We start from the raw sequence: 72,089 nt of genomic DNA, 5'->3' as shown, positions 1-72,089 counted from the left end.
AATAAACACGCCACAGAATGTGCTGTGCTCGAAGCGCCGCCCCCCCCTTTATATTTTACCAGCCACAGGAGGTGCTGTGCCCACGCAGCCTGCTGCCTCCAATTAGTACCCGTCCAGGAGGTGCTGGCGAGGGCATACCTCACCCTGCAGTTCAGTACTCCTCTCCGAGGTGCTGTGCTTATAGGGGCCTACCCTTCCTGTGTTGCTCACTACAGAAGGTTCTCTGCTCAGTGGCAGCACCCTTTCCTGCAGTGCCAGCTCTGTACAACAGAGACACAGACCTATGCCCCGTAGCTTGCAGATCTAGTCCTGTGCGAAGAGCAGTCTGGCCAGCACACTGCTTTCTGTGCAGTGCCAGCTGCAGCGGCCCCAGCGCCCCCTCCCTTGCGCTCCAGAACGCGCTGTCTGTCCTTCCTTAGTGGCATCATGGTTCCTCCTTACTCCTGCCCTTCCCTGCAGCGCCAGCCCCAGAGGGCCCCCGACTTCATGGCCGGATGTGAGCTTTGTCCTGTGAACAGAACAGGGGTTTTCCTGGGTTTGTGTGTGGGTGGTGGGGGATGGTTAGGCCCTCGTCAGCCTCTTGCGGGCAAGCTGTGCCTTCGGATTCACCAGCAAAGGGGGGACACTACTGACAGGTCACAGGACTTAAATTCTCTGCCTTAATAACAGGCAGGAACCCTAGGGAATACTGCATGGAGGTGGGGCCTGAAGTGTGTGTTTACGGACCGCTTACATAATTGAAAGGCATTGTCATTTACAATGACAATAGCTCAAACTATCACAAAGGCGAGACCTATTGCAATTTGGTGTCAATCGTGTGTGTGTGTGTGTGTATGTATATATATATTCACTTAAAAAACCATAGGTTTCACACATGTTATAGTTAGTTGGATATTTCACTCGTAAAAAAACAATGAAATTCCCCCGTTATAGTTAGTTCAGATAACTATAACTCGCGCGCCCGCAATCCACTGCACATGACGTCACATATTACATCACTCATGACATGGTCAGTGGCATCACTCATAACATCACTGATGACATCATCCTTGTGATAGAGTGGCGGTCGCACGAGTTATAGTTATCTGAACTAACTATAACGGGGGAATTTCATTGGTTTCTTACGAGTGAAATATCCACCTAACTATAACATGTGTGAAACCTATGGTTTTTTAAGTGAATTTGCAAGGTTTTTTAAATGCTAATTCCTAACTATAACGTGTGTGAAACCTATGGTTTTTTCAGTGAATTTGTACGGTTTTTTAAATGCTAATTTATTTATGTATTATTATTATTTTTATATATTTATTTTACAATAAACTACGTATTAAAAATGATTTTTTTTTTTTTTTGGTTTTCACCCTGCGATTTAAAAAAAAAAAAAAAAAATTTGGGGGGGGGGGTTTCAGGGTGCGCGCACCCCCGCGATTTTAAAAAAAATAAATTTTTTATTTGCCTTCGGGGTCCTTCAGGGACCCCCTGACAAAGGCTAGGGGGTCAGGAACTCTCTACCCTGCCCCCTTTTCACGTTCGCCACCTTCCTTTTTCACTCTCGCACTGAAAACAAACAAAATGGCGGCCGACACTTCCTGATTTCGACCGATTCGAACGTTGATTAACATGTAACCACCAATCAGAATTACGCTCGCGCACGTTAGGGTGCACGCACGGTGCTCGCACGGTGCGCGCACCCTGCGCGCGTATAGATATATATATGCTTTTAAATGCTATTTTCTCCGGAAATACTGAACAGATTTACACCAGACCTGCAAAAGGCACTTCCTTGACTTTATGGCTACCTCTCTGCCAAATTTCAAGTAATTCTGTTCAGCCGTTCGGGCTGTAGCTGCGACTAAAGGTCCTATGGAAAAATGCATGGGGAAAACGTGTTTTGGGACCCCCCTTTTTTCTCGGCCCCCGCTTGACGAATCACCCCGAGACTTTCAGGGTAGGAGCTGAACGGAGCGCCCCATTAGTTTTGAAAATTTCGCAAGGATTCGTCAACCGGCGCCAAAGTTATTCAAAATAGAATTTTGAGATTTCCTATGGAAACACGGTCCTAACTATAACTATCTACTGGCGACCGCCAGTAGATAAATATATATATATATATATATATATATATATATATATATATATATATATATATTGATATATACGGGGGAATTTCAATGGATTTTTACGAGTGAAATATCCAGCTAACTATAACATGTGTGAAACCTATGTTTTTTTAAGTGAGTATATATATTCCACCTCACAAGATCCAGGCCCACGGGGGATTTTCTTGGCAAAATTGAACATGTGAAATGGGACTCTGGATACCTATTAATCTCCTTAGACATGGCATCATTGTACACGAGTATTCATCATAAGGATGGATTAAAGGCTGTTGAACATTTCCTTAACAAGCGTCCCTTCAACAGACTTTCACATAACAAAATGATCTTGAGCATGATTACTGATTGTTTGGAAAATAACTTTTTCATGTTTCATAATCAAATATATCAGCAGGTCAGGGGCGTTGCCATGGGGGCTTGTTTCTCTCCGAGCTATGCCTGTTTGCATTTGGGGCCCTGGGAGGAGCAGGCCCTCATGGCCAACCATGGTGACATTGTAAGGCAACATGTTGTTTGTTGGTATAGATATATAGATGATTTGTTTTTAATCTGGAATGGCACAGAAGCATCTGCACAGGAGTTTATTGTTAATCTAAACGTGAATAACCTAAATCTCAAATTCACGGCGGTGATTAGCAACAGCAGTGTATTCTATTTAGATGTGGAGGTCTTTGTGTTCAACAATAGATTAGAAACACGACTACATAGAAAACCGACCTCTGGTAACACAGTCCTACATGCGCAAAGTCATCACCCGCCACATTTGATCAACAGCATCCCTTTTGGGGAAATGCTGAGAATTCGAAGGATTTGCAGTACAGATAAGGAATGTACATTAGCCCAGCAAGAATGCAAATGGAGGTTCCTAGACAGGGGGTACTCTGAGACAGTCTTGGATCAAGCTATGATCAAAGCTTATAAAATACAGAGATCGGAGACACTGAGACATAAATCCAACTTGAATACCGATCTGGTCCAGCCTACCCGCCTCATATTGACATACAACGTACAACACAAAGCTATACGTAGAATTGTCAATAAAAACTGGCCCTGAGTATGCAATGATCCTGTCTTGGGTAAAGACATTAACAAGTCTCCCAGTGTTGCTTTCAGAAAGGCACGTTCTATGAGCAATTCCCTGGTTAAGAGTAGTCCAGACGTCAGGTTTACCAACACCTGGCTTGGGAAAAGCAAGGGGTTCATAAAATGTGCGAGTTGTAAGGCATGTAAATATGGTATTAACACACAAACTTACCAGGAGCCATTCCAGCCCAAGCCTGTGAAAATCAACAAGGCCCTAACCTGCAAGACCGAGTATGCAGATTATGTGCTGGAGTGCTCGTGTGGCCTGCGGTACGTCGGCAGTACGAAACTACAGGTCCACAAGCGAGTGCTCCAGCACATAAGAGCCATCATTAATTGTGATGCAGCATACCCAGTGGCTCGGCACTTCAAGGAGTGCCATGATAATAACCTAGCACACCTCAAATATTATGTCATTGACTCAGTGCTGCCACTAAGAAGAGGGGGTGATCGTGAAAGACTGTTACGTCAGATGGAAACTAGGTACATACTCAGACTGGGCAGTAAGACACCACAGGGCTTAAACGCTAGTGAGGATTTTTTTACCTGTCTATGAATGTGTATATACATTGGTGTGTTTTATTATTGTAAATCTCTGCTGCCTCTTGATTGTAACTCTTTTATCAAACAAGTTTTTTAGTATTTTTGTAGTTTTTAATTCTGTGCAGTAATTGTGGGAAATAGAAATTATTCTTCTGTTTTCCCCATTGTATTTGTTTACATGTCCTTAAATCACGGCTGTGATAGGATGTAAATTGGCTTATTTTTGCACAGCACATTTTCGCACTTTATTTTTCCCACCTCACAAGATCCAGGCCCACTTGGGCAAGTTACCCGACATTCTTTAGATGCATTGAGCAAATAAGGTTGAGAGACGGATAATGTTGTTCCCGTTCTGTTGACATTCACCAGGGGCATTCATGTCCAGAACGGATGTGCTTGACATACGATCAAGATGATAATGTTTACCATTCATGGTGCTATTGGTTTTAATGAACATAACATTTTAACAGAGGTGGATTGTTTTTAGCATTTCATATGATATTTTATCAATGCTATGTTTCTATCCATATACATGTATATATATATTTTATATCTATATATTTATTGGTGTATATTTATTATGTTTGGCAACCCTTTGCACTTTGATATTGTATCATAGTACTGTATTACGTTGCGTTGTTTGCACAAACATGGGAACACCCTGCAGTTGTGGGGGTTATCTGTCCTCTATGTCCATGAAACGAGGTGGGAGTGTCTTCACACACGTTTTTGATGCACTAGCACTTTAAAAACTGAAAAAAACCTAATCTCAGTATACCATGTGATCAAGGCCTCCGCGAGGCTGAAACGCGTAATGGCGATGGTGTATGGGCTTGAAATAATAAATCTTTGAAAGAGCACACTAACTTGGGTCTATCTTCGTCTTTTCGAATTGTTTGTCGACGGAGCAATGGATATAAATATATATATATATATATATATATATATATATATATATATATATATATATATATATATATATATATATATTATCTACTGGCGGTCGCCAGTAGATAGTTATAGTTAGGACCGTGTTCCCATAGGAAATCCGCAGCATTCTATTTGGAATAACTTTGGCGCCGGTTGACGAATCCTCGCAAATTTTTCAAAATAGGTGGGGCGCTCCACTCCGCTCCTACCCTGAAAGTCTCGGGGGGATTCGTCAAGCGGGGGCTGAGAAAAAAGGGGGTCCCAAAACGCGTTTTCCCCATGCAATTTTCCATAGGGACCTTTAGTCCAAGGTACAGCACGAACGGCTGAACACAATTACTTGAAATTTGGCAAACAGGTAGTCCTCAGCTCAGGGATGTGCCTTTTGCATATATGGAGTCAATCTGTTCAGTAGTTCCTGAGAAAATTGCAGTTAAAACACATACATATCTATAGCCGCACACCGTGCGCGCACCGTGCGAGCACCCTAACGTGCGCGAGCGTAATTCTGATTGGTGGTTTCATGTCAGTCAACGTTCGAATCGGTCGAAATCAGGAAGTGTCGCCGCCATTTTGTTTGTTTTCAGTGCGAGAGTAAAAAAGGAAGGTGGCGAACATGAAAACGGGGCAGGGTAGAGAGTTCCTGACCCCCTAGCCTTTGTCAGGGGGTCCCTAAAGGACCCCGAAGGGTGAAAAAAACATTTTTTTTTTTTTCAAAAAATTGCGGGGTGCGCGCACCGTGCGAGCACCATGCGTGCACGGTGAAAAACCTTTAAAAAAAAAATATATATAAAAAATATAATAAAACATACATAACTTAGCATTTAAAAAGCCGTACAAATTCACTTAAAAAACCATAGGTTTCACACACGTTATAGTTAGGAATTAGCATTTAAAAAACCTTGCAAAGTCACTTAAAAAACCATAGGTTTCACACATGTTATAGTTAGCTGGACATTTCACTCGTAAAAAACCATTGAAATTCCCCCGTTATAGTTAGTTCAGATAACTATAACTTGCGCGGCCGCCACTCTATCACAAGGATGATGTCATCAGTGACGTCATGAGTGATGCCACTGACCATGTCATGAGTGATGTAATATGTGACGTCATCAGCAGTGGATTGCGAGTTATAGTTATCTGAACTAACTATAACGGGGAATTTCAATGGATTTTTACGAGTGAAATGTCCAGCTAACTATAACATGTGTGAAACCTATGGTTTTTTAAGTGAATATATATATATTCACTTAAAAAACCATAGGTTTCACACATGTTATAGTTAGCTGGACATTTCACTCGTAAAAAACCATTGAAATTCCCCCGTTATAGTTAGTTCAGATAACTATAACTCGCGCGCCCGCAATCCACTGCTGATGACATCACATATTACATCACTCATGACATGGTCAGTGGCATCACTCGTGACATCACTGATGACATCATCCTTGTGATTGAGTGGCGGTCGCGCAAATTATAGTTATCTGAACTTACTATAACGGGGAATTTCAATGGTTTTTTACGAGTGAAATGTCCAGCTAACTATAACATGTGTGAAACCTATGGTTTTTTAAGTGAATTTGCAAGGTTTTTTAAATGCTAATTCCTAACTATAACATGTGTGAAACCTATGGTTTTTTAAGTGAATTTGTAAGGTTTTATAAATGCTAAGTTTTGTATGTTTTATTATATTTTTTATATATTTATTTTACAATAAGCTACCTATGTATATAGTTATAGATTGACTGTATTCTGTAATATGGAATGGCTCGTTTAAAATGTTGTTGTTTTCTTTAAGGTTTTTCACCGTGCGCCGCGCACCCCGCGTTTTTTTGACAAAAAAATAAATAGTTTTTTTCACCCTTCGGGGTCCTTCGGGGAACCCCTGACAAAGGCTAGGGGGTCAGGAACTCTCTACCCTCCCCCCTTTTCATGTTCTCCGCCTTTCTTTTTCACTGTCACACACAAAACACACAAAATGGCGGCCGACACTTCCTGATTTTGACCGATTCGAATGTTGACTGACATGTAACCACCAATCAGAAATACGCTCGCGCACGTTATGGTGCGCGCACGGTGCGCGCCTATAGATATTTATGTACTTTTAACTTAAATTTTCTCAGGAACTACTGAAGAGATTGACACCATATATGCAAAAGGCACATGCCTGACCTGAGGACTACCTCTTTGCCAAATTTCAAGTAATTCTGTTCAGCTGTTCGGGCTGTACCTTCGACTAAAGGTCCTATGGAAAAATTCATGGGGAAAACGCGTTTTGGGACCCCCCTTTTTTCTCAGCCCCCACTTGACGAATCACCCCGAGACTTTCAGGGTAGGAGCTGAGTGGAGCGCCCCATTAGTTTTGAAAATTTCGCGATGATTCGTCAACCGGCGCCAAAGTTATTCAAAATAGAATTTTCATATTTCCTATGGAAACACTGTCCTAACTATAACTATCTACTGGCGACCTATTTTCCATAGGAAATCCGCAACATTCTATTTGGAATAATGTCGGCGCCGATTCACGAATCTTCGGGAAATTTTCCAAACTTTTGGCCAGCTCCGGTCAGCTCCTATCCTGAAAATTTAACAGTGATTCGTCAAGCGGGGGCCGAGAAAAAAGGGGGGTCCCAAAACTCGTTTTCCCCATGAATTTTTTCATAGGACCTGTTGACGCAGCTACAGCCCGAACTGCTGAACGGAAGTACACCAAATTTGGCAAAGAGGTAGCCCTCAGTTCAGACTTGTGCCTTTTGGTGTAAATCCGTTCAGTAGTTCCTGAGAAAATCAAAAGTAAAATCATAGATATATCTATGGCCTCGGAGGATCCGCGCACCCTCCCCGCACCCAGTGCCCACCCTGCCGTGCACGAGCTGTATTCTAATTGTCTGTCAACACTCCAGATCAGGAAGTGTTGGGAGCCATCTTGTGCCTCGGCAGAACCGAGACACAAGAAACCTATAAAACAAATACGAAAAACGCAAAAAGGGGGCAGGGTAGAAACACCCTGACCCCCTAGGCCTGCTCAGGGGGTACCACAAGGACCCCCAGGGCCAAAAAATATTATTTTGTCCAACGAGAGGCCGGGCCCCGGGGGATGGGGTCCCCGTGGGCCAGAAGTGGCCCGAGAGGGGGGCCACGCGGCCCCCCTCCCCCATTAAATAAAAGAAAAGAAAAAAAAAACAATGGCCGGCCCCGGGGGATGGTGTCTCCGGGGCCTTAAAGTGGCCAGAGGAGGGGGGCTACGCAGCCCCCCTCCATAACATTTTTTTTTAAAAAGGCCCATGCCCCGGGAGATGAGGTCCCCAGGGCAAATTATGGCCTCGGGAGGGGGGCCACGCGGCCCCTTTCCAGATTTTTTTTTTCATATATAAAAATTGGGGTCAGGCCCTGGGGGATGGGGTCCCCACGGCCAACAACATAGAAAAAGAAGGGGGGCTACACAGCCCCCCTTCTAAAAAAAAAGAAGGGAAAAAAACGTGATCGGGCCGGAGGCCACGCCCCCTCCTTACACCACTCTGCAAATGCGCCCCCTGGCGCGTTTGCAGAGGGGGAACTAATTCCCCTTGAATACTGAGGATCCCTGGGGGTCAACTAGCCCACCAGGAACCTCCAGTATGCGCCAGGGGGCTGCGTTGCAGAGAGGTGTAATGAGGCCATGCCCCTTTTTACCCCTATCTGCAATGCAGCTCCGTGGCGCTTACTGGAGGTACCTGGTGGCCTAGTTGGACGCTAGGGGACCTCAGGATTCAAGGGGACTTAATCCCCCAACTTAAAATGCGCCATGGGCGCGTTTGCACAGTGGTGAAGGTAGGGGGCGGGGCCTGAGGTGATACTGTGAAAACACACCCTGTGGCGCGTTTTAAGTTGGGGAATTCATTCCTCTTCAATTGAGAGGTTCCCTAGTGGCCAACTAGCCCACCAGGTACCTCCAGTAAGTGCCACGGAGCTGCGTTGCAGAGTGTTGTAAAAAGGGGCGTGGCCTCTGAACACCTCTCTGCAACGCAGCTCCCTGACGCATACTGGAGGTACCTGGTGGGCAAGTTGGCCGCCAGGGGACCTCAGGATTCAAGGAGACTTAATCCCCCAACTTAAAACATGCCACGGGGCGCGTTTGCACAGTGGTGAAGGTAGGGGGCGGGGCCTGATGTGATATGTGTGCAAACACGCCCTATGGCGCGTTTTAAGTTGGGGGATTAATTCCTCTTCAATCGAGAGGTCCCATAGGGGCCAACTAGCCCACCAGGTACCTCCAGGAAGCGCCACGGAGCTGCGTTGCAGAGTGTTGTAAAACAGGGCATGGCCTCTGAACACCTCTCTGCAATGCCGCTCCCTGACGCATACTGGAGGTACCTGGTGGGCTAGTTGGCCCCCAGGGGACCGCAGGATTGAAGAGGAATTAATTCCCTAACTTAAAACGCGCCATAGGGCATGTTTGCACACGTCACCTCAGGACCCGCCCCCTTCCTTTACCGTTGTACAAATATTCCTCTAAAATCAGCCGAACTACGAATTCCGATTTACTCACCTGTTATCAGGGGAGAACCCAGGGCTGCATCTTTTAGACCAGCACTGACCCTGAAAAATAATTCTAAGCATACTTACCAGTAGCTTGTATTTTCTTCCATAGAAATCCATTGTGTGGTTTTCACCAGAAAAGTTTCTAAGTGTCCATTTTTGAAACGTACAAATATTCCTCTAAAATCAGGCGAACTTCGAATTCCAATTTACTCACCTGTTATCAGGAGAGAGCCCAGGGCTGCATCTTTTAGTCCAGCACTAACCCTGAAAAGTAATTCTAAGCGTACTTACTAGTAACTTGTATTTCCTTCCATAGGAATCAATTGTGTGGTTTTCAGCAGAAAAGTTTCTAAGTGTCCATTTTTGAAACGTACATATATTCCTCTAAAATCAGCCAAACTACGAATTCCAATTTACTCACCTGTTATCAGGAGAGATGCCAGGGCTGCATCTTTTAGACCAGCACTGACCCTGAAAAATAATTCTAAGCGTACTTACTAGTAACTTGTATTTCCTTCCATAGGAGTCCATTGTGTGGTTTTCAGCAGAAAAGTTTCTAAGTGTCCATTTTTGAAACGTACAAATATTCCTCTAACATCAGCCGAACTACAAATTCCAATTTACTCACCTGTTATCAGGAGAAAACCCAGGGCTGCATCTTTTAGCCCAGCACTGACCCTGAAAAAAAATTCTAAGCATACTTACCAGTAACTTGTATTTCCTTCCATAGGAATCCATTGTGTGGTTTTCACCAGAAAAGTTTCTAAGTGTCCATTTTTGAAACGTACAAATATTCCTCTAAAATCAGCCGAACTACGAATTCCGATTTACTCACCTGTTATCAGGAGAGAACCCAGTGCTGCATCTTTTAGACCAGCACTGACCCTGAAAAGTAATTTTAAGCATACTTAACAGTAACTTGTATTTCCTTCCATAGGAATCCATTGTGTGCTTTTAAGTAGAAAAGTTTCTAAGTGTCTATTTTCACAAACTAAAAATATTCCTAAAAAGTCATCTGTATGACTTAAACACATTCTTTCAACTGTTTACAGGAGATTCACCTGTGCTGGATCCAGGATCCACCACTGAGTAAGAAAAAGTAACGATAACACTACTTACCTGCTAAGTGAATTTTCTGCCATAGGATAACATTGGTGATTCTATGTGAAAAATGTTCTAAGTGTCAACTTTTAAAATACAATAATAGTCCTTAATAATCACTACTGTAACCAAAACGCTTTTACTCAACTGTTTACAGGAGATGTCCAAGAACTGAATCTAGCATCCAGTCCTGTGGTTAGAAAAGTAATCCATAAAGTAACTAATTGCATTTGACTAGAAATTCACATTGAGCTCAATGTTGCTTTGTGTTTGAAATGGTGTTGCCCATTGCAACAACTGTAACTACTGCACTTCAAAGTCTTTTGCCTATTTGCAAAGTATTTAAACTAAAGTAATTCATTCTGAGAAAGTATATTTTGTATTGTAATGTATAATGTAATTAAAAAAATAAAATTTCTAAAAATAAACAGTTTAAACAATGTAGTAAATCAGTATCAAAAAATCAGTATAACAATTAATACATTAACAATTGTCATTTACAAAACTGATATAGTTAGGAATTAGCATTTAAAAAACCTTTGAAATTCACTGAAAAACCCATAGGTTTCAGGCCTGATATAGTTAGGAATTAGCATTTTTAAAAACCTTAGAAATTCACTGAAAAAACAATCGGTTTTAGCGGTGTTATAGTTAGCTGGACATTTCACTCGAAAAAAAACATTGAAATTCCTCCGATATAGTTAGTTGTACTATCTACATCTCGCGCGCCCGCAATCCACTGCTGATGATGTCACATATTACATCATTCATAACATGGTCAGTGACATCACTGATGACATCTCAAATGACATCACTGATTGTTATTACAATAACTGCATGTTATTACAGTTGTTTGGGTGAGTGAATATCTTTATGGGTGTGGTGATGAGCAAATATATCTCTCAATGGTACATGTCCAACAAACTAGAAAAATAAAAGACAGTGTATGTGACAGTTGTATATAAATAAGTATACAGAAGACTCAGTGATTGTATGAGTGACTGTATGGATAACTGTATACTTGTAATAGTGATTTTATAACACACTAAGAATAAGTTACTATCTATATGAATAAATGAAGTGGTGTTTGTATAAGTGTGTAGCTGACTAAATGTAAGTATGATCCATTGTTTGGATAAGTGAGTAGGATGACTGCATAAGTGAATAGGATGTGTGCTGGTGTGTAATGTTGATATAGGTGTATAAGTATATTTGATAGTGTTCTATTGATCATTGACAGCATTTATGAGTGAATCTATGGGTAAATGATTAGATGTGTGTGTAGATCTAGGAATCACTGAGTGGGTTTTTAGAAACTTGTATTGGTGTGTCAATGGATTCAAATATGGTACTCTGTATTTTACAGTGAGTGATGAAAGGTTATACTAGTGTATGATGAGGTGTATCTGATTGTCACATGGATGATGTCATTTGAGATGTCATCAGTGATGTCACTGACCATGTCATGAATGATGTAATATATGACATCATCAGCAGTGGATTGCGGGCGCGCGAGTTATAGTTAGCAGAACTAACTATAACGGAGGAATTTCAATAGTTTTGTACGAGTGAAATGTCCAGCTAACTATAACACCCCTGAAACCTATGGTTTTTTCAGTGAATTTCGAAGGTTTTTTAAATGCTAATTCCTAACTATAACGTGCCTGAAACCTATGTTTTTTTCAGCGAATTTCAATCGTTTTTTAAATGCTAATTTGTAACTGTAACGTGCCTGAAACCTATGTTTTGTCAGTTAATTTCTAAGGTGTTTTAAATGCTAGTTTCTAACTACGCCTACAGAGGTGGGACATGTGAAGAAAGAAGAAAAAACACACAGACAGAAGAAAAAGAAATGCAGAAAGAAGCAAAAGAAGTCCACAAAGACGAAGAAAAGTGCTGGAAGAAGGAAGACATGCAGAATGAACAAACAGAGGAGCAGAAAGAGGCCTTGTTGCAAAATCATCCAGTACCCTCAACTTTTTCAGATGGGTACTGGTGGTAACTGACTCTGACTAACCAGTCCTAGAGCCAGTGCTATGCTAAAAGACACTTAGTATACAGTTAAAACACCTACATACACTAGGGAACACTATGCATTGGGGTACCCCTGTGATTAGAATGACCTCTTCTGTAAGCCCCTAGTACATAATAGGGCGGGGATTAAAACTACCTCTTAAACCGCGCCACAGGGCGCTTTTACACACTGGTGAAGGGAGGGGGGGGGGCTGAGCTGACATGTGCAAACACGCCCTGTAGCCGTTTTAATTTGGGGGATAAAGTCCCCTTGAATCCTGTGTGTCCCTTGGGTCCAACTAGCTCACCAGGTATCTCCAGTTAGCGCCACAGAGCTGCGTTGCAGAGAGGTGTAAAAAGTGGCACGGCCTGGACCACCTCTCTGCAACGCAGCGCAGTGGCGCTTACTGGAAGCACCTGGTGGGCTAGTTGGCCCCCCAGGGGCCCTCAGGATTGAAGGGGAATTAATTCCCCAACTTAAAACACGCCACAGGGTGTGTTTGAACACGTCACCTCAGGCCCCGTTCCCTCCCTTCACCACTGTGTAAACGTGCCCTGTGTTTGTACTAAGTTGGGAAATGAAGTCCCCTTGAATCCTAAGGGTCCCTAGGGTCAAACTAGCCCACTAGGTACCTCCAGTAAGCCCCACAGCAGAGCTGCGTTACAGAGAGGTGTAAAAAGGGGCGTGGTCTCTGAACACCTGTCTGCAATGCAGCTCCCTGGCACATACTGGAGATAACACGCCATGTGGCACATTTTAAGTTAGGGAATTAACTCCGCTTCAATCCTGAGGGTCCCTGGGGACCAACTAGCCCACCAGGTACCTCCAGTATGCGCCAGGGAGCTGTGTTGCAGAGAGGTGTTCAGAGGCCAAGCCCCTTTTTACAACACTCAGCAATGCAGCTCCGTGGCGCTTACTGGAGGTACCAGTTGGCCCCCAGGGACCCTCAGGATTGAAGAGGAATTAATTCCTCAACTTAAAATGCGCCACAGGGCGTGTTTGCAAACGTCAACTCTGGCCCCGCCCCCTCCCTTCACCACTGTGCAAACGCGCACCGTGGCGTGTTTTAAGTTGGGGGATTAACTCCCCTTGAATCCTGAGGGTCCCTGGGGTGCAACTAGCCCACCAGCTACCTCCATTAAGCGCTACAGAGCTGCGTTGCAGAGAGGTGTAAAAAGGGGCCTGGCCTCAGAACACCTCTCTGCAAGGCAGCCCCCCTGGCGCATACTGGAGGTCCCTGGTGGGCTAGTTGGCCCCCAGGGACCCCCCAGTATTCAAGGGGAATTAATTTCCCAACTCAAAACGTGCCACAGGGCGCGTTTGCAGAGTATTTTTGTGAGGGGGCGGGGCCTAGGGACGATCGCGTGTCTTTTTTTTTGTAGAATTTTTTTTAAAGGGGGGCTGTGTGGCCCCCTTCCTTTTTCTTTTTTGGGGCCCTAGAGACTCCATCCCCCAGGGCCTGACCCCCTATTTAACATAAAAATAATTTATTTACAGGAAGGGGACCGTGCGGAAGCCCGCGCTTCGTTTTTTTTTTCACTGCGGGATGCGCGGATCCTAAGCGCATCCCGCGATTTAAAAAAAAAAGAAATTGGGGGGCCTTGAGGGTCATTGTGGGACCCCCTGAGTAGGCCTAGGGGGTCAGGGTGTTTCTACCCTGCCCCCTTTTTGAATTTTTTGCGTTTATTTCACGGATTTCTTGTGCCTCGGTTACAGAGGCACAAGATGGCTGCCAACACTTCCTGGTTTGAAGTGTTGACAGCCAATTAGCATAAAGCTCTTGCTCGGGAGGATCCGCGGCCCTAGATACATCTATCTTTTTACTTTTGAATATCTCAGGAAATACTGAACGGATTTACACCATTTAACCAAAGGGCACGAATGTGAACCAAGGGCTACCTCTTTGCCAAATTTGGTGTAATTCCGTTCAGCAGTTCGGGCTATAGCTGTGACTAATGGTCCCTATGGAAAATTGCATTGGGAAAACACGTTTTGGGACCCCCCTTTTTTCTCGGCCCCCGCTTGACGAATCACCCCGAGACTTTCAGGATAGGAGCGGACCAGAGCGGGCCACGAGTTTTGAAAATTTCACAAAGATTCGTCAACCGGCGCCAAAGTTATTCTAAATAGAATGTTGCGGGTTTCTTATGAATAATAGGTCCTAACTATAACTACCTACTGGCGACCATTATTTATTATTATTTGTGTGTGTGTCTGGTTGACCAATCCATCCCCACCCTCTTACTCTTAGACACATTTTATTGCCAGATTGGAGTTGCAACTGTGTGCAGTGAAGAAGTTCCGACTCGCACTAAGCCATTTCCTTCTAGCCAGACTTTTAATGGAGAAATTAATACAAACAAATGTTTGCTGCCTCCAACCCTCGACCTGGCCCCTGACTATCTATCCTTTCTTCCTAGCCTAGAGGGACTGCCTCGTGGGTGTTGGCGTGTGCATGACTACTTCGAGAACTGCCACCAGAAGAAGATAGAAGTTTCCAAATTCACTGAAACAAACCGATTTGGATGATGATGACTTTGAAGTGGCCTAAAGGTAAACAACAACAGCACCAGGCCTACATGCCTTTGTACTGGTGATGGTGGTCTGGTGTGACTATCTGACTGATACTATAGCGGTGCATTGATTTTTTACATAGTTGGGGAAAAAATGACACGCTATATTGCTGTGTGTGTCTGTGCTTAGTGATGTCTGGATCAAAATTGAAGCTAAGTGGAGGTTGGGGGGGCCTGTTGTATGAGGTAACTGCCGTAAACAGACATTTAGCCATGCTGCCTCTGAAGCAAAGTCTTCTTGTTGCACTCCTTTATGCAGTTTAACATTACCTCTTGTTTCTTAAATATAATTTTTTTTCCATCTACAGGCCCTTAACGTGCGCCATACTGGAAAAACAACCCACACTTACCGAACTGAACCGCATCCGCCAGGCACCCAAGATTAACGGACAGTCCAAGCGGAATGCAATGCTGCAGAGATGCATCTCCCAATTTGGCAATACATACAGTATCATATTATTTTTTTCTCTTCAATCATTACAACTGTGTGTGTTGTTTATGTTTGTTAAATTTACTTGACTCCTATTGATATTTTAATTTTATTTGCTATCTTTCAAAGCCCGCTACAAAACATAAATGTAATTTGGGTCTCTCTGTGGGCAGACGGAAAATGAATTTACCTGTACTAGTCTTGTACTCATCATCATGCATGCATTTACTTTTCCTCCCATAACAGATTTATGGTGGTCGGCTGCCAAGATGAATGTGTTGTTGTCCTTGTGTTGTAGTATTTGTCTGTGTCAAACCTTTCTCTCAAATCCTCCTTCCTATCCATTCATTGAACCCCTAACCATCTTCCCCCGAGCTGTGTGATTTATTGGTGTGACTAAATTAAATTTACACCATGAATTGATCACACACTTGGTGGGGCGGATGTGGTGAAAGCAACACCAACTCAAAGGCAGGCAGGGAATGAACCTTAAATTCTGCTCTAAGCACAACTATAGCCCACACTACCATGCATTAAATTTCACGCCGATGCACAGACAGTATTCGGTGTTCCATTTTTTTTTGGAGGAACATAATTTGGCTGTCCGGTTTTAGGTTTAAACCTATCATAACTGATAAAACCCCACTGAAAGAGAAATAGCCATCACCAGTGAAAACATATAAACACTGAAAAAACACCTGCACAACCAATACGATGAACCATTGTTATACAAGCTAGCGGCAAGAAAGACTGGACTAACATTATTCTGCTTGAGTTTTTTTGTTTAGGAATGCCACTAAAATATTGTTTCTTCTTCCTTTCGTTTTTTTCAGTTTTGTGGTCTTTGGTCTAAAGATGCAGGGTTTAGAAGCATGTTTTAGGTCTTGTTGAATTATTTTATAAACTGTAGAGAATCAGGAAATATCAAAATCATATTTGATATTTTGGCTCCGTTTGATTCTTTCACTGATTGGTATAATGGCTTGGAATCTTTCCCAATATGTGTCATCACATTTACCCACAGAGAATGCGTAAAAATCATTGATGCATCAGCCCCCAGTTACTAGTGAGTCAGTATTGATAGTGGGTAAATTGCCAACACCTCAGGCTTTAAACATTCAATGCAAGGTATAGTGACAAGTTTATGTGAAAAGAGTGTTATCACTAAGCATCTGGGATAGGAGTGAAAACATGGCACTAGACTTTTGGAAAACATGGAACAGAGTGTCACTTGGAATGCTCTGCAAAAAGGTTCTTTCCAAGTTCAACAAAGACTGGAGTGATATTGTTTGTATTTGCAGTGATTCAGCTACGTATATGAAAAAGTTGTGTGATGACCTGTCATAATCGAAACCTGAGCTGAAGTTCTTCCCTGTAAGAGATCCTTGCCACTTGTTAGATGGTATACTGAAAACATATTTACAATCTTCAGAGTTAATGAAGAAAGCTATTACCTTTTTAGTCTAGTCTTGTGCACTGTTTTGTTATGCACAGGAACTAAAACGCAAATATTTCACATTTTGTACTTTGTGTGGCATCAATGAAAGTCATCCCAACTGTGTCACTTAGATGATGGTTCTCGGTCCAATGCTTTATTATCCATTTGGCAACCGTTTGCAGAATTTCTGTGAGTGATGATGCCAAAGGCAAGAAATGTGAGGATCTTTGGTCACATACTGATAGTGATGTGAAAAAAGTACACTCTACTGCATTCTTAGATTTTTACACGAAAACATAACTGCTGTAGCGGACATAATAAAAACATTTGAGTCTGTAAACACCCTTGTCTGCCAAGTGTTCAGCATAATTGGTGTAGATGTGAAACATCTCCTTGAGAGTAGGCTGAGTGACACCTTTAGTGATTTTGGCACTGCAACATGTTCCATGTTAGAGTGCTTGCCACTTGGTAAGCACAGCAATGTTGAAGAGCAATTCAAGAACTTTTATTTAACAATGTATGAGAAATGGCTTGCAATGATGCATAGAAATGTCCCTTCACCAACCGTGGCATTTCAATGAAACCTCACTGTGTTACTCTATACAAGTTCTAGATCCCTTCCAGAGAGGGGAATTTCCTCCGTAGTTTCAAAAGTGCTGCCACATTTTTGAGCGCTTCAATAACTCTGAGGGCATGAGCGCCCAGTACAACGCAAATGTTGCAGAACCTACCCTGAGAATCGCACTCTTCAAGTGCACCAGTATTGGCATGGAAAGCTATGTAAATGGCCAGAGTTAAAAAAAATTGTGTACTGTTTGTTTTGGTATTGCCCATCTCAAGTGCCAATGTTGAGAGGGCCTTTTCACAGAAAAAAAGTTGACATGGGAAGGCAAGAGGGAGCGCACATGACCAAAGACTCACTGAAGAAGTATTCTATGGTTTACTTTAATAATTAAATTGCAAACATTTATTTGGACCTCATATACACTATATGTACACTGTCTATATACCATGCGCTATCAGTGGAGCAAGCAAGCAATAATAAAAGCAAAATGTTCCATAAACACCGGAAAAACACTATTTATGTTGTTTTTAATGGCGTGAAAATGTGTAAGTACTGACCACTTCTTTTTTGAGGTATTGAAATCACTTGAAAACACTGAAAAAACCCCACCAGAATTTACCAAAAATAGAAACTAAACAGAATCCATCATATTTGCCAGCATCATCATCTTTTCAGCACAAAAGCTTACGCTTGTACACTTCAAAAGTTCATAGCTTGAGTCGAGTTGACTTCAGTTTGTAACTTGTAATAGGCTAGCCCACCATTTTTTTTTTTACTTAAGCATTGCTAATCATGGTTTCTCATTTGGCAGTCTTCTTCTTGTGTACTGTACTTCTACTAGTCGTTCTCTAGTCTCCTTCAGATGACTGTCTCATTTTCTTTTTTCGCAACTGCTACTGTCTCTACCACTACCACCAAGATGGCACTTTGGGAAACCAAACCATCACAATGCAGCCATCACTTTGCCTAATCATCAATCACAGGTAAGGGAAGAAGTTTGGGGGATGCAATAATGTATATACTATGGAAATTAATAATTCACACACCCACACTCCTTCCAAGGCCATAGGGGTTCTAGTTGCAAACTACATAGACTGACATTAGTAGGACAAGTGAGGGTACCGCATCTATCTGTTGGTGTGTTACACTATCGGCAGATTTTTTAAAAAGGCAGCGACCCTGCAACAAGGGAAATGATGCGAAGTATAAGAGAACCCCCCCAAAAAAAGAATTACATAATTTGTAAAACTATAAATGTATAACCCTAACAAATAATCTAGAAAGAAAGAAACCCACAACACCTGACCCACCTCTTTCCCTAACCCCAACCAATGCCCAGTAAAAAGTCCAATTGTCCATAAATCCAAATGTCCATAAAAATAAAAAAAGAACACCCAAATTTTCCCCAACTCCCACATTCCCACCCTCTCCCCAACAAGTCCTACCCACCAAAATAAAGATTAAAAAGGGGCAAGAGACTGAGGTCTATGGTCATCTAGCGGCGGCTAGGAGCCGGATCTTGAGCTCAAGATTGTCAAAGCGCTCCTCCATCCTGGCCTCTAGGCGCACCATCCAGAGGAGCATGTGGTGTTGAAAGTTTTTACAAGAACAGTGGTGGGAAGCAGTAGATGTGGTTGCCTTGCGGCAGGCGGCTGCCGGACCATGGCGCAGTAAAACCAGAGGCACTACTGGGGCCTGGCTGGGGCCCGGTGCATTGGAGGCTGCGGCTGCTGCCTTCTCCTCCTACACCACCAGCCGCTGATATTCGACCCTTATGGCCTCCTAGTTTCTTTGCCGGGTCCTGGCTGCTCTCTTCTGCCTATCAGATGTTGTTTGTTTGGCAGGAGTAGCTAAATCAAGAATTTTTAAAATAAATTGTAACCAGTACTTTTAGCAAAACATTAACACATAAAATTATTATAAAGTGGCACAGTAGCACTAGCAGTACATAACATTTGTGGTATCCTCAATTCCTCTGGCCCTAAGATTTGGATGAGATTAGAGTTTCAGGCATTAGGCACTAAGGAGAAGACAAGTATTCTTCTTCTCTTTCTTGTTTAGCTAAATTCATCTTGTAGTTGTAGGCATGCCAGCTCAGCTTGCGAGTTGCGCCCTAGACAGACATACTTGTGTCTCAAAATTCATGTTACTTTACTACTGTCTGCAGGTGGGGCAGCTGTACTACAGAATCATCTTTTTTTCTATTATGGCCACTTGGTTAAATCAATGGCAAAAGCACAATTTCACTTACTCCCTGACCACTACAACAAGGCAGATCAGATGATTATATGAATAATGATATACCGAAAGACATCGCGTGACATGATGTACTACTATTGTAACCAATTCTGCAGCCGATAGGCCACCCATGGCTGACACTGTTGAAATGACATGGGTAGGAAGGGAGTGTGCCTCAGAGTCGGAGGGAGGCGATTTATGATGGGTGGGTAGGTACATACATAATATATATGTTGTGCTTGCAAACTACCGTGAGTCAAGTGAGCAGTCTGAAATGCAACCTCAAACCTGTAAATCAAATATCTTGGGTAAAAAAACATTCCTTGTTAATTCTTCTTCCCAGGGATTTTTCCATTATCATTGATTGTTCTTCTAGCATTATTTTAATGCTTCACCCTTGTCTTGGCTACTCTGGCACAGTTAAAAAAAAAATTACATTCTCTTCATCTAGTCTTAACTTATGATTGAATACCATCCAGGTATCAATCCATCCAAACATGGCTATTATTCTCAACAAACCTTTCACCAACATACATTTGTCATTTAACCACCCATGCCTCCTTCCTTGCCTTTAAGTTTGATCCATCATACCTCGGGATGATTCCTTTCACCCATACAGTTTCACCCACCCAGGCAGGCATCTTTCTTTCACCTTTCACCCATCCTTCAACCACTCATGCATCCTATCAGCCACCTAAAATGCATCCCGGGCCCCCTTCACCAATGCATCCTTCTCTGCCAGTCATATATTACATGTCACCCATCCTTCCTCCTTCCATCCTTCTTTCCCTTTTCCATCAACCCATCAAGACCTGACTCTTAGTCTTCTTAATAAAACTTTCTCTGCTGAGTTGAAGAGAAGAGGCCATCAACTCACGCTAATGCCAAGTAAAGGGTGTCTTCTTCAACTGTTCACAACTTAGTCTCAACAGTACAGTGTACAGCGACTCTACACCCTTGCAGCAAGTGTATACATTTGATTGTCAATAAGCAAGGAATATGACATACCACCGCCCACCACTGTTGCTGGCTCACCCCCTGCAGCTGCTGCATCTGCTGCTCCCTTCTGGCTAAACTTTTCCTGCTGGCCCCGGCACTGGTGATCGGTACGCCTAGAAAAAACATTCCACTTTTTTTAGATGCCATTTACACCTCCCCCTATTCTGTTTTCACTAACAAGATTGAAAATACAATACATACACCACACACATCACTGCACTCCTCATACTTCCTTCCAGCCATGGTGCATGCTAATCACTTCACCATAAACTGCTGCTAATAATACTAGGCCTAGAAGAGAAGAAGACACAACTTTGGGGTGTCCAACGTGACCATCATTTACTGATTGAGCATGAGAAAGTAAAAGAAAGATTACTCATCTCAACAAACATGCGTAGAATACCTTACCTGGCCATGCAATCCGCACAACAGAGTATTTGTACTAGTAGTAGTAAGGACCAAAGAGTTCTCTGGGTCTTACAGTACCACCACTAGGCAGTCCACAAAATATATATGGCGAGAGGGAAAGGTGACTGAAAAACCAGAAGAAATCAAGCTACAGAGAGACTTCTACAGAGTCAGAGGCAGTTTAAGGTTAAAAAAAAACAGACACTAGAAATAAGTAAATAACACTAAGTTAGTAGGTAAGGTAATGCAGGGATAGCAAGAATTTAGCAACACAGAGATCGAAGAGGATTTGGGAAAAAATTAAATTAGAAAACGGAAATAGTAATTCAAAATAAGGAGCGGTAAAAGTTATGCAAATATATATTAATATTAACAACAGGACAGAGTACTTACTGGGGCCAGCAGATCCATCTTCTGAGGAGGTTCCTGCCCCTGGGAGACCCCTCCAGCTCCCTCACCTGCCTCGGAAGACCTCCTCGTCATACTCTCGCCTCTGGATGCTGATGATCATGTAAGACATCATTAAAGAGACAAAAAATGATCGGTGTTAAATAAATATTAAATAATCGCTCCAAAAAGACTTTTTGACTGGAAACGGCAATTGCAATAACATTGACCTTTCCTAAATCAGATCGACTAGTAGTACACTAGTATCGTTGTCGGGGACAGTTCTATCTTTAACATTCCACAGTTCCATTCCGATTCCTGAATCCTAAACCTACCTAGCCCGCCTATTCCAAAGACTTTGGAATGAATAGCAAAAAATGATATTTCTAAGTTCTGAATCACCGATCTCATTCGCAATCATCTCAACCCCCTTTGACGGGCCAATTCACTAAGTCTGCATTTAGTCTTCTTGCATACACCAAATTGGTTGGTTGCTATTCACTCACTATAAAAACTACAAAAAAGAGAGGATGCGTCACTCGGGCCGCTAAATTACTAACTAAAACTAAGTAAATAACTAACTACCACTATCTTAGTGACAGGATAAAGGAAAGGAAAGGAGTCTCTCTGGTCTACATTACTTAACTTAAGTTCTCTAACTTCTCTTACATAATTAGCCCAAGGGAGCGCAAAGATGCAAACAACTCCAAGTACGATTAGTAGCGCCAAGCACCTGTCTATGTAATGGCTCACCTGGATTTACTGCATGGACGATATGGATGGAAGTGATGCTAAATCCCAACTTCCCTTACCTCCCTCCTTCACCCATCTTAGTCAAAGCAAAAGAGGGAAGGTGGGGAAGGAGAGAAACAAAACAAGGGAAGGAAGAAAGGGTAGACATCCACTGGATCTTCTGTGGGGGTAGTCTTCTAGAACCCTGAAGGAGAAAGCACAACTAAACATGGGCAAAAAAAAGCTGACTATAGATACCCCTCCATTATTTCTAATGAGCTAACTTGAATGGAATATGCCAAGTGCTGGAAAGAAACAACTCCAGGGGACGATAGAACACTCACACTGTCTACAAGGAAGAAAAGTGTACAAAATGTAAAAGATCTGCCGAAGTTTACATTTGAAACAAGAAAGGAACACTAGTATACAAACCTAGGTTAGAGACACCATAGGAGTAGATAGGACCCTAAGTCAAAAAATAATAATGTACCCGTTACTCCTGCAATTAGGGAAAAACAAAAAAAAACATTTCCCTAGGCAGGAGGAAGCACGGAAAAAAAAGGCAAAAAAAGCAGGGGTCAAAATAGGCAAAACACACTGGTAGAGTTTTGGATTTTTTTAATTGTGTTTTTTATTTCTTCTTTGCAGCCAGAAAGGAGTTTACCAGAAATAAAGAGGACCTCAAGAATTACCTGTCAAGAGTGTAGAACCATCAGATAAGTGCCTTTTCTTATTTCAAAAAAGCAGCTCTGAATACAACAGAAATCAAAGATACTATGATCCTTTATAGCCCCTGCCTTATTTCTTGTTTTTCAGAGACAAGTTACCAGGAAGCGAAGGGTTAAAAAAACGGAAGATCCCTTGATGCAAAGTTACCAGCCGGCAAGGAGCAGCGTGTCAACAAGCCCAGAAAGAACACCAGAAGACCCAGGAAGTAAAAGGACACACCAGAAGCCCAGCAACTTGAGCGAGAGACTATGGAAAAAACTGCGGTCAAAACAGATTATAGTAAGTTAGGGAAAAAACGGTGGCAGGCCTGGCGGGATCCGTGACGGAAGGCCGGGCTTCACTCGCCTTCAAGGGAAATCAACCAGTGTCACAGTTGCAATTCACCATCCTGAGAATGTGGAGTGGAGTGTGACGTCAGATGCTAAACGCCGAGCGTGAAAGCCGAACGCGAGGAGGAGAAGCTGCTGCTGCCACGGCTACCGCCGCTCCCACAAACCTTTCCCACAACCTTTCACAGCCTCACAGCCTCCACAGCCTCCACAGCCTGCCCGCCTAGTGACGCCAGCACTCCCTGTTCCCTTGTTTCTGCCGTTACGGGAGACATTTTGTGCACAGAGGACAGACTGCGGGTCTCGAGAAACGGAGCGGAGCATGAGCGTGGAGTAGACACCAGCAGTGGCAGCGAGGCAGCCCCACTCCTTTCAGCGCTCCTCTAGCCCCTGCAGCCAGAGTGGCCCCCTGCGCCCCCCCTGCGGCCTGAACGGGAGCCAGAGTGCTTTGGATCCCCGCTGTGACCTGCTGAAATCACCTGATCCGGGCAGAGCTGCCGTGCCAGCGGTGAGTGGCGGTGAGTGCAGCCAAACAGCCAGTGTAGCCAGCGTCCCGCTTGCGTTGCCTCGCGCACTTACTCATCCTGCCTTGCCTCAGGCTCCCTACGCACCGCCCTGTGGGGTGCATTGGCTGGTTCATTGCACAGCTACGCCCCAGCAGTGCCCAAAGAGACAGAGACAGGGCAGAGGCCAACAGTCAACGGCAGAGGACGTGCTACAGTGCTACAGTAGCACAGCAGTGGTGCAGCAGTGAGGTATTGTTGTACCGAGGATATGGCGACAACCTCTGTGGCAACAATGAAGCCCAGCCAGAAGCGCGGTTAGGTGCTACTCAGGACAACGCACAGAAGAGAGCATAACGTAGAACAGTCACACAAGCTATTACACTACTCGCCACATGCACCCTGAACCCTGCCCTGCTCGTCACAGTCGCTGATCTGCTCTCTAAACTTCACGGGCTCAATGAGGTCAGGAAGAACCAGAGTGGCCATGCCACCCAGGACAGGGTGGAGAAAAGGAAAGAAACAAAACTCTTGCGCTCAGCAGAGCGCCGAATCAATACTCATTGCAACAGACCAGGACCAAAGCGAGATAACAGCACGGACGGGACCTACCAGCGCTACATACTCCAACCAACCCAAAATTTACACAAAATGTAACTTTCTAAGGGATGCAGGTTCTGTCCTTTACTCCAGCAATGCAACCCTTAAAGGCCTGCAAACTCCGCTGCAGCCCCTACAGTCTCAAGCACCTGCCCCAAGTACATCGCCATCAGACGAAGATAGGCTGGATACTAGGGCACCACAGCAACAAGGCTTGCAACTCCAGATTAAGCCTCAATCTCTTGTGCACTCAGCGGGGGCGCTAGCAGCAGGCACTACATCCCCGGCGGCTCCCACTGGAGTGCCCATGTATTCAGGGCTCTCTCCAACAATAACCAGCCAACAGGGCAGCTTACAGGGGACTCCTACCATGGAAGACAAGGTTAAAAAAACAACTGCACCACCACTACTACCTGGCGTCAGGGCAGGGGACAGTACCACCAAAGAAAATCAAGGATGTGAGTGACGGTATAGAAGCCTCGAGGAGAGTAAACGGGGATCAAATCATCCAAATCAACTCCAGTCCCACATTTAATACGATGACCAGTACTCACAGCACCCCCATCCAAACATCTCATTTAGTAAACGCAAAATTGTCAACCACCCCACTACTCTTGGCCCAAGGGAGCCTGCCTACTCAACAAGGAGGATCACATGCAGCGATTCCGGACCCATACCAGAAAGAGGATGGGAGGGCGATTATCTCTTACTTGAATACACAAGAATGGGAAGACATGCTCGCCACTTACTCACCAGATCAGGTACAAAGGGAGCAGCCTCCCCAAGAGCTTCCCCAGAACCCATCTCACAAAGACCAGATCTAAAACGACCCAGAGGAGCTTGCGCAAACAAAGGAACAAACTGCTTGTACTTGGACTTCCTTATTAAACACAATATAACTAACCGTCGAAGCACTGCAATTTCAGTCAGAAAAGATGGAGATCCAGCTTACATTACTGAACACATTGGCAGTCTTCACGGCAGGCATCGACGAGAAATTGGGAAACCTGAACGGCCTGATAAAGAGAGAGCAATCCGAAACTCACCTCAGCTGCAACTGTGACCAGATCGTCGACAAACCATCCACTCTGCCCTCAATGCTAAGTAGCATGATAAAGGACATAAAAAGCGCAACAGCGGGAAACACAAATAAAAGCCAGGGTAATCCCAACACCGCGAAGGAAACAACCAACAATCAATCAAACAGTAAGACGCACACAGGAAACTCTAATGAGAACACTGAGAAGACAGAAGGGCCCAGCAACGGAGGATCGCCAAAACTAAATGCTAAGCAACGCCGCCAACAGAAAAGGAAATGGCGCAACCAGAACCCCCCCATAAATGCAACAGCCTATTTCTCCATCTTCTCAGGTTCTCACAAAAAATGGGACATTAACTTGGGCGACTCAAGTATTCTAAATCAAGCACAACGGTCACCAAACATCTCCAACAATTCCCCGGAACAAGGAGGTGACCCAACACGGACATACGCAGCCAGGGCACACGTGGAAACTAGAGAAGAAAATGGACAAGGAACTCCATCAAGGGCTAGTGCAGAATACAAAGAAGAAAAAAGACAAGGCACTATATCAATCCACCTAACAAAAAACCTCCACAGAGGCCACAGGCAACAGTCACCACATTGCCAAAACCCGAGGGTAGAGACATGGGCCTTATCCAATAACCCTGTACACCTTCAACAGGCAAGTGGAGAGGCGGGCAACTCTGGGGCCCGAGACCGACAGAAATAATGTGCAAAGACACTAATATGAGCTCAAACAACGGGCCCAGAAGAGAATGCACTGGTAAGATAGACAGGCCAAACCAGGATACACAGCTCAGAGAGCCCAAATGGCCTCTTCCACCAACTAATGATTGCCCCAGCTGGAGGTACCCAGATAAAGCGGCTCAGGATGGTGCGCAAGATTCAAAACAAATACCCCCCAGGTTAATAACAGCTAAGGCAAACCCAAGGAACTCTACAGCAGGAACATCAAGTAATCAAGCTTCATACTCCAATCTGCACCAATGGCCACAGCAAATCTACATCTGCCGGTAACACAAACACCAAGAACCAGAGCAGCAAGAAACACAAGCTTTGGTATTCTACCCTCTATACACTTCCAAGGGCCATCAGGATACGTGAAATCGAGGTAATATTAATATAGGCAATCCCAAATCTTGCCGGCATAAGCTCAAAGGATCTACTCTCCATAGAGTTCATACGCACTGCCAACCCTCAAAGACCATAGGCCACAAAGGCAACGTGGAACTCAAGTAAAATTGCAGAGATAATCCTAGCAGAACTGGGCACATTCCAAGACTGGGGTATTGATATCGACCCCTTCCAAAAACCAGCCTACCCATTTCCATTGTTACAAACTAACGCAAGCCCTGGACCAAAAATACACCATGCACACTCAAACTGCGTACGTAGAGGAGCTCGGGTAGATCTCGACAGCAGAGCGCTAGCAGCCAGCTGGACCCACAAGAAACACTATGGATGGCAGCCGCCTCCACAAGCCAAGGATTCAATAGGGAAGTAATATCCTGTACTATAATTACAGGCACAGTGGAAGACTGACGCCACACACAGGACGAAGGCCACAGCAGGGTAAAGGGGACCCCTGTAATGATCAATGGTTCTGTTCCGCAGGAGCGCCAGGAATTCTGAAGAGAAGTCCGCAGTCGTCCCCCACGTCCCTCCCACTCTATCAAACTCTAGAGCTGGAAGGAACGCAAGGGAAAACAGGGAAACAAAACAAGGGTAGGCAGGGGAAAAAAGGCAGGTTTGGTTGTGGACCACGTCTGAGCAACAGGCAAGAACTCTCAGCTGTAAAAAAGAAAGGTTTAGTTAATGTGCATCGTACTATATGATCTCCCTGGTAGTACCCTAGTGAGAGTGGGAAAAACCTACCACGCTATCTCGTTTCAGGGAAGTCTCAGCACGCTATCGTGTGTCAGATGCAAGGAATCCTAGAGAAACATACAATGGTTACACCCAATATTCCCTCTAAGAAGATGCCTTATCTACCTATAGATACCTGGCTTACCCCTTATCTTCCAGTTAGTTGGAACCGTGGGAATACTGACTTCTACGTCTGCCTAATAGTCTTCTGAAGAGAGTATTTCACCTAAGGGCTACAGGGAACTTGAGTGAGAAAAGAAGCGTAGAGAAAAAACACCTAAATAACCCCCACGTACTTCCTGTGTAACGACTAATGATTACCTTCTCTATATGAGAAGTACTGCTGTAACATAAGTCAAGGCTCAATGGTCCACGCTAGTTCTCCCCGCCTAGTAGTGGTGTGTCATTACAAAAGGAACTAAGGCAAACTTAACTAATAATAGCACTCTGACCCACACCCGTCAGAGAGACTCCTTAATAGCAGGGTTCAAGATTCACAATAAACACAGATCCCTGTGTTCAACACAATAACTCCCCAACAGAGAACTGCCTAGGGAACGGACCATCAGTTAGTCCAAACTGCAGACACCGAGACCTTACTTGGAACTGGAGGCTTCCGTGGTGTATACGAATTCTGCCAAAAACGGACCAGCACACGACAATCGTTGCCGCCCCAGAAGTTACCGCAACTTTCAACACCACGCCACACAAGGAACAGCAAGGTACTCGCACTGCTTGCTAAACGACGCCAGAAAACCGGAAACAGGAAACACCTCCAGACAGGAAGTCAGGCACTACGCGACAGGACGGAAATGAGCTAACAGCTAGAACGCTAAGCAGCGTTAGTAACGATCGGTGTCCCTTAAATACCCTCCGCATCTCTGGGCATGACCGCGGGGCATGACAACCCCATTTAGACTATGCTAGTGGAACATCAATGGTTTAGCAGCAAAAATAGAGGACCTGGGTTTCCTGAGTTATGTTACAACTTTCAATATAATCTTGCTGCAACAAACCTGGCTCACGGATCCTCAGCACAATCAGGGCTACATGTGCTTCGCTACACCAGCGACAAGGAGTGGTAGATTTGGACATCGTTCTGTGGGGCTTGTCACCTACGTATCCACGACAAGCATACCTTCAGCAACTCTCATGGGCTTGACGGCAACTGCAACAATAGCAGTTACAATTACTATCTTCTTCCAGGCCGAAGAAACGGATGTGTGCCTAATCAACTCATATGTTCATCCTAAACGTAAAGTGAAAGATTTAAAAAAACTCACCGACCAAGTGGCAAAGTACGCAACAGAGATGAAAACACTGATGTTTATCCTGTCAGGGGACCTGGACCAATATCTCTTTGGCTCAGCAGAAGGAGAGGAGGTATCTATCCAAACTGAAATCCACAACATCCCCATACAATGCGCCCCACTGCATAGAAGGAAGAAACGCTGCAAAAGCCGCCTTCTAGATGATCTAGAACACCTAAGCCTCCGAGCGCTAAACGGCAGATTCCCTGATTATTCCCCTACAGTTGATTCATTCTATTCTGCAACAACAAGCTCCATACTGGATTAAACCTTTGCAAGCCTCTCTCTGTTCCCACACATCCTTGGGTTCAGAATGGGGAACAAGGGGATAGTGACCATCGCGCACAGGAACTTCAGCTAACAGCCACTGCACCTAGATCTATCACGCTAGACTTAACTCCAACTTAAGAAGGATCAAATGTACAGTAAACAACACAAATCCTGAGGCCGAAGCTGCAATCTAACTTTTCAAATCTCAGTCTAGAAGACCCATTCGCCCAATGGGGGCAGTTCACTGCCACACTTCTAGAACAACATGCAGCTACTTCCTCGATAAAAGACAAGTCCCAGAAATCATGCTGAAAAAACATAATTCCGAAAGGCCAAAGAGATCAGCTAAAGTCCCTCAAAAAATCAATAAATACGACTTTGCGCAGGCTGAGAGGACTCCCGGGAAATGCCAGCGCAGATCATTCTTGAAGGACCAAAGGGCAGCACTTAAAAGACTGAAATAGAACATCAGCAGAGATCAAGAGACTGCGACCTGGGCAAAACTCTTACATGATACAAATTGCAACGACAGTGCCGTTTCTGGAAAACCGTGAATGGGATTATCCTCCCTCACCATGAGGGCATCGCGTGATCCATTGCGGAAGCAATCTTGGTACAATTTCTTTGAAGCACAAACTCTTAATAGCTGGCCACCAGAAAAACAAGCTGGAGCATGCACCACTGAGACGAGGGAGGAGAAGTTGCCAGACACAGAAAAACCATCATGCGTAACTAGCAGCCCCCTGTTGCTGCAGATCGGAACATATAAATTCTCCCTACTTCCACAGACAGAGTAAATCCACAGTCACACGCACATACTCTCATCATACGCTAGGGCCCATCACACTAACATTCATTCTATTACTCTATCCACACTGAAGATACAAGAGAAAACCTAAACCAATCTGCATCTAATGCGAGGTCAATGCGACCTTAAAGATATGTCTTGAGTCATGATTTTTAATATAGGAAATACATTTGAAACTCAATAAATGACAAAGAAATAACCACCCAACACTGAAATTCAAACAAAGGTTATCTTTTATCTAATTAGTTCAAATGAAAGTCAATCAATAGCGAAATCATTATTCTCATAGTTACCTATTCTAGCTAAGTGTCATTTGGGTCAGGACAGGTCTCTCAGTAAAGTCTCCCGAGTTGCCGTCCTCTCAATCAGCGTCGATCCTCTCGAGCATAGATTCGGGAAGAAGTGGCCTTAGACCCTCTCTAGTCTAACATTATTTATAGGGAAAATAACGAATTGAAAGTAACAAACAAACTCTAAACGTCCGTTGAGCCGCTAAGCAGAGCGAGCAGGAAAGGATGTTGACTCGCAACATTTAGAAAATCTCCGCTCTCGAAAATCACAAAAATAAAAACACGGAAGAAGGAAGCTCAAGCTAGAAAATGTTACATCCATGAATGCTCTTCCTCGGAATCATAGTGAAGCCACCGCAAGTTTATCAGAGTTCATTGTGGCTTTATTCTTCTCCAAGGGCAACTGGCAGCATGCCTGGAGATGCTGTCCTCACGGAAACTTTTAATACAGTCAGAGGCCGAAGTCAGGTGGTTTCTAACCATGTTCAGCAAGGCCTCTCGTCGTATTTCAATCATTCTAGTGCAGGCTGCAAATATCAGCCATCTTGGATTAGGCCAAAACGGACCATCTTAATTAAAAGAAATACAAAACAACGTTACTACATCGTAATGATTAAACAGTGTAAATTCCCACTAATACCCTTATGTGAATATAATTATCTAGCCATCTGTGACATAAAGAAGCATTAAAGCACGTTATTTTAAAGCGCAAACCCGAAACAAATAGCACTTAAGCCACACATATTCAAATAATTTACTCACCAATTTAGTTCACGTATTAATAAAGCAACATATATGCATTCCCACGTGTAATTCTTTCATTAGTAATGTTGATTAATAAGAAAACTTTAACAAAATTAGTAATTAATAATTAATTTATCAGTAATTTTAATTATGACATATAAACATAAACTGGAGTTTAAATCTCAATAAATTTTCAATAGAAAATCCTGCTCCAGCAATCCCCCCTTTGGTGATATATATCACCACAAAAACCAACCCAAAAAAAAAATTTAGTCCCCTTTTTTGGAGAAATTGAAATGTCTTTTTTTACGACACTACACACCAGACTCTCTTTCATCATCCCTCTTCGACTCCAAGTAAACACTCTCCCTCAATTCTTCTAATTCTATTTCCTGTGGGTCTCTCTTTGACCTCTTTTGTTTCTTTGCAGTATTTCCTCTAATTATTCTCTTTTTCCCTCCCCTGTTTTTACAACACAAACACCCTAATCTAAGCATCAACAAAGCAACAATTACACATGTCAAAGGAAATAATATTTTACCAATAATGGTACTACCTATCTTAGCAATAAAACTCCTAACAGCAAGTAGCTTATTAGCCATTTTAGTCCAGATACTTTCAGCTTCCAGTGGTACTAATTCTTCATGCAAATCAGTAATATTTTTTATATAGACCTTTAGATCTTTGCTTTCGTCAGGAATGTAAGTGCAACAATGTTGAACTTTCAGCATTCCACAGACTCCACCCTCTTTGGCCAATAGAATATCAAGGGCAAGTCGATTTTGCATAGACATGGCGCGTACGGCAATCATCTCCGTATTTACCAAAAGAAACCCTCCAGCGGTACTTGTCGATAAGCGATCCACCACTGTTGACAGTTTCCGAATTCCATATGCATTTAATGAAATTCCCACTGCTGGAATTAAGGCTCCAAAAATATCACCTACAATTTCTGACCAAGTTTCTCTCTTAAAACGTGTTAGTAGATTAATTTGTTCTACATCTTCTATCTTACCCGTATGAAAAATCTTTGGAAAGACCAGGCCAACATAACACGTGCCATACCAATGGTCAGGCAACCTGTAATAAGCCCTATTCCCACAAATATAATACACTCCCGGGAAAACTGGATCTTCTCCACCTTTAAAACCCCATCCCGTTGCAATAAAGTATGTATCATGACACTCACTAGTCCCAACAAAGTAATTATCATATTGGGATTTCTTTCTGGTAATGCATAGTTTACCCTTCTGTGGTGCATCTAAGGCCAGAGTTGGACTGGCCCCATTCCTCAACTCCTTTCCCATCTCAATATCCCATATTGTCTCACTCACTTTATATTTCCCTGCCTTTTCATGCATGCTCACTCTCCTTTTCTCTACCAAGTCTAGGAAAGCCTTTTCTTCTTCTTTCAAACTACAAGTTAAATTGTTTCTAAAAATGTAATCTAATGTTAGTTCTTCTGTCTCAATAAAAATCTCACCAAAAATGTTAGCTTCTTTAGCTGGATTCAGCTTTCTATTCATGGGTAATTGCCCAAAAATGTTATCTTTGTTAGACATCTCATAATCTATTTTCCCTAACAAATAAAAAACACTACTTAGCACACTACATGAAATCCCATACGTAGCTGGTAAATGATGATAAGTAACACCCTCTGAAACGGATGCAGGTAATTGCATACAAACGTAGCAATCCTTAACTTCCATCGTCTTTACGTATTCGTATAACAATTTTGAAAAAACATTGCTAGAAAAATCATTAATTGACCTATCCTTATGTATGTAAATGTTACTACTTCTAGTTGGAACTACTTTCTGTGAACTCTTCTCTATATTAGTTATATTCTCAGTATGTATCCCAAAAGTGTCTATTGTAACCATAAAGGTAACTAGTAAAACAAGTACACCCCATAACAGCATTAATAATCCCGTACAGCAGCAGCACATTCTACACCATCTTTTCAAGAAGGCACATCTACTTTGATTATTTTCTGTGTTAGCCATTTTACTACTTTGGCAGTGTCTTTTGACTTAGCCTCTACTACTCCACTACCGAATTTTAAAACTCCATTCCGGTGACCTATACTTCTGGTTAGGTTTTCTGATTCTCTTGATCTCCTCTGGTTCTTTTGAGACCTTTTGTTTATCACCCTTTGCTTGATTCTGACTGGACACCTTGTTCACCTGTTCAGCTTTCGATGAACTCGAACTTGCACTTGCTCATGTCAGTCTGTACCTTAGCCTCTTTATCCTGTTAGGCCAAAGATCTCCTCTTACACTCCTTTTTGGTCTTACTTCTTTATTATTTCTTTCTCCGATCCAAGTTCTCTTTCTCAGAACTCGACCCTCTGATTTCTCATTCTCACTATCATCTGATTCTGTTTCATTTGCCTCTTGTTCTTCAACAATACTCTTTTGCTCCACAGACTTCTTTCCCACCGATTGAGATTTCCCTGCTACTGTCCCTCCTCGGGTCTCCAACACGCAATCTTCTTGCTGTCTACTTGTCCCTTCACCTAGCTTATCAGGAATGTTCCCTACACCTCCTCGGGGGTCTTCCGCAATCTGTCCCTCTCTATCTTCTACTGACCCTGCTTCTTCAGAAGTAATCTCAGGTGGATTTTCAACCTCTTCATCTGATTCAGGTGTAGTCTCTGTGGATTTGCTCTTTTCTCTTCTTTCTTCTCCACTGCTTGTTGGAACTTCAGGCACTCTTACAGAATCCGATCTCTCCTCTGAGACCCTCAATGTTTCCCTTGAAGTCTCTCTTGGAAAGAAAAAAGAATCACCTGACTCTCTTTCTCCTTCCCCCCTTTCAGGATTCTTTTTTCTTCTCACTGGTTCAGTTTCTGCATCATCACTGGAATCTGACTCTTCAAAATACTCCTTCCCAGTCCCATCCTTTGGATTTGGAACTCTTAGAGTATGACTTGCATGAACCCAGTTTTTCACACCAGCACACTTCACTGCAGTTGTTGTAGTCAGAATAACTTGTCTTGGCCTTCCCCACCTTGGAACCAAGCAATTTCTTCTTCTGTGCACCTTTATCCTCACCCAGTCCCCTGGACTCAGATCATGGGCTTGCTTCTTTTCAAGTGTGGTGGCGTCTTCTCCAACCTGGTGAAACACAGAACGAACTGTGTCAGCCAGGCCTTTACAGTAATCCAAAATCATGTCATCAGTTATTGTCATCAACTTGTTGACAGGCACGAAAGCATGTCTCATTGCACGTCCCATCAATATTTCATGTGGACTCAACCCTGTGGTTCTATCTGGAGTAGACCTAATAGTCATTAGCACTAAAGGCAAGACATCAGGCCATTTCATTCCAGTGGCTAAACACATCTTACCAATTCGGTTTTTGATTGTGCCGTTCATCTGTTCAACAACACCAGAAGCCTCTGGTCTGTATGCACAATGTAGCTTCTGCTGTATGCTCAATGCTTCACAAATTAAACCCATGAGCTCATTGTAGAAGTGTCCACCTCTGTCTGACTCAATTGTCACTGGGAACCCGTACCTAGGAATCAACTCTCTTAACAGTAACTTTGCCACTGTCATTCCATCATTTCTCCTAGTCGGATAGGCCTCCACCCATCTCGAGAACAAACAGACTACCACTAGAACATACCTCAATTTATTCACTTGGGGCATTTCAATGAAATCTATTTGCATTCTGGTAAAAGGACCTCCTTCTCTGCCTATTGTTCCTAGACTCACCACCGTCTTCTTTCCTGTATTGAACTGCTGACAAATCAAACATCTTTGACAAATGCTCTCTGCAATCAGCCTGAACTTTGCATTGTACCAGGTTTGTTTAAAGGACCTAATCATTGCATCCCTCCTCAAATGTCCCTGGCCATGAGACATTCTTGCCATTGTTGACAGCATGGAATTTGGCATAACTGGTCTTCCATCTCTATAGATCCAAACATGATCTGTCTCTCTTGGGGCACAACCTGCCTTGATCCAATCTCTCATTTCCTCATCTCCTGCTTCATCCTGCAACTGTTTCACTTCATCCCACGTTTCTAGGACATTAGTAAACATCACAGAACAAAAAGACATCTCCCTTTCTCGTCCCCGATTAATCGAAAGATTGTTCTTTGCACAATACTGTGCTATGTCATTAGCAAAACGATTACCAAGAGTAACAAAATCATCTCCTTGTCCATGAGCAGCACATTTTACAACCGCTAGCTCTTTAGGCAGCAGTATCGCCTCAAGCAACTTCCCAATCACTTCAGCATTCTTTATGGGAGTTCCACCCGATGTCAAGAAACCTCTCTGAAGCCAAAGTTGGCCAAAATCATGAACCACTCCAAATCCATACTGACTATCAGTCATCACTGTCACTCTCAAATTTTTCCCAATCTTGCAAGCTTTTGTCAATGCCACCAATTCAGCCACTTGAGCAGATCTTACTCCTTTCAAAGACGAAGCTTCCATAACTTCTGAAACCTTGCACACCGCATATGCTGCACTCAGCACACCATCATCAGTTCTCAGACATGATCCATCCACAAACAGCACATGATCACTCTCAGGTAATGGCAAATCTCTTATGTCTGGTCTGGGTTTTGTGCAGTAATCAAGCACATCCAAACAATCATGATCAACATCATCTCCCACATTCACATTTTCAGCATCTGGCAACAAAGTTGCTGGATTCACATTCACACATCTCTCAAGAGTCACATTTGATGCTCCCAGAATGATTTTCTCATATTTAGTCAGCCGACTGTGTGACATATATTGAGTCCTGCTTCTTGTCAAAAGAATTGCCACATCATGAGGTACGAATACCCGTACAGGATATCCCATTATTATACCCTCACTTTGTTCCAAGCTTCTGCATGTAGCAGCTACTGCTTTCAGGCAACGTGGCAAACCCACAGCTACGGGGTCAAGTGTTGATGAGAAGTACGCAATCGGCCTTCTCAGTTGTCCATGTTTCTGGATTAACACTGAAAGTGCACATCCATTTCTCTCACTGCAATACAACTCAAACTCCTTCTCATAGTCTGGCATTCCCAAAGCAGGAGCTTCACACATTCTGCTCTTCAACTCTTCAAATGCTGCCATTTGTTCTGCATTCAGTTCCAATGGGTCTTTCACTTCACTTTTGATCAGTTTAATCAGTGGCTTTGCTATCAGGGAGAAATTACTTATCCACTGACGACAATAACCCACCATTCCCAGAAACATCCTCACTTCTCTCTGGGTCGTTGGGGCTCTCATTCCTCTAATTATTTTGATCCTGTCATCGGTCACCTTTCTCAGACCTTTTTCAATATTGTGTCCAAGATAATGCACCTCTTTCTTGCAAAATTGCAATTTGGCTGGAGATACCTTTAATCCTCCATCTGCCAGATGATTCAGTAAAGCTATGGTATCTACCTCACAAGCTTCACGTGTCTTTGATGCCACAAGTAGGTCATCAATATACTGCACTAGTACTGAGCTTTCAGGCCCGATCAAACTCTCCAATGATTTCTTCAATAACTGATTGAATATCGAAGGACTCTCTGTATACCCCTGTGGGATACGACACCATGCCAAAATACGCTGTCCAAACCGAAATGCAAAAATCGGCTGGCTGTCATGATGCAATGGAATTGAAAAGAAAGCATGACACAAATCAATCACCGTGTACCATTCAGCATCATGAGGAATCTGATACAAAATCACTGAAGGATTTGGCACAATGGGACAACATGCCACCACGATTTTGTTAACTTTTCTCAAATCTTGTACAATCCTGAACTTTCCATTAGGTTTCTTTAGCCCCATTATCGGTGAATTACACGGGCTACTCAGTAACTCTCTCAAAACACCCTGTTGAATCATCTTATCAATTATAGGGGTTATTCCCTCAATTATCTCTGGTGTCAATCTGTACTGTGGGATATTAGGATAGACGATTCCCTCTTTCACTGAAATCTTCACTGGATCTACATTATTCATCAATCCCACATCTTCTCCAGTAAAATCCCAAACCGCTGTTTTCACTGTGTGTCTCAACTCCTGAGGCAAATCATCCGGATTAAACACAGCATATGTACCAACAATCTCACTCTCTCTAATATCTAGAGTCATCCTGTACAGAACATCCTCATCTGGTGTCTCAAAAGCTATTCCATCCGGAGTACAGAAAATTGTGCAATTCATCTTACACAATAAGTCCCTACCTAACAAGTTCACTGGACTAGTGTCACAGACTACAAATCTATGCATGTCTGAAAATGTCCCTATTCTTACCCTTACGGGTTCGGTAAGACGAGTTTTAATCTGTGTATTAGCTACACCAACCACTTGGATTGCTTCGTCCGAGAGAGGAAGATTTCTTATATCTGCTGACCTGACAGTTGATCTCGTCGCTCCTGTGTCTACCAAAAAAGTAACGCTCTCCCCATTTATTTTCCCATCTACAAATGGTCCTGCCTGGTCTATTTCTAGAGTTGCACCAAGTATGCACTCTTCCTCCTCTCTTCGGCACCGTCAGTAGTCCCCTTCAGACTCACTCCCCTCATTCTTTAACCAGTACTGCTGTACCAGGTTTGAACGTCTCGGTTTGTTTACCTGCTCATCATTGTAGAATCCTGAGTCCTGGTTATACTTTTGGGACCCTCTATTCTGCGGCAAGGGCGGTTTTGGCTCTTGACTCTGCTGTCTGACAACCTTCTGCTGTTGCTGCTGATGATTACACCCCTCGTTCTGCACCTGTTGATTCAATGATTTATTCTCATTACTCACTAATGGTGGATTGGTACACTCGGATCTCCAATGCCCCAATTGTCCACAGTTGTGACATGGGAACTTCTTCTTGGCCTCCTCTAGATTTCCCTTTCCTTTTCCTGCACCATATCTAGGCCTATTTCCTGGATTATTTGCTTGTTCCACCATCTGTGCTTCTTGTCTTTCAGCAACCTTCACCTGTGCCCACATTGCTTTCTCTTTCAGCTTTCTCTGTTTTGCCTCAATCTCATCACTGAAGTACTTTGCATGTCTCAAGATTTCATCAATCTTTTTACTCTGCCAATCAACTGTGTGCTCTCGAATCCTTTCACTGATTTCAGGTCTCAGGCCATATACAAACCTGTATACAAAATGACTCAAATCCTTGTCACCCAGGTGTTCATCTCCACTGAACTGTTTAAAAGCCAGTATCAGCCTTTCATAAAAAGCATGAACTGATTCTTTTGCTTCCTGATGTGTTCGATCTATCTTAACCCAGTCTGTCTCTTTCGGGGGTACCTTATTTTTCAGGAACCCTATAACCTGTTCATACTTCTTCATAACCTCTGGGTCTGGTGCTCCTGTTTTCGGATCTCTTGGGTACTCCTTTGCAGGCCAATCTACAACTATCTTACACTCTGCCCACAAGTCTGCTGGAACAATTATATCAAACAGGCTATTCAGGTCAATCCACAGCACTTTTGACAATTTCACAAACCTGTCTACCTGCCTATACCACTCGACGGGCTTTTCTCTCAGTCGAGGAAAATCATTCGTAAATGACAAAATATCCTGTCTAGTCCATGGGACATGTACATATCCTCCTCCAGGAATCTCTCTCATAGGATAAGCATCCACTGTTTTCTCTTTTTCTCTCATACGAAAAGCTGAGTAAGTCCTGTCTACTGAATCATCCCTTTTCTTGTACCATCTATCCTTCCATTTTTCCACATCACCCCATTTTCGCAATAAGGAAATAATTTCCTTAATCTGCCCTGTTCTGCCAACACCATTTATATTTTCAATGTCCTTATCGGAGAAATCCACCCTGTAAGGCTTCTGCAAAGCTTTAACCTTATCCATGTCAACTCCTTGTTCACTCGCTATTGCTTTTAACCTGTCATGTGTACTCTTAGCCCTCCAGGTGATACTCTTGCACATGAATAACAACTCTCCATCATGATGGTTTTTCAATATTTCTGTAGGAATTGTTCCCGCAATAAGTTCCTCCAATTCTATACGCAACCTGGCTACATCAATTGCCTGTGAATCTTTATCTTTCTTTTGGAGAACTTTCAACCAATCATTCAAATCTTCAGCTGTTATTTCAGTAGACTTTTTCACTGCACCCACTTGTTCTGCCATCCTCTGTGGTTCCAAAATCGTTCCTCCCAAACAACCAGTATTCAATCCTGAATTAGGCTGTACATCTGATCCTCCACTACATGTGTCATGTCTCAGCTGCCTCAAATTATTTTCTCCCGTCCTCATTCCTGATTCCTCCAAAGTACAAGAACCAACCAAACCATTTCCTACATAGGGAACTGTCAAACCATTTTCACCCATTCTTTGCTTATCAAAAATAGGCACCACCGGACCTATGGTTACAGGCACTGTAACAGCTTATAGATTTTTCGTCAGCTCTCTAATTTTCTCAGTCAGCTCAGATGTCGTTCTGGCTAATTCTCTTGTTTTCTCATCACCGATTTGATTCCCTCGCTCTCTCTCTCTCTCCCTTTCCGTGAAAGAGCTACCACTTTTTAAATCAGGTGTCACAATCTCATTTTAACAATTCGTAAAGTATCTCTTATGGGAGTAGCAACTGGCGTTCTCTCTTCTGGTTCTGGTCTATATGAAGGTGGTCTCTTATAAATCATGTCATCCAAGACCTCATCCTCATAATCATTAGCCCCATACCTTCTCACTTCTGTATCAGGCACCTTTTCTGCACCTTTCCTCCCTTCCGCTTCCTCAACAGTTCTCATAGGATATAATCCCTCTGACATACTAGCATCTCGCCATCTCCTCATTCGATCATGATGAGTTTCACGATCATATTTCCTTCCAAAAATATACCTATAATTGCCTCCACTCCTCTGCTTTTCTCGCTCATGCACCTCATCTTCCCATTCCACCAACGCCTCAAACTGTGTCGGCCTTGGTCTAAGCTCTAGACACATCATCTTTTCCCGTAAATTTCTCAACACGGCCAGATTAAATGAACCATGTTCCGGGAACGCTAAAACACCCTCCTCCTTAGTGTACTTAGCCCAGTTGTCTAACCAAATACAGGTATGATACCCATATTTCACAACCATGAAGGATGCAGGAGTTCTTGTCGGAGGTAACAATTCACCTTCTCTAGTTATTATGTTCTTATCCTTGTCGAACCATCTTTTAATTTTACCGAACAAGGATTTCTTTTTCTTTTCCTCCGGTTGATAATACATTTTCGCGTTTACCACTATTCTCTAGTCCTTTCCGCAACTGTACGATCTTTTGTCCAATAACAGCGCGACTCACACTAACGCACCAATCCTGGAGCGTTTTCGTCACCCTGTACTCCTTCCAATCCCTGCGCGGTTCACACCAACGCACCAATCCCAGCGCGAGCACTGTTCTAATCCACTGCCCAATCACAGCGCGGTCTGTATGACGTCAGTAGTCGCTGCAGTCACTTCTGCTCTGTCTCCTGTCACTCGTCTACCCCTCCTTTACAAAGCCTTCTCAGTAGACTTCGTTTCAAATTCTACAAACTCTATTAGTTACAACATATAAACATCTCCATTGTCTGCTTCGCTAACCACAGAATAGTAAAGAAAATTATTTTTCACAAGTATCCCGCTTCTCTCTAGAACAGCGCTTGCCTCTGCTCTACCACGGAATTATTACTTTCGTTGACACTGTAGCACTTCCCTCTACTCTGCCCTTCTAACATGCATCCAATAACTGTTTCCTCCAGGAATGCTCCAAAGAGTCTCACAATCAACTAAATGCTCATACATTCACGCACTTTCACACTAGAAATTGTAGTACATCCACACAGAATCCTGCTTTTCCCGAGAACAGCGAACAGTCTGTCCCACTACAGAATTATAACACACGTTAACCAAGCAGCGCTTACCTCTGCCCAGTCCTTCAGACAAGCTCAGAGAATACCTATTACTTCTCCAGCGATAAGCTTTAACGGCGAACCTTATGGATCCCTGGGACTTAAGACCAGAGTTTCACAGACAACCTTTGCTACCATACACACTCCTTTTATACTGAAAATATATCTCTAATAGTAACACACGACGATGTCACTAATTCCGAACCCAGACAATGTGACGCGCAACTTCAATTGTCACACGTTTCTCCCCGCATACGTACAGGGCCAACAATCCCGTCTTTCCCGAGAGCAGCACTCACTTCCCTCTGCCCTACTACGGAACCGTCACCAGCTCCCCACGTTCCAGAAGCCGTACACACTACATAGAACTCAATACGACGACTTCAACATATAGTATTAGTACATATACCAACATCAATCAATAAATCAATGAATCAAAGCCTATGTACAAGCAATCTATCAGATCAAGACAATAATCTAAAACCATCATACTGCTACCAGGAAACTGCTGCAGATCGGAACATATAAATTCTCCCTACTTCCACGGACAGAGTAAATCCACAGTCACACGCACATACTCTCATCATACGCTAGGGCCCATCACACTAACATTCATTCTATTACTCTATCCACACTGAAGATACAAGAGAAAACCTAAACCAATCTGCATCTAATGCGAGGTCAATGCGACCTTAAAGATATGTCTTGAGTCATGATTTTAAACATAGGAAATACATTTGAAACTCAATAAATGACAAAGAAATAACCACCCGACACTGAAATTCAAACAAATGTTATCTTTTATCTAATTAGTTCAAATGAAAGTCAATCAATAGCGAAATCATTATTCTCATTGTTACCTATTCTAGCTAAGTGTCATTTGGGTCAGGACAGGTCTCTCAGTAAAGTCTCCCGAGTCGCCGTCCTCTCAATCAGCGTCGATCCTCTCGAGCATAGATTCGGGAAGAAGTGGCCTTAGACCCTCTCTAGTCTAACATTATTTATAGGGAAAATAACGAATTGAAAGTAACAAACAAACTCTAAACGTCCGTTGAGCCGCTAAGCAGAGCGAGCAGGAAAGGATGTTGACTCGCAACATTTAGAAAATCTCCGCTCTCGAAAATCACAAAAATAAAAACACGGAAGAAGGAAGCTCAAGCTAGAAAATGTTACATCCATGAATGCTCTTCCTCGGAATCATAGTGAAGCCACCGCAAGTTTATCAGAGTTCATTGTGGCTTTATTCTTCTCCAAGGGCAACTGGCAGCATGCCTGGAGCTGCTGTCCTCACGGAAACTTTTAATACAGTCAGAGGCCGAAGTCAGGTGGTTTCTAACCATGTTCAGCAAGGCCTCTCGTCGTATTTCAATCACTCTAGTGCAGGCTGCAAATATCGTCCATCTTGGATTAGGCCAAAACGGACCATCTTAATTAAGAGAAATACAAAACAACGTTACTACATCGTAATGATTAAACAGTGTAAATTCCCACTAATACCCTTATGTGAATGTAATTATCTAGCCGTCTGTGACATAAAGAAGCATTAAAGCACGTTATTTTAAAGCGCAAACACGAAACAAATAGCACTTAAGCCACACATATTCAATTAATTTACTCACCAATTTAGTTCACGTATTAATAAAGCAACATATATGTATTCCCACGTGTAATTCTTTCATTAGTAATGTTGATTAATAAGAAAACTTTAACAAAATTAGTAATTAATAATTAATTTATCAGTAATTTTAATTACGACATATAAACATAAACTGGAGTTTAAATCTCAATAAGTTTTCAATAGAAAACCCTGCTCCAGCATCGCGTGATCCATTGCGGAAGCAATCTTGGTACAATTTCTTTGAAGCACAAACTCTTAATAGCTGGCCACCAGAAGAACAAGCTGGAGCATGCACCACTGAGACGAGGGAGGAGAAGTTGCCAGACACAGAAAAACCATCATGCGTAACTAGCAGCCCCCTGTCACTCCTAATGAAAAAGCAGATAGCCAAAGAGAGGGAAGAAGTGGCTCCGGGACCGAACGGTATTCCACCTGCACTGTTCAAAGCAAAGATGGAGGACTGGGCTGATGTCCTGCAACCTCTCTTTCTGGAAGTCAGGCTTCTAAACAGAATACCTGAATCTTGGAAGGGCTCGACAATTGTGCCAATTTACAAAAAAGGAGATAAGGCCGAGCCTAGTAACTACCGCCTAGTTGCTCTGATAGACAATGAAGCAAAATACTTTGTGGGTATCATACTAGAGGAGCTCACATCTTGGGCAGAGGCAAACCAGATAATACAGTTGAACCAGACCGGTTTCCGCAAAATGGCCGGCACATCAACAAATATCCTCACAATCTCTTTATTAATTGAGGCAGCAAAAACGTCTAACCTACCCCAACATCTATGTTACATCAACTTCAGTGCTGCTTTCGACAATGTAGAGAGGGGCAGACTGTGGGGGAAACTGGCGCTATGGGGCATCTCACAGCCTATCTTAAACATTCTGTTGCTTCTACATACAGACACCTGGGTGCAGGTGAAACTAGGTGGCAGAACCCACCTCTCCTCAAAGGTCCCCACAACAAAAGGACTGAATCAGGGTTGTGTGCTCACACCAACCCTGTTCAATCTATTCATGGCCGGCCTCCCAAAGGCGCTCGATGCCTGTAATTTCCACTCACCCAAGCTAGGAGGAAAAACATTGACCAATCTTATGTATGCAGATGAAGTAGTTCTGCTTAGTCACACTTACGTTGGTCTTCAACATCTATTAACGGAAATGCAGAACTACGCAACAGAAAACAACTTAAAAATAAATCTGAGTAAGACCCGGACAATGACAATAAACAACAACAAAAACCTGCGGAGGAACTGGTTTCTGGGCAGCACTAAACTTGAACCATCTCACTAGTACAAGTATCTAGGAGTTATAATCGACAAGGAAGGGTCATTTAAGCACCAGAAAGAGGAAGTAAGAAGGAAAGGATTGTTGATATCTTTATCTATCTCTAGCATAAAACAAATTTCCTTGGTGTAGGACAAGGCAAGCTTCACAAATAGATCTCATGCCTGGATAACCTTGAACTCCTACAAATCACTTGCCCCACAAACATTCTTCAATCAGGGATATCCCAAAGCCATAAAAATGAACTTTCTAAGGCATAGACTGGGGATTTTTCCGTGTGCTCAGCATCTTCCACCACGGCTGAGGACAACAGCACAAGACATGTGCAGGCTGTGTAACACCAAGCAAGGAGATAGTTTACATCTAATCTGCTCATACAAGGAACTGCATCAAGAACAGCAACAGTTCCTAAAAGAACCCCTTAAGCAGAAAGGCACCCGCACCAGGAGGCAAGCAGTGCTGACCTGCTTAAACCCGGAGAACACACAATTGAACTGCAGAACGGTAAAATTCCTTATGCTGGCCGGACAAAAAATGGCCAAAATTCCGAAAATTTGATATAGCAAACATAAAGCTCTGACGCTGTATGACGCCCTGTAGATGGGAAGAGGTCTTTCCTTTGACCACACCAGGGACGGATCACCTGCATTTTAGTGAATAAGCTTGCAACAAGCCCAGATAAGTTGTACAACATACACAATACGATACTGGTCTACGGTAGTTAAAAATCTATGACTGTACTCCACTCCACCTGCAAACTAATGACATTCACTAATGTCACTATTACTAACGCTGATTTTAAACTGTATAGTATTTTTTATCTCTTGTTTTAACTGTTTTATCTTGAAGATATTTTACTATAACATAGTGTTAAAAAATGTGGCAATGGTTGATGAAATCATATTGAATATTTGTCTAAATCTCTTTTCTTTTAAATGTTAATATTGCAATTATTTTTGTTAACTATGCAAAATAAAGAAACTTGAAACCGTGCAGGAATGCGAAGCGCGTTGCCAGCGTGGACCCTTCCTTTAAGTACTAATTTAGCACAGCCCTCACCCGCTGACAGAGAACAGTGGGCGGGGCTTTCTTCTCCGTTCTCGGATGTGGGAACGTGCGCCGCTGTAAAACGTCCCGAGAAGCCCGACAGTACACCCCCAAGACCCCTCCCCCAACGGGTTTGGGTTTGTGCGGATAGCGTCGATGAAACAAGTAAAACAAAAGGGAGCATGCACATTAGAGGCCAGTTCCCATGTCCTTTCATCAGGCCCATAACCCTTCCAGTGGATCAGGTACTGCAACCGACGACGCACCCTGCGGGAGTCCACAATATACAGCACCTCATACTCAGGACTATCATCCACCAAGACAGGGGGAGGTTGGGCAGGAACAAAAGTACCAGGGGCGACAGGTTTCATTAAAGACACATGGAAGACTGGATGGACATGCAATGAGTCAGGCAAGTAGAGCTTCAGAGCGACAGGATTCACCACTTCGAAAACAACATAAGGACCAATAAAGCGGGGCTTAAATTTATTTGAACTCTTAATCTGGATGTTCCAAGTGAATAATCATACCCTTTCTCCTACAGCATAATCAGGTGGTGGTCGACGATGCCGATTAGCTCCTTCCTTATACCTGTTCTTGGCCTTGTCCAAAGATTTCCTGGCGGAAACATGAATATCCTGGAGACGGGACACCAAATCCAGAGCGGCCGGAGAATTAGTTGGTACTAAAAGCAATACCAAACCACAGGGAGGGTGAAACCCATAGTTACAGAACAAAGGAGATACCCCACTAGATACATGTTCACTGTTGTTATATGCAAACTCCGCAATCCATAGAACTGAGTCTCAATCTCTTATCTCCCTGTAGGAGGTGACACCGCAGGTATTGCTCAATACACTGGTTGACCCTTTCTGACTGAACGTCTGTCTGAGCGTGATGAGCATTAGAGAGTCGTACATCTATCTCCATCATGTTGTTCAACCCTTTCCAGAAACGGGAAACGAATTGAGGGCCCCTGTCTGATACAATGACAGAGGGTAGGCCATAAAGACGCACTATATGTTGGAGAAACACACTAGCTAGTTCTTTAGAAGTCGGCAATTTCTTCAAGGGTATAAAATGCGACATTTTGGATAGCATATCAACAACTACGAATATGACAGTATGCCCTTGCTTGGTAGGAGGCAGTTCTCTAATAAAGTCCATAGAAATGGAATGCCATGGTGTAGGAGGTGTAGGCAGAGGAGTTAAGAGACTGGCTGGTACTTGGTTGGTTTGTTTGCTTTGTGCGCAAATAGAACAATTTTGTACATACAACTGGGCATCTTGATTCACCGATGGCCACCAAAATTGCCTTTTAAGCAGGGCAAGGATTTTCTTGTGTCCAGGATGGCCTGCCAGAGCGTGCGTATGACACCAGCTCAGTGCTTGTGACTGAAGAGTTTGTTTAGGAAGAACTAAGCCACTTTGAATAAAGACTAAGTTGTTAATCCTGACCCCATTGTATTTGATTTCAAAGTTAGTGAGTTCATCTGATTCGTTTGCATGAGCCACTTCTTTCAGAAAGGATTCCTCTGAGAAAGTACCTCCTGAAACACGATCAGGACTTAGAATGAAAGGTGGGTCTTGTGTACTCTGCTCGTCAGGGAACTCATAGCCACAGCGAGATAGGGCATCAGCCTAGCTGTGTTTAGTGCCAGCCTGAAACCTAATGACATAGTCAAAATCACTCAAAAAATGGGTCCATCTCAGCTGTCACATGGATAAGGCCCTAGTTGCCTTCAAGAACTGCAGATTTCTGTGATCAGTGATGACGGTAACAGTGTGCAAAGCTCCAACTAGGTACTTATGCCATTCTTCGAAGGCCCTTTTTATTACCAATAATTCCCTATCCCCTACAGAGCAATTCACTTCAACAGGTGTTAGCTTATGAGAATAGTAAGCTACGGGATGTAGATGTCCTGTCTGTCTGTCTCTCTGAGACAGCACTCCTCCTATAACAACTTGGATGCATCTGTCTCCAATAGGAATGGCTGTGAAGTGTCCGCATGTATCAAAACAGGAGGTTTGACAAAAGCTTCTTTTAAACAGGAAAAAGCTTTTTCAGCTTCTGGTGTCCAGTTGAACGACATCCCATTTTTCAGGAGTCTTGTGATGGGAGTTGTAAGAGATGCAAATCTTTGTATGAATCGTCTATAAAAATTGGCGAAGCCCAGAAAGCTCTGCACTTCCTTTACTGAATGAGGAGAGGGCCACTTAGTGATGGCAGCAACCTTTTGGGGGTCCATAGTCACCCCTTTCGCTGACAATACAAAACCTAAGAAGGTGACTTCAGGAACATGAAATTCACATTTGTCTAGTTTCATGTAAAGGTGGTTATCTCTGAGACGTGTTAGGACACTCTTTTCATCTCTGACATGTTCTTCCACAGATGAAGAGTAGAACAGGATATCATCGATATAAGCAATGGCGTTTATATCCAGGGTCTCTCTTAGTACGTCATCAATAAAAAATTGGAAAGACGCGGGTGCATTACACAGTCCAAAGGATATCACTAAGTACTCACACAATACATACTTTGTTCGAAAGGCAGTCTTCCACTCATCCCCTGCCCTTACTCGAACCAAGTGATATGCACCCCTTAAATCCAACTAGGTAAAAATAGAGGCTTTTTTCACTTGGTCGAGCAGAGTTTGTATCACAGGCAAAGGTTATCGATTCTTATTAAAAAAACAACAATTGATGGACAGAATGCAGAACAATGTCATACATTCGCCCCAGTACAGAGATCTGGGCCTAAATCCATCGTTTTTTTGCTCACCATGCCGTTCCAGTTTGAACCCAGCCATATGCAAATCAGTCTTGACCCTGTGCCTCATGGGAACAGTCCAGCCCGAACTGCCAAGCCAAGTCCTCCCTGGACTGGAAACAAGCATCCTAGGACCGGTTTCGGGGTTTCACCCCTCTTCAGCCAGGATAGCTTGATTCCAGTGGCATGGAGAGCAAGGGACCCACGTCTGGGCATACCCTTCCCACTCGGGGTGACAATTGCAAAAACAACAATTGATGGACAGAATGCAGAACAATGTCATACATTCACCCCAGTACAGAGATCTGGGCATAAATCCATCGTTTTTTTGCTCACCATGCCGTTCCAGTTTAAACACAGCCATATGCAAATCAGTCTTGACCCTGTGCCTCATGGGAACAGTCCAGCCCGAACTGCCAAGCCAGGTCCTCCCTGGACTGGAAACAAGCATCCTAGGACCGGTTTTGGGGTTTCACCCCTCTTCAGCCAGGATAGCTTGATTCCAGTGGCATGGAGAGCAAGGGACCCACGTCTGGGCATACCCTTCCCACTCGGGGTGACAATTGCAAAAACAACAATTGATGGACAGAATGCAGAACAATGTCATACATTCACCCCAGTACAGAAACTGGTCCTAGGAAGCTTGTTTCCGGTCCAGGGAAGACATGGCTTGGCAGTTCGGGCTGGACTGTTCCCATGAGGCACAGGGTCAGACTGGTTTGCATATGGCCATGTCTGAACTGGGGTGGCAGAGTGGGCTAAAGAACGGTGATGGATTAAACCCAGATCAGTTGACTGGGGGTGAGTGTTTGCAATGTTCAACACTCCGTCCATCATTTCCTTTGGTGTTTGCTTTGTTCGCCATAAGTTGGCAGGGTATGCTCAGACATGAGTCCCTTGCTCACTTTGCCACTGGATTCAAGCAAGCCTGGCTGAAGACGGCTGAAATGCCAGAAACTGGTCCTAGGAAGCTTGTTTCCGGTCCAGGGAAGACATGGCTTGGCAGTTCGGGCTGGACTGTTCCCATGAGGCACAGGGTCAGACTGATTTGCATATGGCCATGTCTGAACTGGGGTGGCAGAGTGGGCTAAAGAACAGTGATGGGTAAACCCAGATCAGTTGACTGGGGGTGAGTGTTTGCAATGTTCAACACTCCGTCCATCATTTCCTTTGGTGTTTGCTTTGTTCGCCATAAGTTGGCAGGGTATGCTCAGACGTGAGTCCCTTGCTCACTTTGCCACTGGATTGAAGCAAGCCTGGCTGAAGACGGCTGAAATGCCAGAAACTGGTCCTAGGAAGCTTGTTTCCGGTCCAGGGAAGACATGGCTTGGCAGTTCGGGCTGGACTGTTCCCATGAGGCACAGGGTCAGACTGATTTGCATATGGCCATGTCTGAACTGGGGTGGCAGAGTGGGCTAAAGAACGGTGATGGATTAAACCCAGATCAGTTGACTGGGGGTGAGTGTTTGCAATGTTCAACACTCCGTCCATCATTTCCTTTGGTGTTTGCTTTATCGATTCTTATTAGTCACGCAATTGAGGGCTCTGTTGTCAATGCAGCACCTAAGACCCCCTTCCCGGTATATAAAAAAGAGTGGAGGACGCCGCAGATCAGGAGGGGCGAATGGATCATTTATGCAACATGTTGTCTGAGTACTCCCTCAAATACGTGTTTTCTTTTTCAGTCAATACATATATGCGAATACACTGTATTTTGGCCCCTGGTACCAGGTCTGTACGACAGTCATAAGGCCAATGGGGAGGCAGAGCAGAGGCTTTCTCCTCGTCAAACACTTCTCTGAACTCTTCATAACAGTCAGGTAATATGGGTAATGTAAAATCAGTACTACCAGCCACATGTTGTAGTGTTGTAGAAGACTCCAGACAGTGGTTCTTACAGTACTCAGAAGCGAAAAATATGGTATGATCTACCCAATTAATGTCAGGGTTGTATTTCATCAACCAAGGAAGACCAATGATGGCTTGGAACTGTGGCGAGGATATAACATCGAAATCAATAGTTTCATGGTGTTTGTCTAGAAGGAGCACGTCTAACTGTGTGGTGGTATGAGTAACAGGCCCAGACTTCACGTGACTTCTGTCAATGGTCTTAACTATGTCCGCAGTACTTTTTGGTTTCATAGGAATATGCATGTGCTCTACCCAGGCTGAATCAATAAAATTCCCAGTGGCGCCTGAGTCAAGCATGAGTTGTACGTCTATGCGTTGATCACCCCAACTGAGCTAGGCTGAGAGAAAAAAATGCTGTAGAGGATAGGAAGTGGGATTTAACCCAACCAAGTGGGAGACCAGTAAGCCTGTTTCACTTGAGCGATTCGTCGAGACACAGATTGTTAGCCTGTCGTCCCTACCTTTCTTCCTGGCACAGGGGCCCTTTAATACTGCCTATTTGCATGGGTTCTGGCTCCTCGACTGCTTTGTCCATTTCTGGTTTCCTTTCTCTAACAGTAGGATTCTTGGTTTCAGTACGTCCTTCCTCCCTTTCTCTCATGCAAATGGTGATCCACTTTTACCACTAGATCGATTAATGCATCACAGGTTTCTGGAGGATCGACGACTTTTGCTAACACATCTTTTAGTACGTCTCTCAAACTTTTGTAAAAAAGAGCACCTTGTTTGGCTTCTGGCCAACCACCTTCGGCCAGCAATCTGTTAAAGCAGGAGATGTCAGAAGTCAGATTATAGATCCTTGTTTAAGGTTTAACAACTCAGTGTCCACAGACTGCATGAATGAATGCCTGTCGGATAAATGCTTTAGCTCCTCCTTGAAGGCTCTATAATCATATAACAGAGGATCATTTCTATCCACTAAGGGGATTGACCATGTGACAGCTGTACCACCTAAATATGAAAAGACAAAAGCCACCTTGGATTGTTAAGTGGGAAAGCAGGAAGCTTTGCACATAAAGTGCAATTGACACTGATTAATCAATGTTGCGAACTTTGCTGGGTCACCCATGAATCTTTCTGGGGGTGTTGTGATGTGATACACTGGAGGAGTAGTGCTAGATGGGGAAGGAGGAGACGTAAACGTGGTATCATAAGAGCCTGAAGGCAGATCAGAAGGGTGCACAGTCCGAGAGGCTTGCTGTAGGGAATCAACTCTAAGAGACAGGGCATGGGTTTCTTTCTGTAGGTTCCTATCATACTCGCCACATCTGCTAATGTTAACAGATGTTCCTCCATGACGCCAGGGCAGTAAAGTAAAACGTGGGCTTCGCGTTCTGTAATGGCTCACCTGGATTTCCTGCAGAGACGACATGGATGGAAGTGATGCTAAATCCCAACTTCCCTCACCTACCTCCTTCGCCCAACTTAGTGAAAGCAAAAGAGGGAAGGTGGAGAAGGAGGGAAACAAAACAAGGGAAGGAAGAAGGGGTAGACATCTACTAGATCTTCTGTGGGGGTTGTCTTCTAGAACCCTTTGAGGAGAAAGCACAAGGTGAGTACTAAACATGGGTAAAAAGAGCTGGCTATGGTTACCCCTCCCCTATTTCTAATACGCTACCTTGAATGGAATATGCCAAGTGCGTGCAAAGAAACAACTCCCAGGGACGATAGAACACTCCCACTGTCTACAAGGAAGAAAATTGTTCAGTATGTAAAAGAACTGCCGAAGTTTGCATTTGAACTAAGAAAGGAAAAATAATATACAAACCTAGGTTAGAGACACCATAGGAGTAGATAGGACCTTAAGTCAAAAAAAAAATTATGTACCCGTTACTCCTGCAATTAGGAAAAAACCCAAAAACTCATTCCCTAGGCAGGAGGAAGCACAGAAAAAAGACAAACAGAGCAGTGGTCAAAATAAGCAGAACACACTAGTAGGGTTTTGGATTTTATTAATAGTGTTTTTTCTTTGCAGCCAGAACGGAGTTTACCAGAAATAAAGAGGACTTCAAGAAGTACCTGTCAAGAGCGTAGAACAATCAGATAAGTGCCTTTTCTTATTTCAAAAAAGCAGTTCTGAATACAACAGAAAACAAAGATACTATGAGCCTTTATAGCCCCTGCCTTTTTTCTTGTTTTTCAGAGACAAGTTACCAGGAAGCGAAGGGTTAAAAATACAGAAGATCCCTTGATGTAAAGTTACCAGCTGGGAAGAAGCAGCATGTCGACAAGCCCTGGAAGAACACCAGAGGACCCAGGAAGAAGAAGGTCACACCAGAAGCCCAGCAACATGAGCGAGAGACTACGGAAGAATCTGCAGTCAAAATGGATTCAGGTAAGTTGGGAAAAAACGGCGAGAGGCCTGGCGATATCTGTGCTGGAACGCAAATCGTGTTGCCAGCGCAGACCCCTCCTTTAAGTACTAATTAAGCGCCGCCCACGGCCGCTGCCAGAGAACAGCGGGCGGGGCTCGCTTCTCCGCTCTTGACTGCTGTAACAGGCGCCGCTGTAATCAGCACATCCCGAGAAGCCTGACAGTCTAGTAGAATAACGATCACATATTATAAGATTTTTAAACATAACTTACCTGCATGTAAGCAGCAGCATTCTTGCTATTTGGGAAAAAAATAATATTTGCAACAACTTAGAACATACAATAATAATATTTAGCTACTCACCAAGCCCTGCGACCTCAACACCTAGCAGGTTTAGCAGGTCCTGCACTCAGTCCAGGATATTGGACTACCGGTGCACCACTTGGTTATGGGTGCGCCGAACCCCTGAGCAGCGAGACATTGCCCGGCGCACCCTCGCCCACCGCTGATGATACTCCCGGAGCCCAGACCCAGGCTTGCCGCCTGCTGCCAGGGTGGAGGGGAGGTGGCGCTGCACGAAAAAAACAAGAGCTGCCACCTCTGAAAACAAGGCCCGGGGCTGCACCCCTAACGAGTGACACCTTCCGTAAGGAAGATGGTTTCTCTTTCCCCGGGTCACGCTTGCACTCTCTGCCATGATGCGGGGGGAAGGGTGGAAAAGAAAATGGAGAAAGTAAAAAAGTAAGGAAGGGTAAGAAGAAAGGAAGTAAAAAAATGAGAATGCAGTAATATAGAAAAACAGTACAAAATGCAGTAAAAACACACAAAAAGTAGAAAACAACAGAAATATACACTTAACAAGACACAGGGATGGATAATAAATAAAAAAGATCCGAAAAAAAGTTTTTAGAAAGAAGGATTGAAAAGATTAAGGCAGGATTGAGAAGTAGGCCCCAGCACCATAAGAGAGAGAAGAAAACAAGATGGCCACGCCCATGCACGACTGCGCGGTGCAGTTTGCGCAATATATCCCCCCTGAACACGCAATCCGCGTTGCCGTATGGCAGAAACGTCACGCAAATGAGCAGACCAAGCAACTCCGCCCGCTGGCAGAACTTTGCATAGCGCTGCAGAGTATTTTTGCTGCTTTGCGGAGTTCCGCGTAGCACAGCTACGCAAACTCCACCCAAGCCTAATAAATTGATCAAGATAATTTGGATAAAGTGCTTGCTGTTGTTGATAACAATATTAATATGTTGTCTAGTCAGATTTACAATTTGAACAACATTGTGTCATCTGTTATAGATATCATGCAAAGTGATGTGTCTACATTGTATCATGGGCAAAGTCAGTTTAGATTTATCATGCAGTTTAGCTGAATACTTCAAACCCTTAAGAATGGTTGCGTATCTTGCTGTTACCTTAATTCAACATAGCTATTCCTGCCTTTCATTCTGACACGTAAAAAAATGACTCATGGCTAAGAAAGATGCCACATACACCATGTTACTTCTAGAGAAGTTAGAATAGTTACCGTTAACAATAGTAGAAACACCGTCCGCTGTTTGGTTAATACATGGCGTAATATATTTGCCAATTTTAACATTCCAGTTCATAGCTTGAATGAAAATATTTTCTTTCAGTAGATATGAACCCCTAGGAGGCAGCTTCATTCATAAATTATGGTCACTCCTATTTTCCTATTGTTGTGAATGTGTTCATAAAAAAGTCTTCCTTACTGGAAAGGAATGCGACTCATCTGTCGGACATTCACTTGTTTGCAAACATGTTACCATTCATGGCGCATGTAATGCATCAGTAAACAATGTGGCCTGTTATCTAAAAGGAATACAAGCCCCTGCAATACTCCAAAAAGGGGGACTCCTTGCTCCCAGGGGGTCAGAGGAGGATGGAGAGGTAGATGACACCTCAATCCACTCTCATCTAGACAGAATTCTGCCCACTATCATTGACACTAAGGCCACACTCCAACAAGACATTGGTATAGTTTCAGTACGGTTTAGACTACTACAGGCTGAACACCATAAATTAGTGGATTGCATCAAGCCTGTTGAACAGTCTGTGGAAGACCTCCTCACCAGGCAACAATCAACTGACAGCAAGGTAGAGGATATCACTGCCAGAATACTCACACTTGAACAAACGTAGAGCTTAAGGTGCGCAGGGCCAGAGTCACCACAACAATATTCAGGTGATTGGACTCCTTGAGGGGAGTTGAAGGTTCAGACATGGTCTCCTTTTTAGAAAATTGGCTTATTATAACAATTACGCCTGACCACCTTACGAAATTTTTTGCCCTAGAAAGAACCCACTGAGTGCCAGTGCACCCTTTGGCGCTGGGGAGACCACATAGGTTGGTGGTATCAAGGCTACTCCACTATAGGGACCAAGACATAATTTTGCAACAAGCTTGCACCAACAGTCCATTTACAGTTGAAAATAGTAAGGTACTTTTTTTTCAGACTTTACTGCCAAGGTGTAGGCCAAGAAAGCTCTCCGGGGCAAGGGCATACAGTATTCATTGATGTTCCCTGCTAAACTCCGTATTATGCTAGATGGCAATACATACTTTTGTAACACTCCAGATGAGGTGTGGACATGGTTGGAATCGTACAAAGCAGGCTCGCTGCTTGGTGGATCCAGGGGGAAAGTCAGGGCCCCTAGGCAGAGAACCAGGAGACGTCTTTGTGAGCCCACCAGGGGGTCTGCTTTGAAGAGACCCTCCTCCTCACAAACGGAACATGAGCACACGGGCGCTGCTGGCTGTCGCTGAAATAGTATCTTCACAAAAGTCTGAGGCTGACACAGATACCTCATCGAATGGTTGCTCAGCGGCCTCGGACTCATGGAGCTCCGCCCTCAGAGGCAGGGGGATCCCTGTGGTAACTCCACAGTCTGTAGAGGATATAATTTGATGTCTTTCTTACTTGTTATTCATTTTGGCGTGAGAATGTGAATATTGGGCTGAATCCCAAAATATAGAGCAATTACAGGATTAGAGCATTAGGTTGGGTTTGGCCTGGGGAGGGGGTGTGTGGGATGGGTGTTGTGGGGGTGTCCCTGGTAGGCCTGCTGGCTCTGACCTCCAGAGGGAACCTCTTTTGTGCTACTTTATGGGATGGGATGGGCTGGTGCATACTTGGGTTAACTTGCCTGCCCCACTCTGATTGCCACTACTAGGAACCGGAAGGTCGCATTCCTTTAATAATGTTGTTTTTCAACAGGTTTGGACGGCCATCCGTTGCTGGGCTGCTCTTGGGAGTGGGAGTTTGTGGTAGGGAAGTTTTTACATCGTCCCGAGGGTCATGGTTGGCTTTAGTGTTTCTGGGGGGGTACATGGGGTGGCTGGGAGGTGGTGACGCAGGAGTAATGGTATAGATGTCAACCGTGAGAGACCTTTATAGCAATATAAATTCATTGTCCTAGAATGTAAGGGGGATAGGGTCTGCCTCCAAACAGCATAGCATTTATAGATATTTGTGTAGCTGAAGAGCCCAAATTGTGATTTTAAAGGAGTCCCCTCTAACTGCAGAAGAAGCTGTCCGCCTACAACATGGGTGGTGTGGCCAACTTTATGCAATGACTTATTCTGCTTTTTCCCAAGGGGCACTGCTGTGGATTAGGGCACAAGCCCCTTTTGAGGCCACCCACATCCATCATTGATACAGAGAGCCGCTAAGTGCTGATAAAGGGCAGACTGCTGGAAAGGGAGGTTACTTTGGGGAGTGTAGATGCTGAAACCTAGGTCAGATCCCTTTCCTTCAGGCCCTATCCGTACTCTTGTCCTCTGTGATCTCTTTTCAATGGGGGGATGTTCACCTGGATAGATCCACACTGCCTCTGCATGGGGTGCTAGATTCCAAAACTTCACAGGGTTTTCGAGACTGCGTGACACATTGGGGTCGCACCGATATTTGGAGGGTGCAATGCGGGCAAATAAGAGACTATTCTTATTACTCGCACCTTTATAGACTGCACACACTTCGGAATATGTTTGTTAGTTTAACCTGATTTGCCCAAATGTGACTCATACTGAGTATCTAGGGCACACACTATCAGATCATAGCCCACTGCTGTTGATGTTTGACCCCACTGCTTAATCCACAGTGACTCCTGAGTGGAGCCTTAACCCATGCTTTCTTGAGCATTTATGTTTTAAGAGATTCTTTTCAGGCGGCAATCTCTGAATACTTTAAATGTAACCAGGGCATGGCTACTGACCCGCTTGGTGAATGGGAAGCTTTGAAAGAAGTGGTGAAGGGTTATTTTATGGTTTTCTAATCATATGGGGGAGAAAGAAGCTGTGATCCACTCGGCCTCCATTCAAATATCAAGTAATCAAGGTATAATGGATCGCTTGTCCTGTTTTTACCAGGGTCTAGGGTTCTTGCTGTCTAAAAAAAGCAGACAAAAACAGTCTACAAACCTACAGCCAAGAATAGTCTGCTGTCCTTCAAAAGCTTTCACCCATGCACCTTGAGGGAGAACCTCCCATATAGGCAGTTCTTAAGGATCAGGAGGAATTGCAGCAAGCTAAAGGACTACAAAATACAAGAGAAAGACCTGAGTCTGAAACTCAAAGCAAGGGACTATCCAGAAAGAGTCATACGCAAATGTCAGAAGAGAGCTAGGCACCAACACAGAGGGAACCTTCTAGAGACTGCCATCAAAGAACAAAATGAAGACATCCTAACTTGCGTAACCACATCCAACACAGTCTCAAATACGGTGAAAAAGATTGTTAACAGCAACTGGCGCATCCTGACTTTAGGAGCACTTAAATGGCCAAAGCCTAGATTCACCAACAAAAGGACAAGAAACATCCGCGATATACTAGTCCATACCAGTCCACCACCAGCAACAAAAAGAAGAATACAGTCCATAAGGGACACTTGGAATATGGCCACTGTCATTGGCCACTACCCTTGTGGGTCATGCTCAGTCTGCAATCTCACCAAAATGACAAAACTCTACAACTGACACCTGACCTCAAATGGACCCTGCCACAGTTCACAAACTGCAACACCACACATGTAATTGTAACGCCCTGAACGTCTCAGGATCGTTTAACAGACACGATAATGAGAACGCAACCACTTGTGAAGGTTTAGTTATTTTAATGAAGGCAAAAATAATACAAGGAATAAACAAAGGTTATAGTCACTGGAATCCTCCAGGCTAAGTACGTTACCAGCCCACAGCACGGATGGTCCTAGCCGTCCTCTGCATATACGCCGATCCCGGCGTATGCCAACAGAGGGCAGAAATGAAATGGCCGACAATGCCAATCGGTAGGCTGTGAGGGGCACGAAGAGTGTTGGGGAGAATCGAGGAGTCAGGGAAACACCCAGCCGGGGTCTCTACCTGAAGGGAGCAGCCACTCAACCTCTTCCTCAGACTGCACCGGGACGCGGAGTCACCGCCTGGTGATTCGTCACCGATACCCCAATCACAAGCAAAGAAGACTGAACCGAGAGCAGCCGCTCGATCGATCCTGTGGACTTCCGAGTCTGTAACGCGGCAAACACCTCCTGGTGTGCGTTACAGCTGGCAGTCCCTGTATCTCTGGTCGGGCTGGGAGTTACGACTCCAACCAGCAAAAGCGCCACTGCGCTTTGACTCAGCCGAGTCAAAAAGCGAAGCTCAATGGTAATCCGGTAGAGCTTCCGGGTCCTTCACAGATGACGATGGGGCAAGACACGGCCCAGGGAGTAACGACTCGACCTACCTCCGTTCTTGCCTTACTGGAGCACCACTCCGGAACACTGCTCTTCACTAAGCAGGTACGTCGGTGTAAACACAATATCCGACAGCGTTGTACCTCCCGGTTCCTCCCTTTATAGGGCGTGTTTTCCTTGAGTTATGTAACAGCTCTCCTGTTTACATAAGGGCGTGTTTTCCTTGAGTTATGTAACAGCTCTCCTGTTTACATAACCTCTCAACCGCTAAGCATCCTGGGAGATGTAGTCCGTTTTCGCTGGTTACCGTTTTCCTCCCCTCGCATGACAGGAATTCTTGACAGTAATCTACATGATTACTTGCCCCTGCGAATTGAAATGCATAGGTATGACCTGTAGAAAAATCAAACAAAGAATTATTGAACATAAGAGCAATGTCAAATGCAAAAAAGCCACAACTAAGATGAGCACCCATTTCATTGACACCAAACACACAGATGACGAAATCCAGTGGGTCGTTCTGGAGACAGTAACCACAATGAACAACAACGCAGAATGCATCCTTTTGGAAAAAGAACAAGGCTGGGTGCCTAGTCTTAAAACATACGAAGTAGAGTTGAACGACAACATACCTTGCCACACCTTTGCCGAATTAACAATCTACATAATGATAACCCTTAAGGAGTAAAAACAGACAACAACTCATATCAAGGCCTGTCAAAAAATATAGATCTTGGAATAACATTTTCATTAAGATATACAAACCAGAAGGGAGAGCACACTTAACAAGGACTACGACCAGTGAGAGAATTCTCCTTTGAAATCCTCCCAAAACAAACATTTAGAATGCAATTGCTGATATGCTCCTCCTCCACAGGTATTAACAATACCTATAATAAGAATAATACCATACACTAATATCCAGCCTAATCACACATATCATTCCTTGGAACAAGGACTACAAAAGCAATATGAGCATTAATCTAGAGTTCACCCTTGTTCGAATTCCAATAATTGTATCCTCTTATATACTGCGGAATCCACAACTTTTTAGCATTTATAGTTACTTCTTTCATAAACGTGCCATTCCCGTAGAGGACGTCTCTCTACTATGCCCATATGCAAATCAGGGTACTTAATGTCTCAATCACTGGCCCGCGCCACCAGAGCACGTCAGATGGAGATTAGACAAGCAACAAGGAAGACTTCTCACTGGTATGTCTTCGAATGCGAGACCACGCGCATGTTTTAGTGGGCTACTTTGGAAACATTCACCTCTCCTTAACCTTATCTTTCCCTAAATTCTACTTTTACAGTAGAAGTGTGCGCACTCCGCATGTTCTCCGAGGGAGCCTCCGAGCCCTTAACTAAGGTATTTTCTACACAACGACCACTTATGCCTCAATCACGTAATAGCTCAACAGCCTTTCTATTTTACAATAACGTGCAGGCTGTTTTCAAACCGGCCACTGATGCCACATTGCCGTAGCAGCTCAACAGCCTTTCTATTTATTCTTCACAATAACGTGCATGTGGTGGCCGGAAGTGGCCAAATGCAGATAGGGCGCAGACCCAGGGTCTCAGGGTACAGCAGGGAAAATAATGGGGCACTGAGACAGTGGTGTGATTTGGGAGATGACCCCACGTGCGGGTTCACCCCTTTTATTACTACCCCGCAGACCACTCCTGGCCTGCGGATGACGTGTGTCCGGATTAGACCGCCAGCCTACTAAACATTACATCCCTCTCCAACTCGGTTCTTTTTTTGAAACTTAAACTTCTAAATGTCTAGGTGACACACACACAGTTCGGTTGTGACAGTCTGAGAAGACTTAACATGCAAAGTCCTGAAGATGCCGGTAAGGACAGGGGTTGGGTCGTAGACTGTATCGATGAGGTTGACTTCGTAGGGGTGGTCCACTGGGTGAGCGCCCACCTGAAGGCAAACCAGGAGGTAACGGACTCGGGGAGAAGGGTCGGTTCCGGTGCGTTGCTGCCCCCTTCGTCCTCGCTCTGTACATTCCCGCTTGGGCTCAGCGGGGCTGGAAGACTTGATTCTTCAGACTCTGTCGAGACCTCTTCGAACCAGAAGGTATTCCGCGAGATTTCCTCGCTCCCTTTTCTCGCCGTCACCATAGTTCCATTGTTGGCAACAACTGTCCATGTTCCTAGCTCATGGGCGGTTCGGAATTAGTGACCACACCGTCATCCGCTTCAGTCAACACGCATACACAGACGTCACCCAAAGATTACACTGACACTTTATTTGTGGGTGAAGAACTGCTGCAGGTTTATTTCATACAACACAGTATGATAATAAAATTGGGTTATCTTACGGGCGATCCAGGGCAGGCAGCCCCTTGCTGCTCCGCCCGCCTGGTGAGCCCGCACACACGGTGGGTCGATGCCCGGCAGTGTGGCACATAATTATTTACAGATCATCCACTGGGTCACGTGATCTGTCTCCTACTCCCGCCCCTTCCGACAGGGGCGGAGCGTGTTGTGGCACACCCCCGGTTGGTCAGGCCCCCCAACCGCCCGAAGGACTAACGGGGCGCCGTCGCGGTCTTCCCAGAACCCCCTTCGGCTCCTGGACCTTGGCTCGGGCACCCTTACTGTGCCGGACAGGGGTAGCCTTACTGTACCGCCTGTCGCAGGGGTACCCTTACTGTACCCGTCTGCATCCAGATCGCCCTGTAACTCCGCCTGCAACGCAAAAGAAAACATTAAAACATTCCAATGACGCGCTGCGCCTGACACGTGGGGTAAGTGGAAAGGGTGGGAAATCGCGTGTCCAGGCTGGAGCGGCACGCAGGAAACAGAGGAGGAACTGGGCGAGAGGGCCTCCTAAGTAGGGGGGGCAAGCCGCGCCCCCCGCCCCCAATGGCCCGCCTCCAGCTCACAACTATAGGGGGTCATACCTTAGTGGGCGTAGCCTCGCGCGCGAGGCAGCAAGGGGGAAGGCTCCGACGGGCGGCCACTAACATGCTGCCCTGCTGATGTCCCACTGCTTGGGACGCGGGCAGCGGCATAGTGACCACACCGTCATCCGCTTCAGTCAACACGCATACACAGACGTCACCCAAAGATTACACTGACACTTTATTTGTGGGTGAAGAACTGCTGCAGGTTTATTTCATACAACACAGTATGATAATAAAATTGGGTTATCTTACGGGCGATCCAGGGCAGGCAGCCCCTTGCTGCTCCGCCCGCCTGGTGAGCCCGCACACACGGTGGGTCGATGCCCGGCAGTGTGGCACATAATTATTTACAGATCATCCACTGGGTCACGTGATCTGTCTCCTACTGCCGCCCCTTCCGACAGGGGCGGAGCGTGTTGTGGCACACCCCCGGTTGGTCAGGCCCCCCAACCGCCCGAAGGACTAACGGGGCGCCGTCGCGGTCTTCCCAGAACCCCCTTCGGCTCCTGGACCTTGGCTCGGGCACCCTTACTGTGCCGGACAGGGGTACCCTTACTGTACCGCCTGTCGCAGGGGTACCCTTACTGTACCCGTCTGCATCCAGATCGCCCTGTAACTCCGCCACAGCTCTGGGGAGGCTACCGTCGCTGCCAGAGCCCCCCTCTCCCAACAAGTGTTACTGATGTCCCTTGCTAGCCAGTGCCTCTTGTACGTCAAGCAGGAACATGTCCATCCCTACCCTGGACAGGTGCACCCCGTCAGCCTCATAATACCCCTCAACCTTCTCTTGGATCAAAGCATGTCTAATGAAGCCCATGCCCTTGCGCTCCATGAATTTCTGCATGGACCTATTAAGCCTCCTACGGGACCGCTCTACCGCCGCCGGGGACCTAGCCCCTCTCCAAACCCTACGGGGGACGATTTCAGACCACCAGACCTCGCATGACCCCACGGCTTGGCTAATGGCCTGTAAGTCGGTTTGCATTGACAGTAGCAGAGCCCTCCTCCCCCTGGCAACCAGGTCATTACCCCCTAAGTGCAAGATGATAAGAGAGGGCTGGACCCCTACAACTGCCAGTCGCTGCTCAATTGTGCCGCGAGCTTCACTCCATTTCATGCCCGGGGAACCCAACCACACCAGCTGTGTAGTAGCAAAGTTCTGCGACCAGTTCCTGTGTGCTGCCCAGCGTTCCATCCTCGTGATGTAGGAATGGCCTACCAACCAGACCCGGGGACCTGTCAATAAAGCGATGAAACGGCTTTTAGGTAATCGTATCTTTATTACACACACAAAACGATGCGTTCATGACAATGGACCAAAAAACCAAGAGCGGGAACAAAGCTCCGGGTTGCACCACAGCATTACGGACGGACATACTTCTTGAAACAGTCCGATTCCCAGCGGCCTACCCCTTTTACTCCTTCCGGGCCCAGGCCGGCTTTGGCCGCAGAAGTAGCAGCACCAATCCTAAAGGAGTGCGAGGAGAACCTGCGCCCGCACCCCGCTAGACCGGCTCTAGCCAGCGAAGCTCCCAGCAGACGCTCGAACTGAAATTTGGTAAGGGGGGATCCGTCCACATGAACCAGAAAGGGGCCAGGAGATACTGGACGCAGAGCAAGGTATTCCCTGACCAAGTGAACCGGGCAGTACCTGTTATCCCCTAGGGTCTGTAACACCACCGTCTTCCCCTTCCCCACCTGGTCTGTTTTAGATCTGCGAATACGTAGCTCCAGTGCTGTGTGGAGGGTCACATCCGCAATCCCCAGTGCGCAATCAGACAGGTCTTCCTTAGATTTTGCCACTAGCTCGCTGACCCTGAAAGCGCCAAAGAATGCCAGGCAGAAGGCCGTAGAAAACAAGCTGTACTCAAACGGTGAGAAAGTCACCAGGGGTAACACGTCTAGGAGGAGTTGGAGGTCTCTGAATTCAATGGGTGCCCTGGTGTCTGGTTGTCTAACCTCCTCCCTGGCCCAACCCTTCAGGGCCGCCCTGATCTTGGATGATCCCGCGGGGTCGCCCCTACCATCTAGCCTGGCATCGTGGCGCACCGCTGCCAAGTGACCGCTAATCCAGGAGTTCGATCTGCCGGTCTCCTTGGCCCACACCACAAAGGCCTCCACTTGATCTTCCGCCCCTAAGGCTGAGGCACCCAGCGCCTCCCCTACAGCTCTGAAAGTCGCTAGCTGCGAGTCGTATTTCCGCCGCGTCGCCGGCGCCAGGGACCTCTCCCCCATCTTCCTCAGTCTTTCTCCCACTGAAGCAAGCGCCAGAGGTGGTCCGGGAAGGGTGTCATCTCCGCCCTTGCCCGCGGCCAGGCCTCCCGGAACCGGAGCCACTGAAAGCGAGAAAGAGCGTCAGCTGCCACATTCCGTACACCCGCGATGTGCCGTGCCCCACACTCGACGTTGCTGCGCAGGCCCTCCCTGACTAACTCCCTCAGCAGGCTCAGGACTAGCGGGCACGAGGCAGTCAGGCCGTTGATGGCGTGCACCACCGCCATGTTGTCTGACCAGAAGACAACCTTCCTGTTGCTCAGTGCCGCCCACCAGAGGTGCAGTGCTACCACAATTGGGAAGAGCTCCAACACTGCCACATTCTGCGTCGCCCTCTTCTTACGCCATGCATTGGGCCATCGCATCGCGCACCATTCTTCCCCCAGAATCACACAAAAACCTTCCCTTCCAGACGGATCTGAAAGCAAGCAGAGCTCCTGACTGGCTATCCATGGGGCCCTCCAAATCACCGTCCCGTTAAAGTCCCTGAGGAATTCCGCCCACATGGCCAGGTCAGCCTTCAAGCCCGCGGTCAGTCTTACAAAGTGGTGCTTCAGGGTCACCTTTGCCGTGGCCCCCGCCAGTCTCCTTGAAAACACTCTGCCTGCTGGGATCACTCTCGCTGCAAAATTCAATTTGCCAATCAAGCTCTGGACAGCCCCGAGGGTCGCTTTGTCCTTGCCCAGCAGCGCCTGGATGTCCTGTAACAAGCCCAGTACCTTCTCGGCGGGGAGCCTCGACTCGCCCTTTACCGTGTCCAACTCCACCCCGAGAAAGGTCAGCACCTGCGCAGGGCCCTCGGTCTTACCTGGGGCAAGGGGAACACCCAGAAACTCTGCCAGCTCCTCAAACCGACTCAAGCCCACTGCACACTCATCTGACCCACTCGCACCAAAAAATAGGAAGTCATCCAGATAGTGGGTCACCTGCGTGATCCCGTGTAGTTCCCCCAAGGCCCACTGAAGGAACGAACTGAAGGCTTCGAAGTAGGCGCAGGAGACGGCACAGCCCATCGGCATGCAGCGATCATAAAAGAACTGCCCCGCCCACTTGAAGCCTAACAGATGTTGACTGGCTGGATGAACCGGCAGCAGGCGGAATGCGGATTCAATGTCCGCCTTCGCAAGCCACGCCCCCTGCCCCACTCTCCTGACCATGTCAATGGCCATGTCCAGGGAGCAGTACACCACAGAACAAATACCCTCGTCCAGCCAGTGGTTCACCGAATTTCCTTCAGGGTAAGACAAGTGGTGGATCAAACGGTAGGTGCCCGGTTGTTTTTTCGGCACCACCCCCAGTGGTGACACTAAAAAGTTGTCCAAGGGCGGGCCGCTAAAAGGACCCGCTACCCTACCTGCTAACAACTCTTTCCCCACCTTTTGGTCCACCACCCCGGGCATATCCCTAGCGGATTTAAGGTTCTTCGCATCTCTGGACTCCAGAGGCCCATTGTAGGGAATCCTAAACCCATCGATGAACCCCCCCGCCAGGAGCGGTCTGTCCCGGAGCAGTGGATACCGCCTAATGAGTGGAAGGATATTTCCCAGGATGATGGGTGAAGGGCCTTTGACAGGGGCCATGGCACTCTGTGGTGCACCCTGAAATGCGGGGGGCGTGACTGGTGTGGGAGGGAGGGATGCTGACGAGGGGGGGGGCCCATGTGTGGTCTCAGAGTCGGGCGTCAGTCCTGGTCGCTGCTGTGGGCTGCGGTGCGCTCTGGCTGGAGGAGCAAGAAGTGGCGGGGTGCTGCGCGCCGCACTTGCTGCAGCTGTGTGCGAACTTACATGACCTCCCCCAGGTGCAATTGCCCCCATTGTACAGGCGGCACGTCCCAGAATTGAATCTCTTGCCCTGCCGCTGCCCCCGCCCCCTGCCACCCCGAAAAGGCTGCTTAAATGGGCGCTTGGGGAATTGGTCTTTCTTTTTATCAGATGCCTCACCCTGCCCTTTATATACCTGGTCCTTCTTCTCCCTGGTGGGGCGGCACATGTGTTCCACCCAGAGCTGAATTTCTTTCTGGTCCCACCCCAGGTCTGGGCATATGGCCATTCTTTTTCTGAAATCCTGGTCATAGTAGAACCACCCTAACCCCCCCGAGAGCCTCGCCTCCTCTTGTATAGTGCTGGCGTACTGCATTAGAGCCTCACTCTGGTCGGGGGATTTCTGCACTATAACCGCTGCCAATATATTGAATGCAGATGTCCAGTTTTTGATCGTCTTGTCCGGCCACCGCTGGTCCTGACCCTCTCCTCTTCCTTGCGCCCCATCTTTCTCGTGTCCACCCCAGCAGACCCATGCATAAGTAATGTCAGGATGTCTATATACTCCCTCCTCCAGATCCCTTCTTTTGCGGCCTGCGGCACCAACCACGCCAGGGAGCAGCGGCCCGATGCCAGCGGTGCTTGGGTAACGAGGGGCTTCGGGACCTGGGTTACACCCACCCCTCCAGACGCCGCCACAACTGTTGCTAAGACGGGCGCAGGCTCCGCAGCAGCAGGGATGGAGGGTGTGGTAATCGCCTGTGCGGGTGGAGGGGGCGCCGGTGCGCCGGCCGGGGGGGTGCTTGCCGCCATGCTTGTGGAGGGGCCAGCCTCCCCTGGTGTTGACAACCCCAACGCTCCCCCCAGCTCACCATTGCGTCGTTCAACGGTTGTGCTCTGCCCAGCCCAGACTTGTAGGACGGGCGCCTGAGCAGGTGCGGGGGCCGGGGCTGGGGGCACCTGTGGCGGTGCGGCCAGCGCATCGAGGCGGCTCTGGAAAACAGACATGAGGCCAAGCATCTGGTCCATGGCTTTGCCCATCTGGGCCAAGTCAGTTAGTCCTGTGGCAGAATCGTGTACCGGTGTTGTTGCGACCGCCGGGAGGCCGGAACGTGTTGCGGTCGCCTGCCGTTTCCTGGCCGGCTGGGCCTCCGGCATGTCTTTTGATGTGGGCTTGCGCACCCTGGTGGAACTCCAGGGCTCAGACCCGGATAAGCTTGGGGCGCCCTCAGAGGGGGGGGGGTTACGACAACGCCCGAATCCTCCACCCTGCGGCCCTCCAGAAAACCTTGGGCCCACGCCGTGCCCTTCTCTTGGGCAAACGCCATAAAGTCTGCCCAGACCCCTTCCTGTGGTGCGCTCGACTGCGTCTCCTCGACCGACGTTTCTTGGGAGAACAATGGACCCGGTGTCCCGATATTCTCCATGGTGATGCTCCGATAGTACAGCTATGCGCGTCCCTTAGCGCCTTCGCCTCCGGTCCTAGCCCTATACTCGCGGGCGCTCCCTCACCGATCTGCAATTGGGAAAGGAGCGGTAGTTAGTACATTGGAAAGCATCTCACGTACACACAGCAGCTTGGCAGTTACAGTGAATAGGCCTCCAGCCATGGGGAAGTGATGCAGTAGTTATCCCTAACCCCCTTTCAGATACCCGGTACGCCGGCTTGCCCTGTGCATCGCTAGAAATCCCCTCCCAGGGTACCTGGCTAAAAACATCCGTACATGGCCCGCACACCGCATCAGGTCTGGCGGCAACCTCCAGGGCGGGGACAGTCATGCATGTGCTTACCCCGCCCCTAGGGTCACCTGTATATGTAACCTGCAGTGCCAACATGGTGGCTTGCCTTACTGGACTGCACTGCATAAGACACTTAATGACCAGCACCCTGCTGAGAAACAAATCCGGAAGAGGAGGAGTAAACCCAGGCCTAGCGCCTTGGACCTCACAACACAATAAAAGTGGGTTGAAGCTTTTTGACACCTTATGACACTTTTGACAGCGTTTGCGGGACTCGAACCCTTGTCCTGTGAGAGCCTTAAGAACCGCAGGGACAAGACTTAATTGAGCTGTAGCTCCTCTAACGTTTCGCGTCTACAGCCTGTCGTGCTCGACAAATCCCCCATTCCCCAAACGCCAGAACGGGTGATGCGGGCATGGTGGCATGCGAAGCGCTCCGGCACCATCCGTTCCTGCTCGCGCTATATCTAGCTAAACAATCGAACAGAATATCACAGAAACATATCTGTTAGCATCCCCTCTCTGCAAATGCCAGGATGCGCTTTGCCGCTGCCCCCTCCCCCCGCTGTGCGCGCCGGGCGTTCCGGGCGTTCCATGCGCGAACTCCGGGATGGAGCGAACCACACCCGTGCACGACATCCAGGCCAGCGCGCCGCCCCACCGCAGCACTTGGCGAGGCAGCAGTCCTAACACGCGCAAGTCGCCCCCCCCAGTTGGAACGCTGCCGGGCCGCAGGGAGGCCGCAAGGGGGGGGGGGGGATGGGCCACACTGCTAGGGGGGCCGGCCGCGGGGGGGGGCCGCCCGGATCGTAGGACCGCATCATTGCACCTAGACCAGGCCCAGCACCCTTCCCTCCCCCGCAATCCCAGCTCGGAAACCGCGGCGGCCCTACCGGACCACCCAAGAACACCACAGGGTGCTAGCGACTCGGTCCGCAGCCGTGGACATCTACACAGGACGCCGGCCAACGCGCTCCGATGCACGCGGGAAGACCCGCGCCATTCGGGAATCTCAGCAGCGCCGCAAGCGTGGAGCAGGCGCTACTACTGAGCGGGACCATCCGGTGTTAACGGGGCGGAGACTCGTAAACGCATGAAATAACCCCCTACACCTAAACCCCCCTCCTCCCGCGGTTTAGGGCAGTGTTCGGCGGTTGCAGTGGGCGCTACACAGAAAAGCTGCACTCGGGAAAAAACGGTAGGCTCGACCCGCCCCCGGTAACAACAGGTAAACCCCTTACGTTCTCGCAAGCATCCTGTACCGATCCCTCAAATGGCTGCTGCTCACGCACTGCCCTTTGTGTAGTACACGGAGGCAAGCCGCTGCTATTAGGGCGACGCTAGGCAAGGTTGGGGGGGGGCATCAATAGGGGCCGGGTGTAGCCCATCCTAAATGAATGGAATTGTAGACTGGAGAATGCGGGCACCGATCCCGCTACCTCACGCCCGCCAAGCGAGCTCTCTACCAGTTGAACTTCCGGGAGCCGACTTGAACATGTTATTATTGCGCAGCTTGCGGGCCCGCATTAGCCATCCTGACAGGGGTTTCGTGTATTTTATGTTAGCAGCTTTATATAACGTGGACTTGGCCTAAAGGCCATACAGCGCCTTCCATCAGAAATGGAATTCAAGTTTTGTCAGAAGTGGGATCCGAACCCACGCCTCCTGAGAGACTGCGGCCTTAATGCAGCTCCTTAGACCACTCGGCCATCCTGACCGTGAAGTTAAGTGAGTTACCCAGAATCACAGGCAGATGAGCTGTGGCCGGGATCCGAACCTGGTTCGCAGTTCCTAAGTGGACCGCTCTAGCCGCTAGGCCGCAGGTAGCCCACCCAACCTTGAATCTGAGGCCAACCATTGTTAAAAACAAGATTACTCAATATAACGACAATGGAAGAGGGGAAGCTCCGCACATAGACCGCCAGCGATAAAGGAAGGCATTATCTCTGCTGACACCACAATGAAGCAGACACGTCCCGGACTAAAAGTAAGACGGGGGCGATGTTCCTAGGCTCCAAATAACTCACACTGCGCGATGGCCACGCCGATCCCAACCCCAAATGGTCGCGTGATCGTTGGGGGCCAAACCCAGGCGCTTGAACAAGCGCGCGCCGCAGCACGCGTTGCCCTTGAATAACATACCCCCCAGGCCCGACCCTCCACTCAGCACAAAGGCCGAGCGTGGATGCACGTTTGCATGCGGGACGGGCCGGCACTCGGATCTGTTCCTCGCCCGACCTATCCCGACACAGCCCCACACCAGGTGCCCCCTCCTCGTCCCAAACAACACCCGCTTAGTCCGCTGTGGCGCGGGCCACGGCTTGCGCCCCCCACACCCATGGCCTCCCGGGCCACAGGGCCCTGTACACCTGGTCATGCCCAGGGACTGGGCCGGGGTGGGAGAGGACAGCAAGACTCACCGGATGTATGGACTTCGGAAGCACGATGTCGCCGAAGGTGGGGGGGGGATCGAAGGTAGCTTCAACAACAGCTACCGAGGTGTAGCGGTCGGGAGAAATCGCGTGTCCAGGCTGGAGCGGCGCGCAGGAAACAGAGGAGGAACTGGGCGAGAGGGCCTCCTAAGTAGGGGGGGCAAGCCGCGCCCCCCGCCCCCAATGGCCCGCCTCCAGCTCACAACTATAGGGGGTCATACCTTAGTGGGCGTAGCCTCGCGCGCGAGGCAGCAAGGGGGAAGGCTCCGACGGGCGGCCACTAACATGCTGCCCTGCTGATGTCCCACTGCTTGGGACGCGGGCAGCGGCATTCACCCAGGCTGACGGTCCTTGAGTATGACAATGGCGCCGGGTCGGAGCAACCTGGGTGCAGCGTGGTGCTGAATACTTGCTTGATGGTTCTGTCACTCTTGTCTGGTTTGGGCTTCCTGGATATTGAGCGGAGTAAGGGCCCACCCTGGACACATTGGGATCAGGTCTCTCCCTGGCCCGTTGATCATAAGAGACCATGGTTGCAGACAAAGGTCTGAATATATTAGAGCTCAGCACAGTGGCGGGACTGAGAGAAAGCTACTTTACAGTCTTTTCCCTGCGCAAAGCTTTTATTTGGAGCTAAGTGCACCCTGCTGCAAAGGAATGACTGTTACAAAGGATCAATGTAAGTCACTGTAACTCACTGCAGCTGTTGCCTTTCTGACTCTTCGTAGTGCTTCGCCGGGTACAAAGCTTTCAGTGGTTAATTCCAGCTAAGAAAGACCATTTCATTTTCGCCAAGTAACAGTGCCGTATTTGCAATGTTCTAGTTGATGTGGGCGTTTGTACTGGTGGTTCATTTTTTCATGCGAGAGAATACAAAGTACCTTATTCTTTGTGTACTAGGTCAAGAAAAACATTTAGCAAAATGCAATACGAAACAACTTGAAATGTTTGATGAGACAACCAATTGGGAAAAAGTCAAATGTAAAGCGCAGCAGAAAATGCCCCTCTTCGTCCTTTAGATGTCGAGATCTGTATCTAGAAACACGTGATTTCGGCTAAAAAAAACTTTATGAGACAAGGCTGAGTCTCTTATCATCTCGAGGTTAAAACAAGAAATGCAGTTTCATTGTGCAATAAAAACACCTATAATTCAAGGAGTGGGGTCCAATATCAATATCTGTCTAATCCCCTGGAAGCAATGTCACAACTAAAGTGGTATGACGTCTGTACACACTTCCTGACAAAAAGTCAAACCCCTGAAGAGACACAAGAACCCTAGCCTGACCATCCCAACTATGAATGCAGGAAATATTTCTGTTATTGCATACACTTTAAAAATAAAGGCACACCTCTTTTTATCTCCACTCAAACAGTGCAAAAGGCAAAATCAGATGTGCCCAAAAAGGGTAGGGGTGCCGACTTATGTACCGAAAACACACAAAACAAGCATTGGCATAGCCAATAGGTCTCGCCTTTGGGACCTTATAAGTGTTTAGCCAATGATAAAATCTCCCTTTTATCAGATTGTCCATCTTATACTTAAACATAGTGTGGAGGATGTTTTGGTTAACTATTATAATAATCGTTTTAATAATACCCAAGGTAGAGTTGCAATGGAATTAAGAAAAGACATGGAGAGTTTTTCAAACAGTTACCTCTAGATCCCATGTATATCTGGGTTGGAGATTTTTACATAAAAAAAAGTCAGAGTAATGATGATGCTCTGGTTATGTGGACTGTTCTGGTGCATATCAATCATATTTTATACATTATCCCTATGGAAATATTTTAAATGAAATAATATATCAGTTTAACACGGAGATTGTGGCCCAAAATCTGAAGGAAGATGGAATTGATATGTCAACATTTGTTGGTAGCAGGTATTGCTCTGTTATCGACCATATCCTTTTTACTGCTAAGGATTTATTGTTAATTATAGATTATAGAACAATCCTTAGTTAACATGTTGCTTTAGTACTGACCTTGAATATCCCTTGTAATAGAGGGGAGTCTCACAGAGGATCTCACGGGGAAGCACCTTTACTTAAGTGTGTAGGAAGTAATACTGTTGCTCTCAAATGGTCTGGTATTAATGAACCCTTGTTATATAGAACCGTTGTTCCTGAGCAATTGGATTCCCTTGTGATTTGTTTTGAATGAGGGAAAGATCAAAACAAAATTGCGGAAGCATTTGGTAAAATTACTGTGGCCTTTTCGGATAAACTTCATAGACCAAATTGAAGTACTGCGAAAAGAGAAACCTCCCCGCGGTGGTTCAACTCTACATGTACAAAAGCAAACCAAATTTTGAGAAAAGTCCTCCAGGAATCTGCAAGGGAAACAATTAGGATGTTAAAAGCTAATTATAAGACCACAATTGATAATAGGAAAAAGGAACTTTGAGAACAGGCATGGGCAGATTTGGAGCAGGCAGCCGATCATGGCAATGATACATTGTTTTGGAGAATTATAAATTCACCTTTTTTGAAAGGTTGTTCCACACCAAGTTTGGACATTTCAGTCCCACCAGATGTCTGGATTTCTCATTTTGGTGCTGTATTTAACATAAAGAATCCATCAGTGAATGCATCTATCAACAATATAAACCATGTCGCATTGGATTTTATACCCATGGAGGAAGTTAGCACGGCTCTAATGAATAGCGCATTGGGAGAGGCGCCGGGGTCCGATGGCATTTCAGTGGATGCTTTTAAGTTATACCCATTAATATGGTTCTGAGCCTTACTCAACTTTTTAATGCTGCCCCTCATGATTATTTCCCAACCACCGGTTTGGAAAGTGTGATTGTGCCCATTATCAGGATGTTACTGTCCTATGTCATTTCGAGATTCCTCTTTGAAGGTGATGGGAAGGGTGATAATGCCATGGTTGGAAGCTTGTGCCCAGAAACATAAGGTAATTTCCAATACACAATTTGTTTTAGAAAAGAAATAGGTCCGGTAGAACAAGGGATCAACCTACACCTTATAATCAGTAAATATACCCAGGCAAGAGAGGGGCATCTATATTTATATTTTTGCTGATTTATAAAGTGCTTTAAATCTTGTAAACCATGCCAAACTTTGGCAAGTTTGAAATTGATATGGGAGCTCCCTGTGACATTATTTGTTTCCTTTCTCGATTATATGCTACTTTAACAACATCTGTGCGATTTGGTAGAAATGGAGAACGTACTAAGAAGTTCTGGGTGACCTGGGGGATTAGACAGGGTTGCGTGCTTGCACCCCTCCTATTCTCTTTGTATATAAATGGGGTAGACCACTCCCTGCTGATGGCCCTAGGATAGGTACTCGCCTTACTCCTATCTTGGTTTATGCGGATGATGCAATACTTATTTCTAGAACAGCAATTGGTTTAGAACGGTGTATTCATCGGTTTGTAACTTTTATGGAAGACAGAGCCCTTAAACTAAATTTAGGGAAAACATTTATGTCTTATGGGAAAAAGAAGAGACCTGGGAAATGTTTTTATATACATGGACTCAGATCAACAGAGGTTAAACTTTTAACTATGTAGGTAACACATTTTCCCCAAAAAGTAATTTGTCATCACATATGGATAGCTAAATTACATTTTCTAAGGGTTTATCCGCGATTTTTAGATATGCTAAGAAGATAGGAAACAAACCTGTGAGACATATGGTGAAGTTGTACAGAAGCAAATGTTTACTGGTAGCTCTGTACAGCTGCCTATTGTGGGGCGGAAATAAGTGTCCCCTGTTAAAGGTGCAAGAAAACCTATTTTTGCAAAGATTATTGGCTAAACCCAGTTCAACTTCTACCTCAATCATACACAAAGAATTGGGTATCGCATGGCATGGCTTCTGGTCACAGGAGGGCACTAAGTTTACCAGAGAGGTGATTAAGG

The sequence above is a fragment of the Triturus cristatus genome, chromosome 7 (assembly GCF_964204655.1).
Source record: "Triturus cristatus chromosome 7, aTriCri1.1, whole genome shotgun sequence".
NCBI lineage: Eukaryota > Metazoa > Chordata > Amphibia > Caudata > Salamandridae > Triturus > Triturus cristatus.
Note: the sequence above shows the minus strand (reverse complement) of the source record.